Here is a 72,089-nt window from a genome sequence, read left to right on the forward strand (position 1 = left end):
AGAAAACGAATTATTGATAAGAGAATAATTTAAATAATAAATAAAGAATAATTTACAAAAAAGATCGATATTTAGGAAAATGTAATAGATGAATGACTGAATGAATAATTGAAATGACACTTTAAGTGATTAAACTATTTTGCTATTTTTTTTCCATTTTTTTAAGCTAATTGTAATCCTCCCATTTTAACTTTTTCCCTCTTTCTCTCTCTCTCTCTCTCTCTATCTCTCTATCTCTCTATTACTCTTCTTAATTATTTCTCAAACTTATATCTTGTTATTTATCTAAAATGATCTTTCTTATTATTTTCAAATGTTTAGTATTATTGTAGATTAAATTTTAAATAAAAAATATAAAACATTAAATATTTCTTTTGAAATTATTTTGAAAACAATTTCAAAAAAAATATAAAATTATCAGTCTATCATTACAAATAAAACTTTCTTATCGTTTTTACTATTTCAGTGATATTTATTATATGATTTATTATAAATGATATATAAATAAGATGAACTAAATGATTTCAAAGGTTTTTCGATAGAAAGAGAAAGGAAGAGAGAACAGAATGCAAAAGGAAAGAGACAGAAAGAGGGAGAGAGAGAGAGAAAGAATGGAAAGTAAATCGAATGTTACAGTATGCTATCTATTTGTAAATATTGATTTTATTCTTTTATTTTTTTTATACGGTAATTTGTCAATGCACAAAATTCTTCACATTTAATAGCGTTATAACAGATGATAAATTCATTTTTAGCTGTTTAAATGCATTGTTTTTTATGATTTTTTTTTAATATAACAATTTTGAAAACATATAAACAGGAAAGCTTATTCCGTTTAATCTTTTATTTATTTTGTTTTTGTTTTCTTTTTTGCTATTTTAAAATATATTGTAATAATTAATAATGATGGACAAAAAAAGAAGAATAACACTGAAGTGAAGAAAGAAATAATAGTTTTACTAATTTTTCTCTTTAATTAAAGACGACGATTAATAAATTATTATTATCAACAAAATAATAAACAATGATAATGGCAGAATAAAACAAAAAAAAAAAAAAAAAAGCAAATAAATAAATGAAAAAGGCATAAGCAAAAAAAAAAAAAAAAAAATGAAAAAGAAGTGGACAACAACGCATTAAATTAAATGTTGCGCATATATACTAATTCATTCATTCATTCATTTTTCTTTTTTCAATACTTAATCATATAGTGGACAGAAGAAAAAAAGAATTAAAAAAAAGAAATGAATTAAAAATGAAAGAATTTTTTCTCTTCATCATTGGTGGTCTAAAATGTTCTATCTTCAATTCTTTTTCCTCTTTTTTTCATTTTTTTTTTTTTTTTTTTTTTTTTTGTTTAATTATTTCTTTTTATGCTCACTACATTACTCGTTGATAATGATAATAGATGATAAAAATAATAAAAATTAGTATTAGAAATAATGAAAAAAAAAAAGATAAAAAATTAATAATGATAATAGAAATAGAAAGCTCATTAAAAATGAATTCCATTTGTGCCAATCAACAAACATTCATTTTATCAATTATCTATGTTTGCTATTATTTTGTTTTCGTTGCATTTTTTTTTTTTTTTTAACAATTTAATTTGATTAAAATGGAAATCTATAAATTAAGATTTATCTTTCCATACATACATAGCAATAATACTTCATTTTTGATTATAATTGCTATTGTTTTCTCAGAAAAAAATGAATAAATGAACAAGTGAAGATTACTTAAAGCATAAAATTTTTTCCTAAAATAGTGGTTAAGACGAGAAACTGATTGGATTAACCAACCAAAGTCTAAATTTTAAACCACCAAAAATTAAACAAAATTGCTTGTGAAACAGGTAACAAAAAAAAAAAAAAAAAAGCTGTGGGAAATCAAAATATTGAAAGAAAAATTACTTAAATGACAATAATATAAAAATTAAAATTTGCCTGAAATACTTCTAATGCTTGCAGTATGTAAGAAACTCTAATTATTTAAATTGCAAGGAAAAAAGCAAAAAACGAATAAATAATTTTAGCAGAGAAAAAATGAATCCATAGACAAAAGAAAAGCAATTAATTATTGAAATTTATTAATCTAAAATTGAGTTCAAATTACTTGAAAAAATTTAAATTTGTTATATATTCATCAAATGAAATCCAAAAAAATAAGTGATAAAATTGACAGTATTTATTAATTGCTATTATTACAATTTAAATTGTTAGTTATGAATATTTAATTACAATATAACAAACTTTTTTTATCAATTGCCTCATTCATCTAATATTTTCATTTTTAATTTATTGTTTTTCTTTTTCTCCATTTTCTCTTTCTTTCTTCCTGTCTCTCTCTCCCTTTCTATTCCGTTTTCCACAGCTTATAAGAAATGAAGGAATGGATATATTTAAAATTAATTTATTGATTTAATAATTGACAAAATAATAATGTGTCTATAATGTTTGTGTATAATGTGAAAATGAGAAACAATTTTATAGCATCGTTGTAATTTTCATAAGTAATGTAAACAAAGCGGAGTGGGAATTGTCACCATATGGTTGTTGACACTTAGTGATAGTAGTAGTAGTAGTAGTAAGAAGTTAAGCTAGACAAATGCGCCATAATAGACATTTTTAGGCTAATATCATTACTGTTACTATTATTATAATTATTATCGTTATCATTATAAATAATATAATTATCATTATTGTCATTAATATTCAATGTCATTTGCAATTATCATTTATTTGAAAATGAAGATCGGGAAAATATATTAAACGATATGCTGTCAACACTTGTTCCTGGGAAAATATTGCCAAATATGATTGTTATTCTTATTTTAATGACAATTTAGGGCACAGAAAAGGGTAAAAGTAAAAATTTTCAAAAAAGAAAAAAATCAAGAATATATTTCTAGGATAATTTCCGGATAATTAAATTAAACAATTGATAAATTTTGAGATAAATGGTAGAATGAAATTTTTCAAAAAAAGAAAGATAAGAATATATTAACGGATAATAAAATTAAATAATTTCAAAAATTACCAAAACCTTTTTTTCTCTTTTATGGGTAATAAAAATAGGAAAAAAAGTGTGCTAATCAAACGATCATTTAAATATAAATATATACAATATTTATTATAAATGTACACACAGCATATGCATATAATAGTAATTTCAGGTAAGTAAGAGTAATAGTTATACTTTTCAATTATTGGGTATATATTTTACAAATTATTGGGCAAATATTTTTACATCATATAATACAAAATATTTGATAAATTTTTTTAAAATTTAGTTGCATAAATTAAACTTGGTCTAAAAATTTTTTATTTCAATAAAGCAATTTTTGAGTGATACATACATTTTATAGTATGTATTTTTTATTTTTATGACATTTTTTTTTTTCTTTGGAAAATTAATAATCTTCCAGTGCTCATAGAATTTTTGGACCACACAATATATTTAAATTTAAATCTCAAAAATTTATTTTAGCATCTCAAATCTGAATAAAATGGTTAAATAATGTTAATTTTATTAACTTGAAAAAAAAATATATTTTTCCTTAGTGAAAGAAAATAAAGCGAATAAAAACGATGTGTAATTAACAAAAATGAAAATTAAGAAATTCATATCCTTTAATTATTCAATTTTTCATTTTTATTTTTAAATTATCGGGTTTGATTCAAATGTTTTCAACTTTTTCTGCAAAAAAAAAAATATTTTCATACTTTTTTTCAATTTTTATATTTATATTTGCATATTTATTCTTCTGATTCTATTCAACTATGTTTTATTAATATTTTGTAAGAAACAAATAAATAATTATAATATTTTTGAAACTAAAAAACTAAAAAATATCAAATAAAAACGAATCACATTTAAAAAATTTCTTTCCCAAATTTTTTATTTCATTTTATTGTTCTATTAACTTTCATACATTTATTAACAAAAATAATAAAAAATAGTTTGAATGTTAAAATTATTTTCATTTCGTTGATTTAATTTTAATTTTCATTTGTTAATATTTTATTTTCATTTCAATTCTTTTTTTATTAATTCCAACAAAAAAAAAAAAACAAAGACGAAAAGCGAATGAATAGAAAAAAGAAAAATGCATTGAAAAAAAATTATATTAAATAATTGTCATTTGTAATTTTATCAAACATAAATTTAATTAATAACATGAAATGAAGTACTTAACGATTTAATTTATAGAAAAAAAAAAATTTGTTTTCTCTCATTCATTTCAATCTTATCTAATTATTTTATCAAATAGTTCTCGAAATTTACCGGTAAATGAAGGAAAAAAAGAATTGATCAAATAATGATAGTAGTTAAAATTAGTAGTATTACTGCTAATATAATTTCAGTCAATTATATTACTAACAATTAATTAATCAATGTCAATGAAATGACACATTAAATGTCATTGAAATTTAGTAAATTAATTCTTTTTTTCTTACTTTTTTATTTTTTCACTTTTTTTTTTTTTTTTTTTTTTTGCTTTGTGATTGATAATACATATATTTATCAAATCATTCATTCGTCGTTCACCTTCTTTTTTTTTTCAAACCAATTGTAAATTAATATTTTAAATCCTATCACTATATCATCAACAGTATGACTTATTCCCTTTTTCCCTTCTTTCTTCTTGTTTCAAAGATTTGTTAAAATTGATAAGAATTGTGTTGTCACCTAATTTTGATACTTTGATGCCTATATGTGACAACTTTTTTTTTTGCCTTCTATTATAATCATACATTAATTGCGTTAATGATCAAGATAAGATATGCATTGATGGCTTTCTTTCTACTTTTTTTTTCTCTCTCTCTCTCCCTCTCTCTCTCTCTCTCTATTTCTTCTTTTTGTGAAATTATTGATGAGTAATTATAATACAAAAAGTATTTATACTTAAAACTTGTTTCGTTCTTTTTTGTTGTTTAAACAAATTATTTCATTTATTTTATAATAAAAGAAATTGAAAAGGAAAAAAAAAGAAATAATTGATAAATATTTTTAATTGATTTTAAATTTTAAATAAGAAAATAACTATTGCATTTATTTTTTTTTTTACAAAAGTTAGATTTAATGAAGAGAAAAATTATGAAAAAAAAAAATTATTCCTTTGTTAAATATACAACAAAAAATTATTTTTCTGTATAAAAAGATTTTCTCTTATTATCTCATATATTAATGGAAGAAAAAAAATAAATGAACAATAATAATTTAATAAAATAAGATAAAATTAGATTATTTATTCAAATATTTTTGAAATATATATATATAATAAAACAAATACTATCTACTGCCATTTATTCCTTCAATAGTACTTTTTTTAATTGCATATCAAAAATGATAATGCATATCAAAAATGATAATGTGTGATAAAATGATATAAAGTTTGCGATAAAATTTGTTTGATAAAGATATGATTTTAAAAAAAAAAGGAAAAATTAATCGAAATAAGACAAGAATGCTATAATTAATGTGCTAATATGTTAAAATAATTAATTTAAGTATTACAAGTAGTAAATATTAATTGAAATAAAAATTTTTGCAAAATTTCTCTCAATGATATATACAAATATGTATTAGATGAAAGATATTTGATATGATATGATATGATATGATTAGAATAACTAGCACATATGTTCACCTATCAATCATATTCACAACTCTACTGGCTTCCCTAGACGGTAACTTTCAATTGTTACAACAATAATTTAACAAAAACTCAATTCTGTCACCATATCTGTCACCATCAATAAAATAAAATATTAGTGAGCAGTATCATTATTAACACAAATATCATCATCATCATCATCATTATCATTAACAATAATCTGCCAATTGATAATAAATAATATTTTCAAATTGAATGATAAAGCCAAATTATACTGAAGCTATGAACAGTTGTTATATATTATGTATGGATTTTTGATTGATTGATTAATTTGAAAATATTATTGATGTGATAAATTTTAGGGAGAATTTTACATTTTTACATACATTTATCATTTTTAATCAATGAAATTAATCATAAACAAAAAATTTTAGTAATAATTTAAATTTTAGAAAAAAAAAAAAAAGGAAATGATTAATCATAATTTTATACTTTAACATTTTTAAATGCGTAAAATTTTCTACTCCTTTTTTTTGCGCAAAAAAAATTTTTTTTTTTAGTAATATTTTATTATTTGTAAAAATTTTCATTAATATTATGCTAATTAGAATTAACTTTTTTACTTTAATTTAAATAAAAAAAATATGAAATATGTGACAAATTATATTTGATTTAAAGAAAAAAAGAAAAATATTGAATAATTTAATGCTATGTAAGAATTAAGCAATCAGAATGATTCATCAAATTTGTAATAAAAGAAGCAAAAATTGATAGAACAATGAAATTTCTTTCTTTCTTTTTTTTTTTTTTTTTTTTGATTTTTATTTATTTATTTTTTTTTCACACATTTTGCATTTGATTAACCATTTTAATCAAAAAAGATTATCATCATTTTGTCGCTTGCTTCTTTTATTTAAATACGCTAACATTTATAGTTTTAATCTGTTTTAAATGGAAACGCGACAATCCGGAAGAGTTAGAGAGGAGTGGACAAGATGGTTTCGTTTTAATGTTAGCTAAGAAGAAAGGATAAAAGAATATTAAATTTGCATATAAATTACTATCATTTAACCAGTATGATTGCATTTTAGGATAACAAAAATTGGATAAATTTTAAAAGCGAAAAGTCACATTGCAATTTGATTTGTCACATTCAGTTATCATCAAAAGATTAACAGACAAATTTGCATATTTAAATTTCTACGATTTTGCTAAAATGCAATTTAGAAAAAAAAAAAGAGGAAAAATGAAAGAAAGAAAGAATATGTATTTTGTTAAGCTTAACCAATAACTTTCTTTATGATACCAGATGCGCATCATTGTTAGCTTTTATCAAAAATAAATTCAAATAATTTATTAGGGATAGTATTATAGAGGGATAGTAATCAGTTATTTTTTCAACCTCAAAATTAAATTTTAGAAAACGACAAAATTTAAATTATTAAAAAAAAAAAAACGGTTTTTTCTGAAAATAATTAAATAAAATTTTGATTTCATTACTTCTACAACTATCAATTTGTTCCACATTTCATTTTTGTCTTCTAACTTTTTTTTTTTAAAATAATAAAAAAGAAGATTATAAAAATTAAATAAATAATTATTCAATTTGTCACATTTTTCAAAACATCAATAAGTGAAAAAATAAAAATGAAATAAATTCAGTAATAAAGAAAAAAAAAAATGCAATGCGAAAAATTTTTTGATCACTTTCTTATAATATGATAAATTTATTCCTGAATTTTTCATTGAATGACTAACTTATCATTTCCTTATCAAATTTTTGCATCTTTTTTAAATGGAAAAAAAAAACCAACAACTATAATTTTAGAATTTTTTAAATTTAAAATTTATACAACAATAAATTATGCCAACAATGAAGCATAAGATGCGTTCCTAAAACCTGTTTTCAACTCTTTCTCCTGTCGTCTTTTTTAATTATTCATTTCATTTCAGGTGGAGAAATTTCTGGCTGTCATCAATTTCATTTTTCAATATTAATGATTCAAGGACATTACTGTCATTTTCATTTGATATTACCAAAATTCAATCAAATTAACCAACTCAATCAACCAATCAATCCAACCAAAATCAACCAAATCAGTCAAATTTTAACAACCTTGAAAAAAATATCACATCAAAAAAAATAAATTTTTTCTTTTTTTTTTTTTTTGAAACAAACCGAAAAAGAACGATGAAATTTTGTGATATAAAATTAGAAATGAGAACAAAAGAATTAAAATGAAAATGGAAAGAAATGAATAATATTGAATTTAATATTGAAAATAATAATGAATAATAAATAATATTGAATTTAAGCATACACAATGAAAAAATGTCAACAAAAAAAAAAAAAAAAAATTCACTTGAATTTTGAATTTTATTTTTAGAAAAGGAAGATTTTCCTTTATTTTTTAATTTTTTTTAATCGTATTTTTTTCTCTCTCTCTCTCTCTCTCTGTTTCTTTTCTTCTCTTTTCCTCTCTTTTTTTATTTTTTTTTTCATTTTTTTCTTTTTTTTTTTTTTTTTTGTTGACATTTTTTTTTATGATGAATAACGAATTGTATTACTTGCAGTTAATTTAATTAAGTGACAGATGCGCACTGATAACAATCCTCTGATAAGACTTAATTTCATGAATAATTGCTTTTTTGCAAAAAATGCCAGCTTTGCATTTGATTTTTTTTTAACCAATTAGAAGCAGGTGAAAATTTTAAATTTGAAAATTTTTCTATTAATTTATACAATGAATTAATTCAGATATATTATTATTTATTAAAATAAAATTTCTGTTAACTTGCATATATGCAAACAACAATTACTTTTCTTCTTCTTTTTTTAATATCAAAAAATCAACAAAAAAAAAAAACGCTTTTTCTTTTTTTTTGTTCGATTAATTTTAAATTTGAAATTGTTGATTTTTCGATAACAAAATTTACTTTATTATTTCATCACATTATAAAATAATGTATTATGTAGTTAATGAATGTGAAACAAATGATAACATTGACAAATCAATGATGATATTATCAAGCGCTCAATTTCCTTTTCTCTCTCCCTCTCTCTCTCTCTCTCTCTCTCTCTCTCTCTGTTGGCATTAATTCATGAAATAATCAAAGGAAATTAAATTTTGTCTTAAAGCTTTGTTAAACGGAAAAGGAATGCGATGAAAAAGCATTGATAAGATAGTTCAGCTAATGGTTGTATTTATGAAAAAGAATGAAATGTGATAGATATAATAAAATAAAATGAAATGAAATTATCGAAGAAATGGAATGAATTTTCAATGTGAATAAATATCTGATAAAAATAACATTGTTGAAAATGATTAGTTATCAAAATCAAAAATATCAAATTAAAAAAAATAAGAAAAAAAAACAAAGAATAGGCATTATTGTTTAGTATTATTTGCTCAAATTAAATTTATTAAATTTAATGTTTGAGGCAAAAAAACGAAAAACCGTTTCTTTTTTTTGTGTTTTGCAAAATACATTAAAATTTTTGTGCAAGAAAAAAATGACAAATTAAAAATTTACAGAATGAAATGTACAAGAAAATAAAAGAAGTAAAGAAAATAATTTAATATTATTTGGGAAATAATTATACTAAAATTATTCTCATTTTATTTTTATTTTTTGTTTCACTATTGCTTATTTCATTAATAATTTAATTGTAATCAAAAAATTATTAATAAGTATTAATAACATTGTACAAAATAATGCATTTTGTGAAATGGCTATAAAATTTTTGATAAATTTAATGTTTTTAATGATATAACTAAATTTCACTTCTAAACAGAGAAATGATAATTTGAATTTGGAAAAAAAAAAAAGGATGTTAAAATTATTTATTTCAATATTTCTTTGAAATAATTAAATTGCGATTTTTTTTTCGTAAATTTTAAATTGGCAATATATTGATGTCTTTTCATTTCTTTTCCTCATTTCTTTGCAAATTAAATTTCACTTTTTTTTTGTTTGTTGAATTAATTCAGCGAAATTTTTTTCACTTTTCTTCTTCATTGTTGAATTAATTCAGTAAAAATGTTGAATTAATTAATTAACTAATTAATTAAGTAAAACATTAATATGGAAATGATTGTATTTAAATGAAAAAATTTTTCCAGGTGATTATGCTATCAATTTCATTAGCTCATCAAATGTTGTAATAATAGAATGTGTGAAAAAGAAGTGCACCTTTTCCGCTTTCTCTGATAACAGCTGCGCTTTAATGATGAACTATTGTTGACCTTTGACATTGCTATAAGTATGATATATGCATATGTTGTAATAATAAACGTTATCGGTTAAAATTAATATGATTTACAAATCACAATTGTATGTTAATCAAAAAGGCAATGGAGAGAGAGAGAGGGAGAAAGAGAAAGAGAGAGGGAGAGAGAGAGACAAAAGTCTGTTGCTATATAACAATTGCGCCATTAATGGAAAAAATTACGGTATGAAATGAAATAATGACAGAAGGTAAAGCCAGAAGTTTATCCATCATGCAAAGTGTCAATTATACAATGAAATGAAACAGACACACACATACACATACACACATACATACATACACAATCGTTGTAAATTATATGCAAGAATTTAGTAAGCTAATAAAAAAAAGAGAAAAAAGACGAAGAAATGAAATGAAAATAATTTACATAAGAATAAAATCTATTTTCAATTGTCAAAAGATAAAAATTAATTAAAAAATTGAAAAATAAAATAAAAATCAAAAGCAAAAAAAAAAGGAAAAAGAAATAATTTCTTTTTTTTTTTTTTAAAAATTGTTTTACATTAAAATTTTTTACATTTTATTTTGAAAAAATTTTATTTCAAATTTTTCAATGCTTGCATACACCTATGTGTAAATTACTATATGCATTGTGTATACGCTTAACTTTACGTGCACGTATATGTGTACGCATATGCATACTTGCGTGTACCTAGCTAAAGTGCAAAGTTCTGTTTAAAATATTTTAAAAACTAATTGCTTAGTTCTTTTTATAAGCAACAAATTAACAGAAATCAATTAATTTATTCACTGAATTTTTTTTTCTTGAACTTTACATCTTAAATATATTTTTAATTTATTGATTTCATTCATGAATTTTAATTTATTAATATTTTTTTTATGCAATAGAGAAGTTCAAAACTATATGCGATACATTTCAATTGAAGTTAATTTATAATTGAAATATTCGATAAAGAAGAAAAGGTAAAAAAAAACGAAGCAAATAACAAACAATCTGTTCACCAGGACAGTATAATCCATTCAAAGTTATAATCCGTGAAACATATTCCGTTATGATCCGATTTAATTGCTATGAAATAAACAGATCAGATACAATTGCAACAATCATTCAAAATTGTCAAAAAAAAAAAAAAGATCCAATTACATAAATGTTTAATTTCATCAAATTTAAAATTTATTTTTAAAAATTTTCAATTCTATTACATTTAATAAAATAAAATTATATAAGATGACAAAAGAAAGAACAAAAAAAAAAAAAAAAAAAAATGAAAATATAAAAGAAAATTTTACTTTCTCACATTCCAATAAAACAATTTTTAGTGCCAACAAAAAAAAAAAAAAAAGAGAAAAAAAAATAGCAGAAATAAAAAAAAAAATGAAAGAAATTAAAGCAAATGTTTTCATTCATTCGGTAGCAAAACCAAATAATATATTGAATTCATCATTTATGCAATTATATTTTCTCACCCTCTAAAAGAAAAAAAAAAATTGAAGAAGAAAAGGCGCAAAAAAACGAAGCGCAAAAAAAAAGTTTATTGAAAAAGGATATATTGTTGTTCTCGGATTGAATGGATGGAGCTTTATTGACAATTGTTGTTGACGAGAAAGTTTTGAGTGCATTCACTTTTACATCAACCAAACAAATATTTTTGAATGAATTTGAATATATTATTAGTATAGAATAGAATAGAATGGAATAGAATAAATTGGAATAGGAATATAATAATAAAAATGATAATACCAATCAAAATATTAGTAATAATAATAGGAATCTGTTCAATTCTATTGCTATTTATCACAAATAAATTTGAATGAAATAAATTAAGAATAGAAAAAAAAAATGGAATAGGAATAGAAAAAAAAAAGTACATGAAAAAAGAAAACAGGATAAAGAATAATTATCATTTGTGGAATAAGAATAGAAATTAAATATGAAATGGAATGAAGCGTAATTATTTACTAATAGAATGGAACAGAATTGAATATAGAATAGAATAAAAATTAATCATTTGTTTTCATTCGGAATACAAGTAAAATTAGTTATGAAAGAAGGTAAAATAAATAATAATTTTTGTTAATGGAAAAAAAAAAAGAACTTAAAAACTTAAAATTATATATTTTGTATGTTTGTGTATGTTTGTATGTGTGTATGTATGCTTAAAGGGTATAAGTATTTATGTATTTTTTCGATTTAATTGATTGCTCTTTTGTAATGCAAATTTCGCCGGGAATGAATATCGCTGATTGATAATGGAAATGAAAAACATTATTATCAATACAGTATTATATGAATGAAATGTTTTGCTCATTACAAATATAAAATTTGAAACATTTAAAAAACGAAGAGAAAAAACTGAAAAAAAAAAAATTTATGTTTCAAATATTTTTCACTTTTTCTCTTGTTTTATAAATTTTAATTTTAATTAATTGGAACCATTTACTGTAATATTCAATTAATCAATTTCAATTATATTAGTTATCAATTTGTAAATTTAATTGATCGCATTAAAAATGTTATTCACGAATTGTTCGATAATTTAATACAAATATATTTGTGTTATTGCTTTTCTTTTTTTGGGTTATACATTTAAAAAATTTAAGTTCATTGAAATTTTTTTCTTTTTATACTCAGCTGATGTTTAATTGAATCAAAGTTAGTTTCTTTTTTAATTTTTACATTATAATATTACTGAAATAGTAATAATAATGTACTAGAAAAGTTAGCAATTTTGCTTTTTTTTTATATGAAAATTGAAAAAGTTGCATTTTATTAAAAAAAACAAAACAAAACTTTATTTTATTTTTTAAAAGAGAAAGGAAGAACCAAAGCAGAAACAGTCGGATGAATAAATATAATGTTTTTTTTTTTTTTTAATGTTCGATATGATTCTGTAATTCAAATTTGTGATCGATTCTTTTTTTCACTTAAAATTTGAATTATTTAAATTTTATTAAATGCTTAATATCAAAATAATATTTACAATATGAAATTTATTAAATGAAACAAAAATTGTTTATATTCTGATAGTTTCATATGTTAGTAACAAAGTAATATTTAAAAGTTTATAATTTTTGTTTAATTATGTTGTAACAATTGAATATGTATGAGTACAATTTGATACTGTCTTTTTACATTTTATAAAATTTATTTATATTTTAGCTATAATTGAATGATATTATTCCCTTTTTAAAAATTATTCTCTCTTTACTTAAATTATTACATTAAAAAATTTTATACAAATTTAACTTTAATTTTATAGAAATTTAACAGTAACAATAATAACAGTAATAAAAGCGATTAATACAATTTGACAATACTTATCAAATTAAATTTTATATCTGTATTGATTTAATGAAAATTGTACAAAATATTTGAATGCATTAATTATTATTATTATTAACATTATTATTATTATTGCTCCTACTATTACTATTATTATTTATTATTATCAGTAATTATTGTTAGTAATAATATTACAATATGCTTTGTTTATTTACCCAAATATTTTTCTATAAATAATCCAAAAAGAAAATTGAGTAACAAAGGAAAAAAATAAAAAAATGTAATAAAAAAGAAAAAAATTGTAAGTAATCCTTCAAGTAAATGAATTGCTTCTTTTCCTCTGTTTTTTTTTTTTTTTTTTTTTATCGTTCTTTTTTATTTTGGCATCTCAAAAACGATGCGAAACAACCCATAAAAATGATGATTGAAAGAAAAATTACTGATCCGGCATTTTACTACTTTTTGATCCGGTATTTAATTGCGGCAATACTATTATCATCATTATCATTATCATTAATACATCATCTTTATATATTTTATTACAGATAAAAACCAGTATGAACATATGTTTCCATAAAATGAAAAAAAAAAAACACACCAACGAAAAAAAAAAAAAAAGGAAAAACAATTTTCTTTGAAAATTACCGATCGTATGTTTGTTTTATGAAATTTTATAGGGAAATTATGAGAAATATTAGAAGGAATGTTAATGGATTTATTGAAAATTAATATTTCATCAAAAACAAAATTTGAAATTTTTTTGAAAAAAATTTATTTAAATAATTGGTTGTAAATGTGATAAATAATTAAATGCTTTTAGGATATTTTAGGAAAATTTTAATAATGCATATTATCTATAAGATTGTTTGAATGATTGTTTAAATCTTTTGATATAATTTTAAATATTTATGAAAAATAGAATTCAAAAGTTTATTAAGGCTGATTTATTAAAATTGAATTATACGGCAGAAGGTGAAAATTTACGGCAGTATTCCGTAGAATATGTATTATACTGTTGTTAATTTGCTAATTAACAATAAATTTTCAGTGATAAGAAAATAAAAAATTTCATTTAGCTAATTTAATTTCTTTTAGTTGAAATGAAATAAATGCTTAAATTAAAATTTATCTTTTTGTAATTAAATTTTGCAATATTGTGAATGTTTGAAAGTTGGATTTGCTTATGTTTTTCAGCATTAAATTGCATAAAAGAATGTGTAATAATGCAATCTGAAAAGTTTTTTTTTTTTTTTTTTGCGGAAAAATTTCTTTTACAAACTTGAAATTTGATTTGAATTAATTAATTTATTGCAAATTGTGAAACAGAACGATGTAAAATTTTTAATATCAAATTGATCAATTGCAAAATTTATAACACTTCAACAGATATTTTAAAATTCATTCACATTATACTAATTTATTTACTTATTTTCTCCAATTTTTTTAAATTCATTTTTTTACTTTAACATTTTGTTAGTTTTTTTTTTTCGTTGTTTATTTTTTTTTTTTCAATTATTCTTTAAAATGTGATTTATGCTCATTGTTTATCATTATCATCAATTTTTATGAAAATTTTTTTTCTCAATTTCAAAATTTGTTTTACTTTACTTTTCTTTTTTTTTTTTTTTTTTCACATCAGTCAAATGACTATTTTTGTAAATTGTTACAAATAGAAGAATTTACAAAAAAAAAAAAAAGTAAGAAGTAATTTTTATTTTGCATTCTTTTTTGAAATAAATTATTTTCTGTTGTAAATATAAATTTTTAATTTGAACAAAATTTTTAATACAATAAATTAATATTCGTACATTCCTTCGATATTAATCACTTAAAGATTCTTATTGTATTAATAAATATAATGAAAGGTCAGTTGAATTTGCACTCTTTTTTTATTATCAGTAGGTTAATTACTACAAATAATGACAATTTATTGGTTGGATAAACGATCTCACTTTATTAATCGGATTATTTGTTGCTTTCTTTCTCTTTGTTTATTGTTTAAAAGAAAGAAAGAAATGACTAATGTATCAATGGTATTTATTTTTAGTATAATTATACAAAAAAGCAAAAAGAAAAAAAAAAAAAAACAAAAGTTAAAGTTTTTGAAAAATAGAAACATTAAATTATTTAATAAAAATGTTTAAAAAAATTTTTGATTATTAATTAAATGATTGATTCATTGATAAATGAATTGATGTGAAGTGGAAAAAACAAACAAACAAATAAATGAAAATAAAAAATTTTTGATAAATAAAAAAAAAACAATGTATTTAATAAAAATGTAAAAATATTTGATTATTAATTAATTAATGAATTAATTGATGAATGAATGAATGATTGAATTGTTGTGAAGAGAATGAGAATAAAAGAGAAATAGTTAATATATTATTATTAGAATGTAAAATGAGAAAGAAGATTTTAATTAATTCAATCAAATCTTATAAAGTTACAGAAGCTAATAATAGCAGTAGCAGCAGGTGGTTTAAAGGTATTTACAAAATTTTTACTACATAAAACGATGAGTACTCTCTATCACATTTCTTATTTTCTCTCATTTTTGGATGATATTACAATTAAATCCTTTTGGACTATTTGCACTAATATTTCACAAAGCGATAAATTTTCACAAAAGCGCTAATCCTATTCAAATATCATTTGAATAAATAATGAATGATTGATTAATGGGAAGTGAAAGAAATAAATGTAAAATTAAAATTATTACTGAGGGGAATAATTTTAAGTAGAAAAATTTGTAAAAAAAAAAATTTTTTTTTTTCTTTTAAATTTATTTACAAATAAAAATTTTATTATATTAATTATTTTTTTTTCTCTTTCTTTTTTTTTTTCAGTTCAAAATTAATACTTTAATAATATACTGCATAGAATAAATTTGTGAAAAAAAACTTAATCCAATTATTTTTTATGAAAAATTAAATGTTTTCAAAATATTAAAATTAAAAAAAAATATTTTTTGAAATTCATTTTTTATATAATTTCGAGTAATATTTATTTTGATATTATTGTTATTTGCTCTATTTTTTTGTTTTTTTTGCCCAATAAAATAATATAATTTGCTTTTCACTTTTTTTTTTACAAAATTTTCAATAAAATTTTCATAGCTAAGAATTGAAAAGCGTAAATTTTATCAGTGAAACTTCAAACAAAAAAAAAAAACAAGAAAAAAATGAAAGTTATGAAAAGATAAATTGAAATATAAACAAAGATGAATTGCATTAAAATTATAAAAATGTGCTTTCTAACAGAATTTGATATGTCAATTATTTTATCACTAATGATAAAGCATAGAAATGATAATATATAAATGTTATACAGTATTATTAATTAATTAAACATTTAAATATTTGACAAAAGGATTTATAATATATATATGGTTCGATAACTAATGATTTATTTAATATTATAAAAGAGGACGAAAGTTAATCTTTGCTTGTCATAAAAGTGAAGTGTCTCTCCCTCTCTCTCTCTCTGTCAAATGATTATTGCTAAAGTGTTAGCAAACATTAAATTACTAACAATTTTAGCAAAATGAATAAAATGACAATAAAATAAAATAATTATTGTACCAAAAAATTTTAAAAAAATGAGAAAAAAGCTTGCAAATACACGGGAAATAAAGGAATATTAATAATTAACAGAAATAATAATAAATAATAATAATTAAAGTAATAATAATATTAATAATAACAATAGTAATAATAATAATGGTAATAAAAAGTATTAAGAAAGACATAATTGTAAATTTTTACAAGAAGAAAAATAATGCATATACATTTTGATTTATTAATAAATTTAATTTTGTCAACTTATTAATATGAATAATAGATTAATTATTATATTAATTTCAATTATTTATTCTCAATAAATAAAATTTTCATTTATTAGATTTTATGAGTGAGCGTTAAGTGTATGCATTACAAACAAATACGGATTATTTCCATTTGACAAACAATCTTTTATACACACATTGACAGATACATACAACTTATACTTACTTACTTTACTATTACAAATGATAATATAAAATGTATTTACATTTATTGAAAATAAAAAAATTAAATTAATTAATTTATTATTGGATTTACTGAATAATTTTTGAAATTGCTGACAGAACATATATAAATAAAAAAAGAGAATTCAGATTTTATTGCATAATAATAGTAGATTCATAATTAATAGGAAAAACTATTAATAATTATAAAAACACAAAAAATGCATCTACATTTGTTGAAATAAATTAAAATAATTAAATAATTAGTCATTGATTTAATAAATATTTTTTGAAATTATAATTTTCTTTTTTTCTATCTTTTGCTTATTGAAAATATGTAAATATTTGAGGAATACTTTTTTCTGAGAAAAAATTAATTAATTTTAAAATGGTTATGTCATAAGCAAATTTTTTCGCATCACTTTTTATTATTTTATTATCAGTTGTGCGCTTTATAATAATAATATTATTATAAATATTAATAATATTATTAATATTATTATTATTGCCGTTATTATTATTATTATTATTATTATTATTATTGCCATTACTGTTATTATCATTATTATTGCTGTTATTATTATTATTAATGCTATTGTTACTATCATTATTATTATTATTATTATTTTCATTCATATCCATGAAGCAAAAAAAGAGAAAACAAAAAATTTTAATAAATATGAATCTTTCATCACAATAAGTTTAAAAAAAATGTTTAATAATCATATCCTAATATTCCTCAAATTATGCACAAACTGGTTCTTTTGAAATTTTTATTTCTTCCACAAATAATTTTATATTTAAATAATTTTTTTCAATTGGTAAGTATTGCCATGTTAATGAAAAATAAAAAAAAATAAGGAAAAAAGCACAAAAGAATTAGTAATTAATAGATTAATAATGAAATGAAAGTGATAGAAATACGAAATGTTAAATTAGCTTTTGGATATTTTGGCAAACTTTTATTACTATTTTTGATCTAAGAATGTGTGAGAATATATTTAAGATTTGAATTCGAGTGATCCGTTTATTTTAATAATATCCAAAATGTTTGGAATATATGTAAAATTAAGAAAAAAAACCTTTTTTTAATATTAAAGCCAGTAATAATAATAAATAATAACCATAAATAATACTAATATTAAATATAATAATAATAACATTGTGATAATAATAATAATAATAATAATAATATAATTATTATTCAGTGACATTAAAACTTTCAGTCTGATTGGTAACCTTATTTATAGTTTACATATTAGAGTAAGTAATTTAAAAAAAAAAAAAATCAGTTTAATTTTTTTTTATTCCTAAATTGCTTGAAAATGATAATTATTTTTTGTGGTTCATACAATTTTGACATATTTTTATTTTTATTTGAATTTTTTATTAAACGAAAAAGATTTATTTATATTAACTATTGACGAATTTCTTGAATGATTAAATTGATTTCATTTTACAATTTTTTCTTCTCTCTCCCACAAAATTATTCTTTTACTTTTGTGAAAAAAAATTTTTTTTTCTCTCTCTCTCTCTCTTTTATTATATACTGCACAAAATTACCGTTACGCAAAAAAGAAAAAATAAATTTTTCTGCAAATCAAAAAAAAAAATAAAAAATTTCTGATTGTACTTCGTTTCCATAAATAAATCAACAAAATATATAATTTAACGGACTCAATTTTTATTCATTTTTAGTGCACTGAAATTTACAAAAAAAAAAAAAGAATGAAAGAAAGAAAAAGATTTTGAAATCGTTAAAAAAGGAAAAAACTGATGGCTAAACTTATTGTTCAATTTTATGCTTTCTAAAAAAAATTATTTATTAAATATTAAGGTATAATCATATCATTAATTGTTTACTTATTGTTTATATGCTCGCAATAATTTGAATTTTATATAAATTTATTAATTATATTTTCAGTTTCAATATTTTGGTGCATTTAAAATTGAAAATATCTCAAAGCATCAGTAGTTAAATATTTCAATACTCAATATTAAATCACCAGTGATTAAATATTTCAATATTATTTGAAATATTTCAATGAATATACATATTGTCATCAATAATTTTAGTTTCAATATTTTAGCAATTTCAAATTTTCATTGATTTTTTAGTTGTTAAATATTTCAGTATTTGATTATCAATGATAAATATAACGGTATTCTTTAAATACATTCAATATTAAATTTAAATATATGTATGTTAATATAACTTATTCATTAAAAAAAATTAAATTTATAAAACAAAACAAAAAAAAAAACGAAAAAATAAAATAACATAATAAGAGAGAAGAAAAAGCTTATCATAGATTTGCATTTATTTAGATATAGGAAAAAATGCTTAAGCTAATATTGATTAAATCAACTGGAAAAAAATAATTGACCCTTGTTGACCCTGAAACATTTCCTGTTGCTTGCGCTTTTCCTCATCCTTTAATTAACTGTCACTGTCACTGCCACTGTCACCGTCACTCTATGTGGATTTGATTTTTTAACAGATGGATTAACTAGCAGCTGACAATAAATTTCCCATCAATTTTTAGCCATATATCACAGCTTATAAGATTTATGATGACCAAATGATATTTGAAAGAAATAAATGTCAATAATTTTTACCAGTGAAAATAACAAATTGCTTACTGTTGTCATAGCAATAATTTATTTCATTTTTTAAAAAAATTTTAAAATAAAATCAAAAAAAGAAGGAAAAGAAAAAGAATGATTTTTCTTTTTTTTTCATAAAATTTTAAATGAAATATTCTTAAATATTAAGTATTTTTGGGAGAAAGAAAATTTTTTTGAAATAAATTTGTATCGCAAAAAAAAAAAAAAAAAAAAAAAAAAAACGAAATTTGATTCAAAAACTAGAAAAAATTTTTGAATTAAATATTCTTAAATAAAATTATAACTTATTTCTCTTTTTTAAAAAAAAAAAAAAAAATTTGAAGAAAAAAAATAAATAAATTTGTATTAAAAAAAAGAAAAAAAAAGAGAAGGAATTGAGTTATAATTGAGTAATAATTCTTTTCTAAACAGCGGTTTTTTTTTTTTTTTTTTTTTTTTTTTGCTTTTTTCAAATCAAAAAAAGCAAAAAATTAATCTAATGTTTATTCAAATTTTTTCTTTACTTCGTTCTTTTTTTTTTCTTGTCGCAAACAAAGATTGATTACAAAGAAATGGTGGAAGATAAGTGTTGTCGGGAATTACGAGAATTATATGAGAGATAAGTGTTGTCGGGAATTATTATATCAGAAGCAGATGTTTGGGTATTTCAAAAAAAAGAAGAAAAATACGGCATCCTTTTATTTGCTATATGCTTAAATGAACACATAAAAGCGTAATTGAGCTGAAATTAGCAACAAATATTGGTTGTCATAAAGCGGTTAAAACGTAATTTTATTCTTCCGGGTCAAAGATCAAAACTTTTTACCTTTTTCTTTTTTTTGTGGAATTTATGAAGAATATTTTAATAAAAATATGATGGAATAATGTATGTTTTACAGCATTGCATATTTTAGTTTTTTTTTTTTTTTTATTTGTTTGCTTGTTTGTTTTCTGATGATTGTAAGGAAAAAAAATTGAATATTCAGATTAAAATTTAAATCAATGGACATTTTAGAATTGCATGAAATGAATATTTAAATTGTAAAATTTCAAAAATTAATGGCATATTCATATTCAATCTATCTTCATAACTATTAATTTATTACTAAAAATTAACCCAAACATTTTAACTACCAAAAAAAAAAAAAAAATGCTTTTATGTTAAAATGTATTTTTTTATATTTATCAAATTTACAATTATTTTATTCGTTTTTTTTTTAATAGCTAACATTAATTATTATTAATTGATTATTCATATGAATGAAATATAATTTGGCATAAAGATCATATAGTTTGGATTAAATTAAAGTCAATAAAGAGTGACTTCATTTTTGAATTATTTTATCTCTTTTCTCTCTTCTCTCTCTTTCTCCCTCTCTCTCTTTTTCTATTTTCTCAAAATATTCAGTTCTTCCAAATAAATATAAATAAAATAAATAAACAAACAAAATAAGAAAAAGTACCGCTTTAAAAAAAAAGAAGAGGAGAGAGAGAGGGAGAGAGAGGAAGGAGGGGAGAGAGAGAGAAATGTTATGCTTGAATGCATCACTTAAATCATTTTCTCAAATGATACATCCTTAATGTAAAAGTTGCGTTAAAATTGTTGCACACTGTGACAATTATCGAATTACATATTATTCATATCATTTCATCTGCTTCCTTTTATTTTTTACCTCTCTCTCTCTCCCTCTCTTTCTTTTTCTCCCTCTCTCTACATATTCTTTAAAATATTTTCCCTCAAGAATTGAATTACTCATTGCAAAATAAATAAATGATTTATACAAGGAGGAAAAAAGGGACAGAATATTTTCAGAAATTGAAATTTTTTAATAAAAATAATAAATGATTAATAGCAAAAAAAAAAAAAAAAAAAAAAAAAAAAGAAATGAAAGAAAGAATTAATGTGATACTAAATAATTAATAGTTTGAAAAAAATAATTTGAAAAAAAAATTCAAAAAATTGCATTTTTAAAAATATAAAAAAGCGAGAATAAAAAATATAAATATTAAAATGAGCAAACATTGAGAAAGATGGAATTTGTAATGGAAAAAAAATTTAATTAATAATGTTTGAGAATTAAATAATTTCAAAAAAAAAAAAAAATGCTTAAATTGATTTTGAAAAATTTTTAAGATTCAAGAATATAAATATTGTTATTTAACGCGAAATATTATTATAAATTTGATGGAATTTTATTAAAAGTAATATTTCTAAAGTTATAAATGCAAACAAAAATTTTTTGTTTCTCACTTTGTTTATTTTTCTCTTTTTTTTTACTATTCAGTTTTAATTTAAAATTAAAATGAAACATTTTTAAACTTATAAATGCTAGTAACAGTTCATTATTTCAATCAATTTGATTAGAACAATTGTTGTTGTTATTATTATTATTATCGTACTACAAAACTTAAATTATCATTGTTGATCTATGCTATTTTGTTTAATTTCTTCAAATAACAACATTTCGATAAATAATTGTGCTGATTAGAAAACATTTCGGTGATAACTTATCATAATGATAATATATTTCTTGAAGAACTTAGTTCGGTTGAAGATACTTGGTGATAATTTAATTCGATGATCAACATTTTGATAATTAATTGATTCTAATGAAAAAAATTTAAATGATAAATCAACACAACGACAAATATTTCTGTAGTAACATAGCTCAATTGTATATTTGGTGACAGCTTAACACGATGATAAATATTTTTGATGATGTTTGCTGATAAATCGATAGCAAATTGATTACGTTGGAAGTGTTAATAGAAGTTGTAGTGATAACTCAACTTGATGATAAATATTTCGGTGATAAATTGATTCTGTTGGGAATACATTGGTGATAATTTGGCTCAGTTTAAAAATATTTAAGTGATAACTCAACTTGATGATAAATAAATATTTTGGCAATAAACTGACTCGATTTCTCTAACTCCAATACCTCCCTTTTTAGCACATTCTTTCATCAGATTGTCTTTTCTTTGCTTATCAAATTATTTCTAATATCTTTATTTTCCTGAATTATTTTTTTCATCTTGATTTCAATCTTGAACTCTTTCTTTCTTACGCTATTTCTAACTCCTGAAAATTTTTTTTGAATAATAATTTGAACTGATAACAAAATAACTCACACTAGAGATGCAAGACGAAATTTTCATGTAGCATTATATTTAGAGACGTTATGCAAATTTCGTTTCCCGATGTCATTTATATTTGTATTTCAATTAGTTTTCGGTCGTTGTCATTTCAGTTTGGGAATTTGCTATATAAGTGCTAATTGAGATTTGTTTTCTTACAGTTCAATTTTTTAAACTGTTGCGATTGCTGGTAAAAAAGGAGGAGAAGAGAAGATATTTGGGAAAGGAAAAAATGGCTGCTGTTCGACAGCATAGCAAATCGTTAAATGATGCTAATGTTGAAGATGAAGATAATGCTTTGTAAGTGTTTCATGTTAACAAAAACTCACTTTTATTAGAAATTGGTAAATGAATGTAATTATCGATAGTCATTCAGTTGTCTTTTTCTGAATCTTACCGTTTTTATTAGTCGTATTTCATTTTTCATCCAAAATTGGTTTATTGAGCAAGTTACTGTGTAAATAAGTTTCATCTAGTCAAATATTAAGTGTTGAAGAATAGTGAAATAATGGTATTAGAAAGTTTAGGATAGTAATAGCAAATTTGAATGAATGAGAACAGCTTGCTCAGGTTAATGATTAAATTAATAATTAGGATTAACAAAGTAGGACAGTAATATTAGAATATTTCTACTACCTGGATCCATCAATTGAAGAGATAAGGAACTTTTGATGTTAGCAAATAATTAAATAATTAAGTGACACTAGAAAAAACTATGAAAAGTAGCTGAAATTGATGAGAATTATCCAGCAATAGGCAAACACTATATACATGATTGTTTTCCATATATTATGACAGTAAATTTAAATCTGCTTGTCGTTCAAATTTAAAGTTATAAGAAATAAAATTCGCGCTCACGTTTTATTAATAACTTAACGAGCGAGTGAGATACACGAAATGATTCGTTGAATCCCGTTGTGATAAATATCATATCGAAATATAAGAATGGTATAATTCAAAAATGTATGAATGCACGGAATGCACAAAGAATTTTAATTTTTTAGAATTTCAAATTCGATCAGACATGAAATCTTAGTTTTTACATTTTCAGATTAAAAGTTTGTGGCATTATGTATAAATGGACAAATTTTGTATATGGATGGCAAAAACGATATTTTGAACTTGAAAACGGTATTTTAATGTATTACAAATCAGAATCCGAGAAGCAGTATGGAAGTCGTGGTGCAATTGCATTACATATTGCACATCTTGTGGTTAATTGTTTTTTTAATTAATTAATTTATTTACTTATTTATTTATCCATTCTTATGGTTATTCTCGGCAGCATATCATTTTTATCAAACTACATTGTGCCACCGTTTATTTCACTTATTTCACTTGTAGGCACTTGTCATTATAGGAAAGTGATATTGATTTTAATCGATTTGATGTGTTAACAAATGATGCGTGCTGGTATTTAAGAACTCAAAATCCAAAATCACGCAATTTATGGTTACGTGCTTTAAGGTACCAAATGGTTCGTTGTATTTCACATCTTCTTTTGAGCTTAGTCAACGAAAATGTTTGTTCTTCTAAGCTTAGTTTATTTATATGCTGAATAACTGTCGTACTACATTGTTGTTATCGATGTTTTTTTTTACTAATGATACAAAATTTTACTTTAAATCGTAAAATATTTTGGTTTCTTAACAGTTCGGGTCAACCAAAAATAAACTGAAAAACCGTTGTTCGATTGATGATGTGGCGAGAAGTGCAGGTTATGAACAGTCGTCATTATCTGTAAGTTTTATTATTTAAACTAAATTGGGTCATGTTGGCATCGTTATATTTTTTTTCTTTTTTTTTTCCTTTCTTTTCTTCATTTCTTTTTCTTAATCATTTTCTTTAGCCATCGCGTTATGTTGTAAGCCAATTATTTGTTTTAGAATATCCATTCTATCATGCTAAGCTGAGATGAGGCTTAAGTATTGAGTCAAATGTTTTTATTCATCATGAAATGCTAGTTTATTTTTTGATGGGAAGGTACTGAATGTATTTTTAACGCATTAATAGCACGAAATCAAGGCAAAAACCAGAAGCAAATATTAGTAATATTAGATTGAGAGAGGAATCAAGAAAGCAATTTTTTCTTCTTTCACACTTTAAAATGTAGTAATCGGGTCGGAAGTGTTGATTGTCGTTTGATTTTACATCGTTGATAAGTTTCGGTTCTGTCCTCGCAGAGAATAATGTGGTAAACATTAAAATGTCACATCTTTAATAGAAAGTATTCACGTGACGTTATTTTTCAGTTAGAATTGATGTGTAAAATGGAACAGCTGGAACGTTTCAACGATATGATTGGACGGCAAGCCACTCGACTAGAAAATTTAATTCGTGTGATCCAAGACAACCGAGAAAATACTTATGCTACCTCTCTTCTAGATGAAAGTATTGCACTAAATGCTGTAACTATTGCCGTATTGCAAAATATTAACACATGCGTTCATTTACTCGCAAAACAGGTATTAATGCATTTACTATGAAGTGAAAATTTTCAAATTTTATGCTGAACTGAAGATTAAAACTTAACAAATAATTTAAATAGTCAGACTTTTACTTCATCTTTCTATGTATATCATAACTTTCATTTAACGAACTTTTATTCTGTAATTTGCATGCGAGCTAGTATTTCAAAGCAAACATTGTTTTGGGGGAAAAAAATTTCCACAAATGAACAAAAGGATGATATAAAAAGTCATCATATTACTTCTACATAATCCAAAATACTTCATTAGCTTTCGTGTTCAATGTCTTATCTTGGATGAAATGTTTCAAATTTTAATTGAAAAATACAATCAGGAAAACAATTGAACGTAAATAAGATCTGTATACATTCCACTTGCAAATAGATGCAAAGTAGGCTTTAATTTTTTTTTTTTTCTTTCGTTTACAAGTAATTTCGAGATCAACGGCTGAAGAAGATGGCAGCTATTTTTAGCATTTACATATAACCATACTCTAGATGTGTATAGCAAATAAACAGAGGGAAAAGAAATGCCCATAACGTGGCATTTCTTTTTCTTTTGTTCCTTTTCTGCGTCGTTTGTGGAATTTTTTTTAGCGTATTTCTATAGTGTTAGAACGTTTGTTTCATTAGTTCCATACTTTTATGGAATTTAAATTAAGTTTTATAATAAAATTTGAAGTATTAATGCTTGGCTTATTTTATTTGTCTATTTTTCCTTTTGTTCTTCAGAAAACCTCATCTCTCTCTCCCTTTCTCTCTCTGTCTGTCAAACGCTATTTTGCACATGTTTATTTCTCTAGCCAACCATTAACTAACGTGATGTGCTATTTTTATTTAAAAAATGACATAATTTTTCATGAAACATTTATTGTAATCAGAAATCAATTCGTTTTATCTTGGAATTTCTTAAGAAGCAAACACACACACACACATACACACAATCTCTCTTAGCGGTGAAATTAATCGAAAGGCTCGATCATAAACCAATGTATTTCCGAATAATGACATAACGGCTTGTTGCAGTGGGCAAAAAGAACCAGGCGCTGAACACTTACGAATACTTGTTCTGATCGTTCACATAACAAAACTTCTATCAACTTTTTTCATATTCTTTCTTTTTTTATATCAGCTTTTCAATAGATTTCCAATTTTTACTTTCAATAGATTTTTAATAATCATTCCTAACTAGTTAACTTGTTTTTCGCAATTCTCTATAATTGGTTGAAATTACTGACTGCAGTAACAATATGAGTGGGAGTTTTTTCGTGAGGTCAGATCACTTCATTGATATTTGTATATAATTACAGCAAAAGTTTTTGGAAGATCTATAAGTAATTGCAATGAACAAACAATTAAGCAATTTTTATATGTTGTTAGGTTGGTTGTAAGGTAGTACGACATGATAAATAGTTAAGACTTCATACTGCATGCTGCTTTCTAGCATTCCTACAAAGAGATTTTGTAAAAATATAATCTACGCATTTTATATGTTTTCATATATAATATTATTTTAGACGAAAGTTAATCATAAGCAGCGTTACGACGAGAATTGTCACACTGCACACGTGGACATTGCTAGTAACTGTTCACGAAGCATTATGTTGAATCAAACATCCGTAAGCTTTAAAAAATTTTTTTCAAATCAGATACGAACAACTGCAAATGGGAGTTAAGTGGATGATATAGTAAAATGATTGAAATAAACATTCAGTGATCAATAATGTGATAATAGGAGATGGGCTAGAATATTTTCATTAACTTAATGATTTACAATTAGAAGACTATAATAGCATATAATAAGAAAGTTATTGATACAATAAAGTTTCTCTTTTCGTCCTACCTTTTTAAGTGTATGTGAGAACTGATGATTACAACGAGACAGCTACCTGTAATCCTAAAACTATCTTCTTTCTACTTCAGGAATTTTTTATAAGATGGCTTATTTAGTTGTTTATGATGCTATCTTTTTGTAAGGAATTTCTTTTTGTAAGAAGGACATAAGGAATTTATTGGATTGATTTCTATGTTCTTCATGACTTTATTTATATGATTAAATTATTATTGTAAATTTCAATGTTTCTTGTGTTTTCAGGAGCTCGATAATGTTTCAAGTGATGATGATGAACAGGAATGGCATGATGCTGACGATAGCATTCCGGAAAATAAAAGCAATGCGAAAGGACGTAGTTTTGCAGTTTGTATCCTTATCAGTTTAAAATAGTTTTTAATGCAGTGGTTAATTTAGTATTCTATTACTCTTTGTTTTACTTGACGTGACTTTTTTCTTAATTTTTCTTTCAAACATGCTGGCTGTCTAATTTTGGGTAAATTTTGAAGAATAGGAAGCACAAAGCATTCAAATGCTTCGGAATGTATATTATAAATTTTCAAAACTGGTTATAAGATGGACCAAATAGTTTTAATCATTCAAGTCCATCTCTTCTTATAAAACGCTTAATACCTATTATCCTTACATGGAGATATAGTAAAACAGTTATTTAATTTGGTGGAAATTTTCAAAATTGTCCTATAAATTATGAGTTTTACTGAAATTATCAGTTCATTCTTATTTTAAGCTGAAAGTGAACACGGCGATGTTTCGTATATATATATATAAAATTTCTTCCATTATTAATTCTATAGCACTTTCTAACATTTATTTGATCGTTAAAGGTTATCCAAATTTTTCACTGTCAAAAAATGTGGCTTTACGCTATTTATTTCAGTTTAATTGATTTTACGGTAATTCAGGGGAAAGGAGCGGCAAGGATATCTAGTTCGGAGTCTTTAATTGAGAGAGAAAGAGCTAATGAAAATTATCCTGATATTGCTGAATCACCACCCAAAAATGTCACTTTACCTGCATCAAATGCATTTGCAAAAGAAATCAATCGAATTGCAATGGAACAATTAAAATATGCTCGATCTAGTATTTATGACGGTGTTAGATTTTGCATTTGAATTCCAAATTTATATTACAACAGTAAATAGATAGATTGAAGTAAGTTGTTTTGTTGCTGGTAGCATGGATTAAGTTATGTAAAATTTTGAGCTGTATAACTATCAGTACTTTGCCAAAGCATTCAGATAGTTATGTGGAACTTTAAAGTAGAGTGAATTTAGAATTAATTTATTTATGCTAATTTGAAAAAGCATTAATAAGTTTTTTACATTTTAATTAAAACTATGTTAACGTTTTCTTCTTTCTATATAAAACGTTTTATTTCGTAGGTTTTCCTAAGTCAACTTTGCAGTATTTATTTTTTTTTTTTTTTTTTCGGGACGCTTTCTTATATTTCATAAACAGTATGCATACAATGGCTTACTGAGCGATTGAATGCACTCTAAAAGCTTTCATTCTTTAGAAAATGTCCTAAATTAAAGGTGTTCTACAGATGGCGGAATTTACAGGTTTGGCAGTTATTCATGGAAGAAGACGAAATGAAGATGTATAAAAGAGAATTGGAAGTTAATGGGATAGTCTGTGATCCATTGAAAGCCGTTCATCTTGTACAGGTTTTTTTTTTTTTTTTAATTCCGAATTTTTCCAAAAAATGATCTAAGTTATATATTTGGAAAATTTAGTGTCTAAATTTTATGACTATAAGTAATTTTAGAGATAAACAAAATATCCACCTAAATTTCTTAGAGATTTTATTGAAAACGCAGCAGTATAAAATATTAATCATTTAGTTCATCTTTTAATATATTCACAATACTGGAAGAAAATTTTTTTATTTATAACATTAGGGAATAGTAATGAAGTTAGAATGAATTAATAAAATCATTAATTCACGCTATTTTAGGGTGTATCAGCCCGGGAATACATTCATTATTTTTTCGAACCGCGATATAAACATGAATGGGATGGTTAGTTGATTCTTTTTTTTTCCTACTTTATTAAATATGAATGAAGGAATTTAGGGAAATTTTATCCATCAATTCAATTGTTCTTATACTTTCTTTTCGAATTTTGGAATGAATTTATTTTGATGAGATTTTCGTTACAACTTATATTTTAGGTGATATTATTGAATGTATGCATCTTTTCTCTATTTTGCAGTTTTGAATGATTTAAAATGGATTATGCATCTAAACAGGATTATGGACGAACTTCAAAGATTGCCATTTATAATTGTTTAGGATTTTATCAATTTTGACAAATAAACAGTTAGTTGAAATGATATGATAAATTTCCAGAAACATTGGTCAGGACAAGAATTGTTGAGAGGATTTCAATGGATACTGTTATAATACATCAGGTTGGTATTTATTATATTTCACTAAACCATAAGCAACTTTCTCTTGCATCTAAGCATTTGATCAGTTTGTTCTCATTACCAATTTATCATGCTTAATTTGTTGTATTTTTTTTTAGTTACACAAGAGAATTTGGCCATCTGCTCAACGTGAATCTTTATTTTGGTCAAATGTACGATATCTTCCAGAGCAAAAGAGCCCAAAAGCTTTGGATTTATATATGGTATGTAACCATGATTGCAATCTACCGAGTGTACCGGTTAGTTTTTTTTTTTTTTTTTCTTTTTTTTATTTAATAGTTAAAACGGTAGAAATGATTGAGATAAGATTTTTATAATTTATTATTTTAGTTAGAACATAATTCCAATGTTCGAGTTGGTTTGACTGTAGCAATGTTATGTGAAACAGTCGTTAAAGATGGACATGAAAAGCCAGTGGATAAGCTGAATCGTAATGATATTCAATGCCAAGTGTGTTACTGTGCGCAAGGTAATTTCATAAAATATATAAAACATTAGAAAATCTTTACAATTATTTTTGAGAACTTCTTATGTATAAATTGTAGAAGTTTTTAATCAGTAGTTAGTTTAATAACGTTATTTTTCGATTTTTTCATAATTTCCATTTTGTAGTTTTCTACTCTTTTTTTTTTTTGCATAAATAACTGATAAGCATTATAGTTATCACATATAAATATTTTTTTTTCTATATAAAAAGTGAAAATAGTAACATAATCAGTTAAGTATGATTGCTGTTGTAATGTTCAAAGTCCAGATTATAAAAGGGATTACTGATAAAAAATTACAACCACTATTATTATTATTATAACATGAATGAAAGAATTTGCATAATGAATCATCTTTTTTTTAAATTGATAGAAAAGCGATTCATATTCTATACGAGACAGTTCTAGTGTTACTAAAGAATTCATTCTTATAACTTCAGGTAAATCATGTAAATTTAACTTCTTCTTTTAGGAAACTTATTATAAGCTATCTTAATTTAATTTTTGTATTTGTTTAAACCGTTTGTTTCAAATGGGTTTTTTTTTTTAGTAAATCCAGGTGGTTGGGTGCCGGCATCAGCATTACGAATTATATACAAACGTGAATATCCAAAATTTTTACATGGTTTTACCAAATATGTGCTTAGTAAAATAAAAACTCAGCCGTTAATGATTTAAAGGAATCATCAGTGTTTGCGATTTTCGTATTTATTTCTTTACATGTTATTCTATAATTCATTTTCTTTCTCTTCCCAGTTTTTATTTATTTTTTTTTTCTTATGGTGCTTACTTAGTAAAACTCTCTTCCGATGCTTTTTATTTACAATTTCTTAAATTTTTGATCGTTTATGGTAATTTCATTTTTATACATTGCAACGAATTACAGTAACGCAAATTCTATTAATGTTTTCCATTATTTCCCTTTTTTTTGCTGCTAAATGTTTATTACGGACACATTTTTGTCACTTATGTTTCTATGATATTTACGGTTTGAGAAAATTTTTTTTTTAAGATTTTTTTTTGAGTATTTCTTAAAATTTCAATTTTTTTTTTTTCTTTGTGATAATTACCTCTTTTTCCATCTACTTAATTTTTTATGCTTTATTAAATCATTGTATTCTGATACTGCTGCTGTATTATCACCTTCCTTACTGTGTTACATCTTTCCTAGCTTAGAATAGTTTAGGAATGTTTCACTTCTGCTCAATGATCAATAAATATTGTAGAACTTATTTGTTCAGATTATTCTTTTTTTTTTTCAGTTTATCATAATTAGCAGTATTTTTCTTTTTGCGCTTCCATATTTGATTTATTTATATCTTTTCGTATTACAATTCGAAGCTATGCATGAATGATGTTCTCCTATTCATTCCATTTCTCTTATCTCAGCTATCACATATGAATAGCTTTGAACTCCATTCTTTTTTTTTTTCGTATATTTCCTTGAACCTAAATTTTTTGCAATTATATGTTTTGTGCCTATTTACTGTTTAAAATAAGTTTGTAATGAATTATTTTTTGATACTACTTCATCAATTTTGCTTTTTATTTTGAGAAATACCAGTTTTATTTGCAGATCATTTGTCCCTAACAATTTGTATATGATATTTGCTATATTATTTTTTCTTAAATATTTCCTAATTGTTAGTTTAAAAAGAAAAAGGCAGAATTTTTTCTTCTGGCTGAGAAGTTTTTGATATTATGACTAAGTGAAATGATAAAAAAAAATTTACTGCTACATTACAGTATCTTCTGCTGGTGAAAATTCTACCCATACTAATAGCATGTATATGCTTTTCTTTTCTAACCTAAAAATTTATTAAATAATTGAAACTCAAAAAGGAAAAATATTTTGATGCGCATGTACAATAAATTAAAATTTCGAAGTCGGAATTTTATAGTGTGAATTTATTGAGAAATAGTATAAAATTTAATGAGCAAAAAAAAAAAAATTCATTCATTCATAAAACGAATAAAATAATTTGTTAAAGCAATTCCATATTATCTTTGTAATATTATTTATAACTAAATTTGGAATGATTTAATTTTATATAGAACAATGTGATGAGAAAATTATTTGCTCTGATTTTTGCAACATACTTTTTTTTTTCAATAAACACTTTTCAATTTTTTATTGCTCAAAAATTTCTTGTCAAAACCTGGGCTAATTAGGACATATCTTACTTACCTTGCTTATAGTTTTACAATATCATATAATTAGATGATAACTTATTGAAACTATCTACTTGTACTCATAAATTTTTTATTTATTTTTAATGAATTAAGCTATTGCAATTACATAATAAAGTGATTAGAATGTTCAATTAGATAAGCTACGAAGTATTATTTACTACAGATAATATGTATATTTAATAGAATTACTTTGACAGAAGGTAATATTTCCATTAAATAAAAAAGTGCTTTACTGCAGAATTATTTGTTTATTTGTAAACTTTTAAAAAGCTTATCAAATTTATAACTTGTTTTCTCATTTTTAGGATAAATATCATTTGGTGGATTTCCATTAACACAGTGAATTATCTGGGTTTTTTTTTTTATGTTTGTGTGTTCATGTGCTCTTTTTTTTATTTGATAAAGAATGACGAATTTAAAAGGAGTTCAAGTACCATTTACAAGGTTAGTTGATGAAATTATATTTTCCAAAAGAAATTATATTTTTTGTTTCACGAATAGTGTGGCATTTTGAAACAATAAGGTTTGAAGACAATGAGAAAATGTAAACAATGAGAAAATGTAAAAAATATTAAGATAAATTTTATGCTTTTATGCTTTTGGAATATATTATCTGTTTTTATTTATGCTTCTAAAATAAGCATAGTTCCATTATTTGAAATTTTTAAGTTTTTTTCTTGTTTTTTCAGGCGTGAATGGGATATTGTAACAAATGTATATCGAAGTGATGAAATATCTGAATTAAAACATGCTGTAGCATTAATTGTATCATGGAAAGCAAGGTTAATTTTCTTTCTATCATTCAATTATTTTACATTAATTAAATTATTTGTAGTTTAATGAAAAAAATGATAAATAATTTCATCTTAGTTTTGGTTTATTAGAATTACTTAGTTTAAATTATTGTTTTCTTTTTTCTTTCTTAATAAGATAAGATATATTCTTGCTAAATACAGTCAAACTATACTATTATCATATAAATTTAATTATCAAACTTTGTTTTTCTTATTTAACACAATTTATCAGAGATAATGCTGCAAACGTTAATGAATTTGCATAAATCATATATTTTTATTTAATGACAAATTCTCATTGATTTCATTTGCTTTTCATTTCATTTTTTTTTTTTTTTTTTCTCTTAATCAGAACAACCAGTTATTTCTTGTGATATTATCTTCAATTATAGGCGGTAATTGTATTTGTCATATAATTTGTATCTGTTTATTTCAGAGAGGAATTATTTTTGCTAGCTAATATTGTTAGTTGATATAGTATAGTTTTTGTTACATTATGCTTATCGAACATTTAATTTCTAAATTGTGTCAATTTTATCATACATAAACTTTTCATGTTTTGCTGTGATATTAAAATTAAAATAAAAAAATGAATGGAAATGAAAAAAGAGAAAATACATTTAGATCGGGTGATTCGGTACATATAGCTGCAGATATGACTGAAATGTTATTACGCGCAATAATTATGGATAAGGAGACAAAAAATGATGATTGGTTCAAGATTGGTAATGTAAAACTTGCTTATTGTACTGCTATTATAAGGTTAGTGTTGTAAAAAAGATTAGATACATACATATGTGGCAGTAATGATAAGAATAAATTATTTTTAATTTTTCTATTTTCTATTTTGGTAAAATTTCTTTCCCTAACGATTTGAAGATAAAATATGTGCAATTAAACTGATTTAAAAAAAATAAACAAATAAAACAGAATATTGAGATCAGATTGATCATATTACCAATTAAAGTTAGATTTATCGCATTATTAATTGTCTAATATTAAGTAATAGTTAGAATTCAGATAATATTTTTCTTTTTTTTTTTTCAATAATATCCAAATATGAAAATGACTTTGAATAACATATTTGAATGCTTAATTAAGAAATGGCAAAATTTATTAGTTTAATATTGCACACCAATTTTTCCAATGTTTTTTGATATATTTTTGCAGTTAAATTTTGTAGAAATGTTAATTGAATAATTTAATGAATTTCTTCTTATTACTTATATGTCCATATCTTAAAAAGTAATCTTTCTGTTATAATTGTGAAATTTTTATTGGAAACGAGAACAAATTATTACTTTATTGCTTCAGTAGCTAAGCAAAAGTAGCTGAGTTAGAATAGAAATGGTAAAATGGATAAGAAATTATAAAATTTCCAAAGGGAAAAGATTGAAATTATATAAAATTGTTAAAGAAAGAGTTTAATGTAATGTATAATTTAATAAAAAAAAGTGAATGATTGAATTTTCATCTCAAAAATATTTATTGCAAAAGAAAAAAATACGAAATAGGATGGTTTTTCTTCTTTTTTTCCACAAAAAAGGAATGATAAAAGTGTTAGCATTAAATTAATGGATTTTTAAAATGCAAAATATAGGTTGATTGTCCGATTAATCATACAGCAAATAACTAGTTGCAATTCATAAAATTTATACTGTGAATTATAAAAAAAAAATAAATAAATATATCAGTTGATTTGAATTTATCATAGAAATTAAACTTTATATTTTTATTTTCATTAACTTCAAAATTTGCTGTTATTTCTGCATTAATAACTCTTAATAGTATATTTCGTAAAATTTGCTCTGTAATTTTACTTTTTTTTTTTTTTAATTGACTAAATTAATATCATTTAATATTATTTAAAGTTTAGAAGTTTAGTGAGCTTTTTATTACAAATTAATTTTTCAAGTCAGTGGTAAGAATGACCACAATAATTTCTAAATTTTGTGTGAAAAATAATAAAGTTGGTAACATCAGTTAATTGACGTTTAATTTCCTCGCAATAAATCAGCTTATTTAACTTTCATCTCCTAAATTTTCGATTTTCCAATGTAATTCAAAATATATTTCATCCGATAATAAATTGCAAAGATTCTAGAAAAAAAAAAATGAAAGATTATGCAATTTTTTCTTCCTCTTTCTTTATTTTTTTTTTTTTTTTTTTTTTTTTTTTGCAGATTTGTCAATTATGTTAATGAAATATGTCAAACGAATTATAAATTCAAATCAATTGCATCAGCTGTTAGTGATGTAAGTATTTTATTTGATATGAAATTTTTGTCAGAATTCCTTTATATATATATATTATAATAATTCATTTTAGACGCTAATTTTAATTTGAAAATTTTCAAAATTTATTTTAGGTTGGTATTCCACAGTGGGTGGTTGACATTCGACATGGTGCAACTCATTCGCATCTTCCATCGCTAGAAAATTTACGTCAAGCAGCGCAATACTGTCGCAATTGGCTTTGGGTAATTTTTTTTATGATGAATGATGATAAATTGTCTTTAGCATCAAATTATTTAAGTGCTTCTGATAGGTAAGGTTTAGGATTGATTATGGAAATTACAATTTAATATTTCAGGAAGATATTTCAAGTAAATTTTATGAAATGTTTACAAATTAATTAAAATATCTTAAGTAAATTTTATGAAGCTGTTTAAATTGCAATTTAATTTCTATCTGAAGAAGATTCAAGTAAATTTTATGAAGCTGTTTATAAATTAATTACGCTTCTTTCAAAATTATTTCTTTCACATTGCAATAATAAATTATGTTGATAAATTTCATTCTTTTCTTTCTAGGAGCATCATTGGTCAAGACCAGTAGCTGAAGCAATTGGACTAAATTCAAATATTCAAAATGAAAATGAAACTGATTTACAACAAGAAGCTGTTGATTTAATTGATCGTTTCATGCTTTGTTCTTTTGAAAAGGTAGTTTAATTCATGATGTTTTAGTTTATCACTGATTTTAGAAATAAAAATCAAAAAAAAAAGAATGAATTTAAAAAGAAAAAAAAAAGAACGAGATTGCCTAACTGTTACCGATTGCTTAACTGAATCAAAAAGTATGGTAACTAAACTAATAATTTTATTCTTCTTCCATACTAATTCCTTATCAATTATTTCCAAAATAGCGACACTCATTATCATTATTATAACTCATCATTTATCACTGTTATCATTCAAATAATTCTTGTTTTTCAGATGAAATTATGTGCATATCGAAAAAATAATAAACCAAACAAGGAAATAAAATTGCAAAAGATATTGGCGAAAATAGAAACATTTATTATGATGCATCCTTGGTAAATTGCTTGTAAATTCTCGTTCATTTAATCAGTGATAATTTTAATCTGAATTACTATTTATGATCATACTTATTTCATTCTTCAATTTTTTGTATGAATTTGATCGTTTGTCAATTATTTCCCAACAATAGTTCTTTGTTAAGAAAAATTTGAACTCTAAATTATGTCTTGACCAATTAAATTTGTCAAAATTTATCATTTTTGAAAATTAATTTTGCAATTGATTTACAACCAAAAAAGTTAGTTAAGTTAGACTTGTAATTATTTTTATTGCTATATATATTTTTCTATTATTGTTATATAGAACTTTATGCAAATTAAAGATTGAATCTGAAAATGAATTTTTCCACATTTCAGGGAATTTCTGGGGGCATTTTTACTTGAAGGATATTTGATTTTAAACGAGAAACAAGTTAGATCAGTTGATCATAATATATTTGCAAGTATGAGTTTGATTTATTAGTTACAATTATAATTATTTGTTATTTTACATTAAGGTTGCTTCATATGAAATGGCATATTGATATAGAAGTGAGTTGTAATAAGGTTTTTTTTTTTTTTTTCTTTTTAGATTTTTAGATTTTGATAAACAGTTATTTTTACCGCTGAAGAATTTTCAATTTATGCCTTTTGCAGTTTTGTTAAAAAAAAAAAAAAAGCCGAAATAATTCTTTTCTTTTTAATTGCAGAAAATGAAGCTATATGGATTGTTCCGGAAGATTTGCAACTGTTCTGGAAACCAATCTTTCATTTTCTGAATGAAGCCAAAATGTTACCTGAATTACTCTTCCAGGTAAATTTTATCTCTGATCAAAAAGATAACTTATATACAAAAAAACAAAAGGAAAAACATTTATAGTGAGTGATGAAATTATGCATAATTTGTTACTTATCAATAGATAATTTCCAAATATTCGTTACCGGATATCAGTTATCAATAATGATATATCAAAATTAACATTTTATTAAAAATAATCTGTCCTAAAGGAATTAAATCAATCATCATTTTAGCTTCTTGAAATTGCATCAAATGATGAAATACAACCAATACGAAAACGACAATTAATTGCGTGGAGTGATCGAATGTTAACTGCTTATGTGGAATGTTAGCATTTTTTTGTTCAAAATTATTTATTAATAATTTTTATGATTTATAAATTAATGTTATCACTTGAATCATTTACTTAATTCTTTCTCTTTTCTATCTTTTCAATTAAATGATAGATTTTCGTTTTGAAATTTGTAAAATATTTTCATGTATTATTAGTCGTAGCAAATTTTTTTTTTTTTTTGTTTTTAAATGTAATTTCTTTTAGCAAATGTTTTAAGTGAATCTGAATGGGAAAGAATTTTGAAAGCGATAATGTTGGCACCAAAAGAATTACGAGAAGCATATTTTGATAAGTAAAAAAAAAATTTTTTTTTTCTTTTTTATAATTGTTTTTTTATAGGTTTTTTTTTTTTAAGATTATCTGCTAGAAAAAAAAAGTGTACTAAAGTTACTATTTTTTTTTTCTTTCGGAAAATATCATAGCAATTTCTTATTTCTAACTTATTAATTTTTTTTTTATTTTATTACTTAAAAATGTCTTCAATTTGTCCAATTTAAATTTCCAGAATTCTGAGCAAAATCAAAAAAATAACAGAAAAAGAACAGAATGCTTTGAAGCAACTCGTTGTAGTGTCTTCTAAAAAGACAACTATCACAGGAACAGCATCATTTCCGGATCCCACCAGTATTGATGCATCATCATTTCCGGTTTCCACCAATATTGGTGCATCATTTAAAACTGTCGATGACTTGCGAAATTTAATGGCAAAAAAAAAAAGTTAGATGATTATAACTCTGTTATTTTCATTCTTTCTCATTTTCACTTACCATTTTTGCATACCTAAATGTTTTCTCAATTATTAAAAGTTCTGATTGAGCGAAATGATTTAAAATTAAGCATTATTTGAAGAATTTTCCGTTGCAATTAATATATAGCCATGAAATTTTGTAGGAGATAATTTATTTAACTTTGCATTTCAATGCTATCTTAATTATAAAAATTAGCTGTTGAATCATTATCTTAATCTTAATTATAAATATATTTTACTTGTTTCTATTAATTTTTACAGTCATATTTAAAATTATCAGCATTTTGACCTCGTCATTAAATTTTTTACATATGCATGAGATTTCTTTTTTTTTTTTTCAAACTTTTAACAGTTGTGAAAATTTATCTTAATAAAATTTCAAATCTCAAAATGCAATTCTTTTTTATCTTTCTCGCCATAAAATTATAAATACTAAACTTAAATTATAAAAGTATGGTAGTAATTGGTTTTTTTTTTTTTTTTTTTTTTTTTTTTTGATATAATGAATTATATGTTTAAAATTTTCATTTTTTTTTTAGTTTTTTTGACACAATGCACATAATTTATACTTTCTGCAATTAACAACAAGGTGAAATAAAAAAAAAGCATGCGATTTTTGTTATTTATAAACTAGAATATACAAAAACAAATAATGAATAAAACAATAAATTTGAAGGTAATAATAGTAAAAGTTAGCTGATGAATCATTATGTAGTTTTGTCTATTTTTTTAATTTTTTTTAGCGAATATTATATTCTAATTATTTTGTTATTTTTTAATTATTCTTGAAAACTGATTGTTCTATAATTAACATTTCTTTTTCCTAGATCTATAATATAATAAATGATGAGTAAGCTATTTATTTGGTAGCAGAAAAACTACTTTATTTCTAAAAAAAAAAAAAAAAAAAGAATTGATAAATATTGAATTGTAGAAACTTAAAAATTTAACTTCAATAATACATTTAATGCTCAGAATGTTAAGCATTTAGTCAATTGCAAAAATCATAATAATTTTTTAATATTACAGCTGAAAAGAAACCAGAAATAACAGATTCAAATAGTTCAGCCAATAATCGTTGGTCAACCTGTAATTCATTAGAATGGAAAGGTATTCCACTTGGGTTAACACCTGAACAAAGTACAGAATCATTATACCTGGTTGTTGAACCTGAAGTAGTACATTAGGAAAATAGTTTGAAAATGTTACTGCATTGCCTAAGATTGACAAATTTAATCTATGAAATGATACTATTCATATATGTCTCTATATTTGCTTGTTTGTTTATTTTTTTTTTTTTTTTTTTTTTTTTGTTTTTATTTTTGTTTTTATTGTTATCAATGAGATAGTATTAAGAAATGTGAAATTAAAAGGAAAAAAAAAAAAAAAAAACGAAACAGTGTCTTTGGTTTACTTTTAATCTGTTAAATTTTTCAGCATAATATTATATTATCGTTTATTTTGTGATAAAAATTTATCGAATTATTGAGGAAAAGAAACATGATGACGGAATATGAAGTATGAAATGTTAAAATATCACAAAAGACTTATAAATATTGGAATTTCTAAATTAAAAACTGGAAACCCTGCAATTATAATTGAGCAGAATTCATATTATTGTCAGTCTTCATTTGATTTATATCATCCTGAAATAATTTGTGAATATTATTTTTATATTTTTATTCTGAAATAATTTTATATATTGTTTTCGTATTTTCACTCTGAAATACTTTTAAATATTCTTTTTTGTATTTTCATTTTAGAAATAATTTTAAATTGTTAAAATATTTTCAGCTTTTTTTTTTTTTATTTTCATTTTTATTTTTTGACAATAATTTCTTTTAACAATTATTGGTAGTGCACCTTCTGTTGAATATACTCACATAATTTTATCCTAATGTTTGTTTTTCACTGTATTTTAAATTAGAAAAAATGAAAAATAAAAAATAATGAAAAAAAAAAAAAAAAAACAATAGCTTTAAAAATTTTAACATTGACTTTAAGCAAAAAAAAAATTTTTTGAACGATAAAATTTAAAAAATAAAAAGAAAAAAATGTTTGGAAAAAGCTGCAAAATTAAATATTTAATTGAAATGCTTCTTTTCTTTTTAAAATTTTTCTATTTTACTATTACTTGCATGTGGAAAAGCAATAAAAAACAATAACAAAAAATAAAGTAAATAAATAAAAGAACAAACCGAAATATTTTTTGTAATTTGTTTAATCAATTTTGTGCGTAATTTTTGTTTTCGAAATCGTTGCACTTCTTCAATTACTTCAACAAGATTACTTCCACTGAGTTTTATCATTCGACGATCCAAACTTCTGAAAAAAATTTCCCATGAAAAATATGAAAAATTACTTCTGAAATCGATATAATAAAATTTTCGGATAATATACATTTGCAGTAATATCATTTCATTCCAATTTCATTGCCAGTAAATTTCATAAATGAATATTTCTTCCGAAAAAAATAAAATGAAAAAGAAAAGTTAAAAAAAGAAACTCAAAAAAAAGGAAAGGAAGGAAGGAAAAACTGATTACTTATATTCATCAAGTGCTAATAAAGCATCCGGTCCGTTTAATTCATCCGGACGATCGGATAATTCAGAAAGTGTCATTGATTTCAATACTCGTAAATTGAAAACAATAGCCAAAAATAAAAGTTCGAGCAGCAATGATGTTATTAAATCTTTTTTCTGAAAGAAGTAAGAAATAATTAATATTAATTTAAAAAATTTATTAATTGGAAAAAATTTTTTTCAATCATTTATGCATCAAAAAAAAAAAAAATTATTAGTGATTATTTGAAACTCAATTTCTTTTTTTTTTTTTACTTAAATTCTTATCCTACTCTTACTTTCTTGTTTTTTTTCTTGTTCTATGCTAATATTTGTGGAAATTTTACTAATTTTAAAAGTTCAATGTAATGGAAAGGTTATTTTTTTTTTTTTGAAAAATGAATGATATGTAAAGAATTTTATAATTTAAACTTACTGAATTTAATTCGCTACATAAATAACCTTCACATACTCGTTTCAATACGGGTAAATTATTTAATTCAGCATCAATTAAAAAGTCAGCAAAATTTTCCACAAAACCCATTTCGGGTAAAGCAACTCTTGTAAAAAACATATTAGCAAGCATCTGAAATGGAAATTTTAAGAAAAAAGTAGCAATAATAATCACAATTAATAATTATAGCGATAACGATAATAAAGATCGTTATAATAGTAATAATTAAAAACAGTAAGAGCGATGATAAGTAGCAATAATAACAACAATAATAACAGTAATAGTAATAATTAATAATAATAATAACGATTATAGCAATAATGAAATTTACTTGTTCTTAAAATTTTTATTGTATAAAAAATCATATTTCAAATATTTGACATATATTCTTATTAAGAGTATTTATTAAAAAAATAATATTAATCAAATCATACCCATTAAAATTTATCACAAAAAATTCTTTTTTTTTTTTTCGTCTTCATTTCTTTTTATTTTTTATCATTTTAATTTATAAAATAATTTTAATTCAAATTATTAAATGAAACCTCATGAAGAGCATCTTTATTTTGCTCATTGCATTCAAATGTATTTTCATCGTCCAAACCCTCTAATCCATCTTCTTGTTCCATTTCAAAATTTTCCTCTTCCATTATTTTAGCTTTCTTTTGACAACCATCACAACATGCCATTAATAATTTTTTAAATAAAATTGTTTTGTAACTAAAAAAAAAAGTGATTTTTTTTTTTTTTTTTTGCATATTTATTAGAAAAGAAAAATAATTTTTTTTAATATAAAAAATATATCTATAGAATATATATAGCAAGAATTCATGTTATATTTTATCAAATATATATGATAAGTAATTAAGCTTTAATTCAAAAGATTTTTGTTGTATTTAAAATAAAAAAAAATATAATAATTGTGCTTACAATTAAAGAAAAAAGAAATTTAACTTAATAATCGAAAATTTTATTTATAATATTAAGAATAGAAAAGACAAAATTTTTCACACGAATTTTTCTGATTTTAAATTTAAACTTAAATCTTTTAAATTTATCTTTTTTTCATCTTTTTTTCAGAACTTTAATAAAAGTGTAACAAATAAATCACATTAAAAATTTATTGGCATTTTTTTCTTTTGAAACTAAAATTAATCATATAGTAGAAAAGAGAAAATTTTAGTATTATTGAAACAATATTATCAACTAACCCAGCTTTTTGCAATCCTTCATAACTTTTAAAATCACTTTCTGAATGTGATTTGTTATAATATTCATTTTCTTCATTGATTATACGATTAAAAATTTCTTCAACATCTTCCTGCTGCTTTAGTGATAATCTTCGACGAAGATTATCATCCATATTGGTCAATAATTTATTTCTGAAATAAATGACGGTAATTGTAATAACAGTAATGATAATAATAATACATAAACAGATAAATGGTAGTAAAAAAATAGTAGCATCTTATCAATAATAAAGGTGATAATAATAATAAATGATAGTAATAACAAAAATGACAATAGCAATAGTAGCATAATAACAGTAGTAATAATAATAATAGCAACAATAATTTAAAGACAATAATGATAATGATAATAATAGTAGTAATAACAACATAAATAATAATAGTGATAATAATAGTATATTAAAGTTCAATATTATTTAGCATAGCAAAGGAAGAAAAAGGAAGAAATTGAAATTGAAATAATTTAAATTCATAAACAATTAATGAATGTGCTACTCTTATAATGTATAGTTTCCTATAATTTTTTTTTTCTTTGTGATAAATAAAATTATTTTTTCTTTTTGTTATGTATTATCATAATTTTGCCTTTCAAATTTATCAAATTTTAGATATGAATCAAAATATTATTAAAAAAATCAAAAATATATATATATGAGATAAAAATTGATGAAATAAGACAAACTTTCGTGAACGTCTATTAAATACTTTTGAAGATGCTCGTGCTCGATAGTTAGCTGTTAGAAATGACGTAATTGGCGTTGGCGTAAGTGTATTAAGATAGGTACTTGGTTCAAATACTTGCACGGGAAAATTTAGCATAATTGATAAGCGCACTATTTGACCTACATTTTCCTAGAACAAAAGATTTGTTCGAAATTTATTAAATTATTTAATAAAAAAGAGCAAATTTTTTTTTTTTTTTTTAAGGAATAATTTCAAATACTTTGTTGATTTGATTGCATAAAATTCAATTTTTGACAAATTTTCTAACATTTTGTCTATTCGATGAATTAAAAATTATGTTATCACTTTTTTGCCTTATCACTTATCACTAGGAGATAAGCAATTTAAAAAAATAAAGAATTGAATAATTAATTGTGAAATTCAAAAGTTAATAATTTCAAGCATATACTAGCAATTTCTTCCTCTAATTTATTAATTTATTCGAATTTTTAAAATGGTAATTAATAAAACGTAAAAAAAAAATTTGCTAACTTTTATATAATTCGAAAAATCAAAACGTTGAATCGTTGTAAGTTCAGTTTCTTTACCACGAATAGCGCTTAATCGTTTTGCTAAAATGTTAATATTTTCTTTTTTTTTTAGTTTTTAATAATGTTTTAAAACTCTTAAATTTTTGAAAATAATTTTTGTCAGAATAAAATATTAAATTTTGCATGAAAATTTAATTTCAATATTGTGAATAATATTATTTATAACTAAAGATAAATTAATTATTTTTGCTTCTAAAATGTAGAATAAGAAAACAGCTAGGTGCTTACTGTACAATTATTTTCCTTTTCTGTATTATTATCATATCATTTATCAAATTAGATTTTATAAAATTACAACGGAAAAAAGGGGAGACAGATTATTATGACAGTTACAATTTAGAAATTATCAAAATCATCAGTTAATCATAATTATAATAGCAAATGAATATTATCAATAAAAAAATTGCAAATAAAGGAGCAATAATGATTGGTAAAATATGTCCAAGCAATTTATTCTTCTCTTTTTTTCGGCAAATTTTTTAAAAAATAAAATTTTTGGATTAAGAATTTTTCAAAATTTGTTTTTTTCTTTAAATCAATTCGAAAATTTACATTTTTTTTCGTAAAAATCCTCAAAACGTTACCATTTATTCATCGTCATTTAATTATATAAATATAAATATCATTAAATCAAAAAATGATAAAACATTTTTTTCGTTTTTTTTTTTTTTTTTAATTTAATATATTTATTTACAAGGAACAACATTCAGTGACAACATGACTATGCTTATTTAATTATTTAAATCTAATTTTCATTGAAGTTAGAAAATGAAAAAGTTAACATTAGCATTGTTTTCTTTTGCTTCTTAATTAATATAATTTATTCACGAAAAATTCAATAAATAATAATTAAGTTCAAGAAAAACATAGCCATTAGCTCATTTAGTTATTAAAATCTATTTATTATTTAAATTAAAAAAAAAAAAAAACAATAAAAGATTAGCTCTTTTTTTTAAATTAATATAATTGATTAATAAAAAAATCAATAACTAATAATTACTTTCAGCGATTAATGAAAAAATCAATAACTAATAATTACTTTCAGCGATTAATGAAAAAATCAATAACTAATAATTACTTTCAGCGATTAATGAAAAAATCAATAACTAATAATTACTTTCAGCGATTAATGAAAAGATCAATAACTAATAATTACTTTCAGCGATTAATGAAAAAATCAATAACTAATAATTACTTTCAGCGATTAATGAAAAAATCAATAACTAATAATTACTTTCAGCGACAACATAGCCATTAGCGCCATCGCCATCATCGTTATCATCATTACCATCAATGCTACATTTCTTATTTTGTAAAAGTTTGGTGATAGTTTGTAGATTATCAATGATTGGTGCTGGTCCATCATTAAAATACAATGACAATGCAATATAATTTGGTTCACATTCCACTTCATCTTGACTTCCTTTTGCTAATTCCATTTCAACCTTTAATTAATATCTAATTACACATAATTTAGCATATTAGCAGATAAACATATTTGCTGTAATATTTTAATTATTAAAATTCTATTAATTTGATTGATATATGATACTTTAATTATGATTTTGATTAATACAAAAATAAAACATTTATGATTTAATTGAAATTACAGTTACGATTATTCCATTTGATTAATTTCTCATTGTTATATTTGAGTAATATACATTATGATCATTATATTTGGTTAATTTGATTAATGCATATGATAATTGAATTATATTAGAGAAGAATTTTTAAAAATTTTAAATGACAAAATTTAAATGCAGCATATGTAGTTTGTTATAAAAATTTGAACAATAGATAAAATTTATTGTATTAATTCAATTAAAATTATATTTATGATTATAATTATTGCATTTTTAGCTAAGCTATTACAATAAATGTTATTTATTATTGCATATTTTAATTAAATTAATTTTCACTTCGACAATATTGTATTTGATTACTAGATTATGAACATTATATTTGATTAATACATATGGTATTTTAATTGTATTATAAAAAATTTTTAAATGATAAAATTTAAATGCATCATATATGTTTATTGTAAAATTTAAACAACAAATAATATTTGCTGTAGTGATTTAATTAAAATTATGATTATTATCCTATTTGATTAATTCCTATAATATTCAATTACATCATAATATATTATAAAATTTGACTATGACATACATGTTTTATTATCAAATTTAAAATTTATGAAAATCATTTATAGTATTTATAAAAAATAATATTTCAAAAAATTTTTTATAATATGTAATTATATAAATTTTAATTAACTATATATTATATGTGTGTTAATAAACAATTTAAATATAACATGTATGAAATTTTTTCTAACAATTTATTTTATTATCTTAATTACTCAAAATTTTAAATGACAAAAATGGCATTAATTAATCAAATGCCTTAATAAATAAGTTTAATCAATAAAAAATAAACAAACTTTATCATTGAGAAATGTTGTGCCACGCATTTGCAATGACCACTGAAATGCCACCTGTCCATGAACAGTTGCAAATTTTGGTGACACATGCAAAATGACTGATTCATTATCATTAAGTTGGCGCATTAAAACTTTTGTAGCCCAAATATATTTGAAGCTAACATATTCAATGTCACAGACTGGAAATGGTTTTAAATTTTCTTCGTCGAATGATAAATGTTTTGTTGACATCAACAAAATTATGTGCCGTACACGTACGATTTAGTAAATAAAATCAATTCAAAATGTTTTTTTTATTTGCTTAGCAACGTTTAATTGATTAATTTTGATTTATTGATCGATTGATTCATTGACTGATTGGTTGATTGACTGACTGGTTGATTGATCAATTGATTGATCGGTTGATTGATTAATTGTTTGATCAAAAATGATAGGCTAAAATTTATCATTCTTTTTAATGTAAAAAATCAATGTTATATTGCAATAAATTTCATTTATTATTATTGTTATTATTATTATTATGCTTTATTACATTAATGGTAAAATACCAAACATTTTTTAGTTATATTAAATCTGTCGAAAGCATTAATGAAATGATTTAATGTTTTGAATGTGTATTTAAATATTGCATTACTTTACACTCTATCTATATACATATGGAAATGAATTCTAAATTCCATCAGATCAGAGAAGAATGAATTCTAAATTCTATCAGATCAACCGAGAATGATTTCTAAATTTTGTAAGATTAGAGTAGAATTCAGAGGAAATTTCTAGTACTTATGTTGATTCCCACAATTTACAAAATGAAGAAAGCCATTATATTAGAATTTTACGATTTCTATTTCATTTACTATTTTTAATAATTACCATAAGATAAGACGAACGCGATCTGTGATAAATATGAAAGGAATATTTGTGAGCGAAAATACGGAAAGGATCAAAAATCAAAATATAAAAAATGTATTTTGTATTTCAGTATTCAATATTTAACTGAAAAAAAAGGATTTGAAAAGAATCAAATAGATAGACAGACGGGGAGAGAAAGAGAGAGAGAAAAAAAATATAAGGAAAATAACGAAAGCGCTAATTTATGATGGTGACAAAATCGCAAAATGAAATTAACATCGTAAAATAGTAATTGGCAGTGATTTAACTTTGATAATTTCACTTTTCATTTTTCTCATTTCTTCGTGTCATTCGCATCACTGAGATGACAACAGCAATTGAAACAACAACGGAAAAGTGATGACAGTAGGAAAGAAATTACAAATAATTAATATTACTTTTCATCATTACCATTGATAACAAGAATAGATGCTTATAGCGCAGTGAAATTTCAAAATGAAAATTTGCGACCTTTTGAAATGCCAGTTGACAAGACTAACAATTCTTTAAAAAATACCGGTAAATATATGTTATTCTACCTGTTTCTCTTTGTCTCCGTCTCTGTCTCTCTCTTTCATTCACTCTCCCACTGTTTGATAATTCTTTGCAAATTTTAATTTGTCTATGCAAATAAATACTGTAAAAAGATGAAATATAAACTTGAAAATGCAATTGAAATGGAAAAAATTCGGAGAGAAATAAAAGTGTTTGTATTGTTGTTGGTATTGAAGAAGCGATTATTTTGATGAATTTAAATTGAAGTTGAAAGAATTGCTCAATCGTTCGTTCATCAATTAAATTAAATTATTTCCATGTGGAAAATATAAACTTTTTAGCATTTAATCGATCAAACAAATTTAACTTAAATATTTTGATATTTGGAATTTATTAGTTATTTTGCAGTAAGTGGCATAATATGATTGATAATGTTGATATCAAAGATAAACATTAAATTTTCAACCTACCAGCAATTAATTTTGGTAAATTCTCGACTAATTACCAATTAACGACTAACTTCTAATAGATTCCCGACTAATTAACAATGAATTCCCACTAAATTCTCTATTAATTAGTAGTTAATTTTCAGCAAATTCCCGGCTAATTAGCAATTAATTTCCGGTAAATTTTCAACCAATTAACAATCAATTTCCAGTGAATTCCCAACTAATTAACAACTAATTTCTAATTTTGAATTTTTCAAGTACATGTTTTCTCACTTGTACTCATTTCTGATTACTGAATTACTTAAGTGAACATATCAAAATTGTAATATATACTTAAGGATGAGTAAATTTTGTGCAAATAAATCGTTCATTGATACAATAAAAAAATTCTTGTAAACACTATTTTTGAAAGTTTTAAATTCATATTAATAATTAATCCCTAAGTATTAAAAATTAACGAGATCAAAAAAAGAAAAAAAGCAGAATCGACATAATGATGCTAGTAAAAGTTTTTTTTTTTTTTAAATATTTCTTTTGATAATAAAATCCTTTTAAAGTTAATCTTTTTGATTGAACATGCAGGAATAGTAATAGTAATCTTCTCTCTAGGCTCTTTAAAGTTTTAGTAATAGGCTCTTTTTTACAAGTTACTTAGTTAGTTAGAAAAAAATGGAAAAAAGAAAAAGAAAAAAAAAGATAATAAGCTGATGGATCTATCATATAAACTTATAGGCTCGTTTATTTATTATAAGTAAATAAAGGATTATTATTTGTCCTTATTGGCCTAAGTCCAATGCATATTGCTTATCTTCTTGTCCTTTAAAATTTTTTAAATATTAAATATGAAAGTAAAAATTTAAAATTTGGTAATGAAAAAATAATAGGTATTATATAATACGTTCACCATATACGTATGAAATTACGTGTATAATACGCTTACACGTACACTGTAAATATTTGACAATTTAGACGTATGCAGTGAGCGCAGTAAATTTTTGATAAAACTTATAAAATATTTTTTGAAAAGAATTTTTTTTCTCTGTCTCTCTCTCTCTTTTTCTCTTTCGCTTGTTTATAGGAAAAGATTTTTGTGTGTGATAACATTTGAAATATATTTAATATCAAATTGTGCTCATTAATTTTTGATTTCATTGTAATAAAGGTAAGTTATTTTCTCATTTACTTAGGTATATTTTACAAAAATTAAAAAAAAAAATAAAAAAGCAAAACAAAATTGACAAAATTTTGACAATAAAAAAAGAAAACAAAGAAATTTTTTGTAATTAAGACTGAACTATGTATGAAAACTTTAAAAATATTTTCTGGCACGTAAATAAATCTTGAATTTAATTGTAAATATATATTTAAAGCTGAAATTTATTTGTTTACCAAATTATTAAATTAAAAAATGTGCTAAAGTAACTTTTTCTTTTGAGAATTTTTTTTTTTTTTTTTTTTTTTTGCTTTACAATTTAATAAGAAATATAATACATTTTAAATGACGTCAAAATGATGAAAATAAGAAAAATCTATTACATTTCCTAATTAATTTCTATAATTAAATTATATGAATAAACTCAAAAATATTTTTTCCTCATAAATTACTTTGATTTGCTAAATCTCATTTACTTAACGAAAAAAAAAACTTTTAAAGTAATTTAAATATAGCATGTATAAAGTATTGAAAAGAAGTAAAAAAAAAAATGAATAAGCAAATGAATAAAATTTTAAAAAAATAAGTGAAATAAAATAAAAAAAATTTAAATTATGTTTTCGTTTTATTTTTATGAAATTAATATTTTAAAAGTATTGAAAAGACAGAAAAGTAAAAGAAGAGAAAAAAAATAAAAAGTACTTTTATTCTTCTAACTTTTTCAATTCCTATATTAAAGTGATGAATGTATATTAGTTAAGTGTGAGACACTTGAAATACAACAAAAATAATATCCAACCATTTTTCCACTTTTCCAATCATTTTATTTGCCCCACCAAAAAAAAAAAAAAAAAAAAAGACAAAATAAGAATTTAAATTTATTAAATGAAACTATTTACAAAAAAAAAAAATTTGTGATATAATCAAATTATTTGTTGAAATTTTCAACAAAATGTAAACAATTTCTCACATCAAAAAGAAATTACTAAAATATGAAGTTGCATGAATTTAAAATAAATATAAAATTTGCATAATTTTTTTTTTTTTTATTAAATATCCTATAATAGAGAGAAAAGATAAAAATAGCTAATTTTGGAGAAATATATAAAACACAAAATGATTAAAAATATTAAAAAAAAAAAAAAAAATTATTTATTTTATTTATGATTTGAAGGAAAATTTTCTACTTCCTTTAAAAAAAAAAAAAAAAAAAAAAAGAAAGAAAGAAAAAGAAATAGCAAAAAACGAAAATAGAAAACTGAAAAGATATAAATAAAATTAACTACATTAATAAAATGATAATTCAACTTAACAATATTAATATTAGGTTTATTCAATCTTATAAAAATTTAATTAAATTAAAAAATTTTTTATTAGAATTTTTTTATTAAAATAGGCTGTTAATTATATATTTACTCAATATAATTAACAGCCAAAAAAAAAAAAAAACTCCAAATAAGCTTTAATCAGACATGCAAAATTATAAAAAAAAAAAACTTAATTAAACAATAAGTTTTGTAAATAGAAATTTTTTATTGAAAAAATTAAACTATTAATACTCAAATTTAATAAACTTTCGTCATTTATATCATCTAAGTAGCTGTTGAAGTTTTTTTTAACAAAATATGAAATATTATCTATTATTATCTGACATCGATTTAAGTTTTCTTTTCAGATTTTTTATTTTTAAGGTAAGCTTGATAGAATAATCGAATACACAAAACATAAAAGTGCTGAAGGTAAAGTATTAAATTACCTTACTGATTAATTAATTGAGTTATTGCTTCGTTTATTTCGGTAGTAAAAGAGAAAAGATAAAAATAAAATTAAAAAAAAGAACGAAAGATATGATATTCTGATGGTAAATATTTACTTTCTTCTTTTATTAAAAAATAAAAATAACAAATCATTGATTGATTATTTGACTGAATGATTGATTGCTCGATTAATCGATTCACTTATTGATTTTATTTGTTTGGCTGATTGATTGCCGAATAAAATATGAAAAAAATTAAAAATGATTATAAAACAATTATAAACTCACAAAAATACTTTTTATCTTTGATAAATAAAAAAGATTGAAATGAATAAAAATAATCGTTTAAAAATTATTATCACTTAAAAAATTTTTACATTTCTAAAAATTATTCCATCATTTAATTCAAAAAATTCATTCATTTTGTTCATAATAATTTTTAAATATAAAGTTTTTCTCAAAATAATTAAATTTTTAACTCTCTACTTCATGTCAAATTTGAATAAATATTTAGTACATAAAGTACCTAGATGTATACGTCAAATGTTTTTGATACGTATGTGTTAGAAAACATGAAATAAATGAAAAAAGTACGCTTACTTATGTATATTCTTTTAAAAATAGGCTTACGTACGTGTGTCAAATTAAAAAAGGAAAAGTAAAATGGTGAAAAATCCACGTGTATATGTCTGTTTTGATTAATTTGGTCACTGTATTACTATTAATTATTAAACGTTTCTTAGCAAACAGATATTTTTGCATCACACGTACGTTCGTAATATTGATAGTAATCAACGTGATTAGATATTATAATTGATACATATATATGCTATCACGTTTCATTAAATATTAATTATTTTTTTTTTTTTTTTCTAAACAAAAATCCTAAGACTTTTTTTTATCATTTGCAAGTTTTTATTTTTGTTATCTTTTTTTCGATGCAATTAAAAATTATTACGTAAAATGAAGTATGGTTACTTTAATTGCATTTAAAAAAAATTTTTCAAAAAACTTATCAAAAAAAGGAAATGATAAAAAAAATATGATTTAGAAAAATGATTTCTATTTTGATTATTCTTTTTCCATTGATAACGATTTTAAAATCAATCATAAATAAAGATAACAATAATATTTATTTCATAACGTCAACTGCTGTTGATATTATCAAATGCTTCGTGAAAAAGTTTGAAGAATTAAAATCAAAAATTTTTTCGAATAATATTTGTAAGCGATTATTGATTGCAGCGAATGATCAATAATCACTCATTTTTAATGAATAAAAGAAATAAAAAAATTAATATAAAAAGAAAAAAAAAAAACAAATTTGTTTATATGCAAATTAAAATAAACAAATTTTACACTTTCTATTTTCACGTTATATCGACGTCACGTGAAAAAGAGAAAATATGATTTCGTTTTTTTTTTTTGTGCTTTTTGCATTATTTTTTTTTTTATTTAAACTAAAATAAACGATAAAATAATGATGAAAATGAATAAAAAGTTTTTTAACAAATCAGAAAAAAAGAAAAGAAAAGAAAAATATATAAAAGATTTATGTTAATATTTTTTTGACAATTTTAAAAAAAAAAAAAGTAAAACCTAATTATTTTTAATTTTTTTCTTTTGTTTTGTTTTTGTTTTTTGTCGTAAATTTTTATCCAAATTGCTTCCTAAAACTGATAGCAAAGAGAAAGAAGAATTGAAGAAATCACAGTGATCAGGGAGAAAATAAATCACTTATAAATATTTAATTTATAAAATATTTTCATTAAAATTATTCCTTCAAATATAACTTTTTTTTGCCATTTTGTATTATTTTTTTAAAAAAAAAGAAGTAATTTCAATTTTTGCAAAATTTATTTCAACTTTTTTTTTAAGTTCCGTGCGAGAAATAAAAAATAATTAAGAATAGTGTTTCGAGAAGAAGGAAGAAATTTTTGATCAGATAAACCATAAATGGAAAGTTCTTGAAATAAATTCTGTAAGACAACAAAAAAAGAAAAAAGTTGAAGTTCATTTCTCCATTTTAAATTTTACAAGACAAAAAAAAAGAAAAAAAAAAAAGGAAAGAAAAAATTTGATAATCAACTTCAGATTTTTTTCTTTTTAAAATTAAACAAAAAATGAAAATACATATATAAATTGAAAAAATATTAAACAGATTTCTTAATTTATTACATTTTGCTTTTTTTTTCTTTTTTTTTTTTTGTTTTGATTTACCTAATTTTTTTTTTAAGTTAATTAATATGCTAAGATAATGATGGATAAAGAGAACATACTAAAATTTACTTATAGATAAAATATGTGACATTTTAAAATTGATGTAATAAACAAATTGACGTTAAGCAAATTGATAACAACTTTTTAGCATGTCACATAAATGGAAAATGAAATGGGCAAGAAAAATCGGAGAGAGAGAGAGAGAGGAGAGAGGGAGAAGGAAGGAAAGAGAGAGAGAAAGAAAAGTTCTAGTAAATGATCAAAGTTCGTCAATCAAGCCTTAATTATTCACAAAGATTGCAACTAAAATTACTTTCGTCATCGTCCATTATCGTTGTTTACTATTATTTATTATTATTGTTATTATTATTGAAAAATTGTTTTCTTTGAATATTCTTATATTGAAAAAAAGTAATTATGGGATGAATGAGAATATTAGTACAAATATATAATAATGTTATTTTGCGCTCAAATAATATTTTACCGCCACATTTTCTTTTTTATTTTTTTCTAGAATATTTATTTGAACAATATTAAGAAAATTGCATATATCTCATCTGTATAAGTTTTATTGGTTATCGCTTTTCGTTTTTTTTTTTTTTGTTGTTGTTGCAATTTTGAATGTTTTATTTTTATTTGTTGCTTTTTGTTAATTTTAATTGCAGAAAGATACTAAACTAAGTTATTTCCTAAAAAAAACACAAATTTTTTTTTTTAATATTTATTTAAATTTCTTTTATTTAAATATTTACTAAATTGTTTTGTATTTAAATATTTAATATTCTGTCATTCAAATAAGATGGTAACATTGACAGATTAGAAAAATAATATTGCATTGTAAAAAAAGAAAGTAAATAAAGTATTAAATCTGTTGTTACTACTTATATTATTTTTTTCAAGAATTCGAAAAAGGAAAGAAATTAGGAACGAATCGAAAATTAAAATGCAAAAAATGCAATTTGTATTTCAGTATTCGATATTTAGAAGAGAGAAAATTGAAGGAAAATAAGCGCTAATTTATGATGGTGACAGAATCGCAAAATGAAATTAACATCGTAAAATAGTAATTGGCAGTGATTTAACTTTGATAATTTCACTTTTCATTTTTCTCATTTCTTCGTGTCATTCGCATCACTGAGATGACAACAGCAATTGAAACAACAACGGAAAAGTGATGACAGTAGGAAAGAAATTACAAATAATTAATATTACTTTTCATCATTACCATTGATAACAAGAATAGATGCTTATAGCGCAGTGAAATTTCAAAATGAAAATTTGCGACCTTTTGAAATGCCAGTTGACAAGACTAACAATTCTTTAAAAAATACCGGTAAATATATGTTATTCTACCTGTTTCTCTTTGTCTCCGTCTCTGTCTCTCTCTTTCATTCACTCTCCCACTGTTTGATAATTCTTTGCAAATTTTAATTTGTCTATGCAAATAAATACTGTAAAAAGATGAAATATAAACTTGAAAATGCAATTGAAATGGAAAAAATTCGGAGAGAAATAAAAGTGTTTGTACTGTTGTTGGTATTGAAGAAGAGATTATTTTGATGAATTTAAATTGAAGTTGAAAGAATTGCTCAATCGTTCGTTCATCAATTAAATTAAATTATTTCCATGTGGAAAATATAAACTTTTTAGCATTTAATCGATCAAACAAATTTAACTTATGAAAATTTTCTGTGTTTATTTATGTATAAAATATCAAAAGATGTGTTAATTAAAAGTGACATTACTATTTAATGAATTCATTAATTATTGCTTAAGAAGTATACTTTTTTTTTTAGGATAACAAATAATTGATTTCTCTTATAATTTTATAATAATTCTCTTTTATTATTAAACATATTTGATGAGTTGAAAGAATTTTAAACTTAAATTTATAATTTGACATTTTTATTTTTTTTTTTTTTTTGAAAAATAGTAATTTTTGCAATTTATTTAAAATTTTATCAAAATTTTAACAAAAAGAAAAAATTTTTTAATTAATGACAAATTGTAAATTCAATAGATAATGCAAAATTTAGCTAAGAAAATTTAGCAGAAAGTAGAATAGAATTAAATTAAATTAAATTAAACAAAATAAAATAGAGAAGAGATTTGTTATGGAATGAATGCCATAATTGATGAAGTTAGCTGATCAACCATTTGCGCCATTAATGGCGTATGTGTTTTGTTTTGAGATGGATGATTTTAGCGCACAAGCAAAAATGTAAAAGAGCAAAGAATAATTTGATCAATGCATAAACACACATAATGTTGTGTGTGTGTGTGTGTGTGTCTGTTTTGAATTGATTTTGCTCAGTGAATTAAATTCCAAAAATTTTTCAACGCAAATTTTTTATGGCCCAAAAAAAAAAAAAAGAAAGAAAGAAGAAGAAATGAAATCAATATGAAAAGTATTTGTTATTCATATAAAATAAATGTAATTATTATGAGAAAAATGATAATAAACATTTAAAAAAAAAAAAAAGAACAAAACACAGTAATAATTTTAAGAAATATTTTTTCTGATCCGAAAAATTTATATTCGACAAATTTATTTAAATTTATTTATGACATTTATTTTATGCAAACTTATTGTATTTATGGTGGTACATTCGAGAAAAATTATATATCTTTTTGGTTTTTCCTTTTTTATTTCATTTTTGGATAATATAGTTGGATTTAATGGATAATAAATAATGAAATGTTTATTGATAATAATATTTTATTTATTTATTTTTTTTTTTTTTTTGATAATTTATTGAGAAAAAAAAAAAAAAAAAACGAAGCAATGATAATGAAATATACATTTTGTTCAGTAGTTTGTTTCATTATTTATTCGCTTTAAATGAAAAATGGAAAAGCCTTTAAGAACAAAAATAAAATATCGGAATTAGATTTTATAAATTTAATTTTCATCATAACAATGCTGGTGGCTATATTTGAATGAAATGAAATTAATTGAAATGAAAATGAAATCACTGATTTATGGTATTCCAATAAAAATGAGATTACTCATTTATCGTTTAATTAAAAATTATTTATTACTGAAATTAAAATTTAATATTAATCATAATATTGATGATAATGACAATTCGACGACAATTGGTGATGACATTAATTACTGTATTTGTGCATTTAATTAGAAACAAAAATCTTCGAAATTATTAAATTAATTTTTTCCTATCTTTCTAGTTTAACCTAATAAAAAAAAAAATCTTTCTAGTTTAACCTAATAATAAAAAACCTAATAAAAAAAAATTTGTTTTTTGTCTTTTTTTATTTTTTAAAATGCTGCTCTAAATATGAAATTGAACTTCCAAAAAAAAAAAAGGCTAAAACGATTTAATAATTCTCAATTAATGCTCATAAATGCTGTTTCATTATTTTTTTCTTTTGTTTGTAAAATACTACTGCTAAAACTGCTTAGTAAAAGTAAGTTCTAATCATTAAATGAGCCAAGAATTACTTTCGAATTATTAAACGAGCCAAGAATCAATTCTAAGTGAGATATATTTATTTTTCAACCTATTATTATTACTTATTTCAGCGACATTTTAAATTTTGTATTTTTTATTAAAACTTTTTCCAAATTATATTTATAAATTTTCGTTTTTAAAATTTATGCAAATTTTCGAAATTTCCATTTTCTTTTTAAAAATATTTCATAAGCTAAATGAGCTAAAATGTTTAACTAGAAAAATAAAGATTTGATATTAAAAGAATGAAAGTATTTCCTTTTAACTTCTTTGCATCGATGAAATTTTACACTTTCTCAAAATATCAACTTTCTAAATTTTTCAATAAATTTCTTTCGTTTTTCAATTTTATTCCTGAAATAAACACTAAAATAAAATTTTAAAATTAATTCATAATTTAAAAATGATTGTTGTATAATACAAATAAGTTGAATGCGTATACGTTCAATACGTATTGAATGTATACGTCCGTGTTATAAACGTAAGTAAAAAAAACCAACAATAAGTTAAAAAAACTTCAATACTTAAAAAACTAATAATAGGTTAACTCAATTTTTTGTTATTAACTAATTAATATAATTAGCTACGGTTCAAATTCTCATTTTCAATATTTCAATTGTTAACACAAAATCTTATCAAATTATTAAAATAAATTATATTTATCACTATTATAATTTCAATTTATTATCATATAATAACCGATAAGAAATCTGAAATTCCGGAAAACATGCTCATCACAAATTGTTTTTTAACAATTACAATTATAGTGTTAAGTAATAATAATGATAATGATATCCTAAATGATAATAATGATTACTTAAATAGTAAGTATTGATTATTAGTATTTTCTTTGCTAACTATTGAAATTTTAAATTTCAATCTTTTTAATTAATGTTTTTAAATAATGAAATTTTATTTTTGAATACGTATCATTCATTTTCTTTCCTAATTATCAACAAATTTGTGTAAATAAATTATTTTTTTGGCCCCATTAAAAATAAATTGAAGAAATAATTCAATGAACAAAACTATTGTTAATAATAATAATTATATATGCAATATAATTAATTATTATTTTATGCTTTTTCTTTTGTTTTTTGTTCAAACTAAAATTTTTTTTTCGAGTTTTTCTTTTTTTTTTTTTTTGAAAAAATTTAAATTTGTTGGTAAAAAGAATTTTTTTTTTTTTTTTTTGATCATTTTTTCATTTTAGTTTTGGCACCACCAAGCATTATCTCATGATCAAATCAATCATTATCACCTTTACTTAATCAGTTATCACAATAACCATTCCAACAATCACATATAAGTTATCACATCAGTGATGATGAATTATCATATCAATTCAAAACAAATAAAGTTCTTACTATCTGATAACATCTCATTGTTAAATTATCATCAATTTAAAACGAATAAAATTATTGTTGTCTGTTAACATATCACTGTTATCATTTAAATAATTATAAATTTTCGATTCAGTCTTTTTATCATTGAATTTTATTCTTTTTTCTTTTAATTTCAGTCCTTAATGAAAATTTATCCAAAGTAATCATTTATTCTCTCCAAATTTTTTCTTTTTTTTTTTATTTATAATCTTTTCATTATTTTGTTTATTTTTATTTCAATTTTTATCAATTAGTTAATAGCCTTTTGTTTTTTGGCAAAATTAATTATAGGAATCAAATAATCAATAATTTTAACTTTTGTTTTTTTTCTTCAATCAATCTCTCTCAACTTTCATTTGTCTCTTTTTTCTCTTATGGTTGATCAAGAAGAAAAAAAAATAAACAATGGCAAATTATTTATTATTTTTAAGAATTTATTTATTTATCTGTTTGTTTTTCTCACATTCTATTTCTTTCTTTCAAAATTTTTGATATATAATAGTTTTTATTTGTATAAAAATTTTACTATTAGTTTTGAATAAATGAATATATTATTGTTACACTTTTGAAATTACTATTATTATTATTATTATTCGTATTATATCATATGATTGTATCAAATGATATGATAATATATTTGTATGTTTTATGAATGAAATGAAATGATTTTAGCTTTCATTGATAGCAAATATCGTTTTTTTTTTTTTGTACAATTTGTTTATTTTTAATTTTTTTTTTTAATTTATAACTTTTATTTTATAAATCACAACAATAATTTTAATCAAAATTCAGTGTTATTTTAGACTACTTTCGTTCATATCAAATGTCATTTCACAAAAACATGTCACCAAAAAAAAAAAAAAAAATTATCATATGAGAAGTCAATTATGCTGTTATCATTAATTAATTGTTTATTTAAAGTATTTGTTTACTTTTATTGCTACTGTATCTTTTGCTATCGTTTTTTCTTATCAGTTTTTTGTTTACGTTTTTTTTTTTTTTTTTCTTTGACATAATTAGTTATTTGGAAATATTTTATTGTTTAGTGATAAATTAGTTAAACTATGCAAAATATTGTGCTGTATAGTTGATTTAAGAGATTGTTTTCTAGATTATATTTTAGAGAAATTAAGTGAAAAATTAAATTTATAGTAAGTAAAAAAATCAGATGACGTATTTATTAAAAGCTTTTTAGTTTACAGTATTTATAGTAATAAAATTTGATATTTATGAAATTTTATAATTTTAATTTTTGGTAGCAACAAATAAAAAATTAATAATAAAATTAAATTTATAGTAAATGAAAATTTACAGTGATTAAATTTTAAGCACTTAGTTATTAAAATTTTTTTATTTTAAACTGATGATAAATCATCAAATATTTATCAGTGACCAATATTATGTATTTAGGAAATAAACAATTATTCTGCATTAATTATACTTTTATATTTAGCATTTAACGAAATTATATTAAATGAAATGTTTTGATAGAAGCAAAAATTTGAGTAATTTTCAAGATAATATTTTCAATTCCATTTGAATAAGTATGGATTTCTCTCTTAACCAATTTGAAATTAGTAAAATTTAATAATTAACAAATTGATAAAATTATTTTCTGAAATTAATCCAATAATTAACAATTTGGTAAAATTAATTTATTTGCTAATAAACAAATAATATGTCAACTACTGTTTTTGTAATGCCTAAAAATTTCTATAAAAAAAAATTAATTAAAATTAAATTTAATATACAAACGTACATCTTTTCCAATGAATTATCAAATAACGAAACATATAAATTCAAATATTTACAATCAATAATAACCATTTTTTTATCATTTCCTTCTTTTTTTGCTTTATTTGTTCTTTGGAATTTTTTTTTTTAAATGATAAAAATGAAAAAACTATTTAAAAAAAAAAAAAGTGTGATAAAATGATTGCTTTTATGAATATAAATACTACAATATCATTTATATTTTACATTTTTTGCTTTTTATAATCAATTAATCTCAAATAGCATTGATGCATTATATTTTATTATCAATTGTTAAATATTTGCATATCAATTTTTGATGAATTAAGAATTTTGATGAAATTTTTATTTAGCAAATTATAAAGAATGCTTCATCCTTTACTGTTTTTTTTTTTCTTTCTTTCTTTGCAAATTTAAAAATTTATTTTCAATATCAATCAGAGAGACAGAGAGAGTTAAAATATTTTCTATCAATGATTAAATTTCATTTAAAATCAAATCAAACTTTTTTTTGATGCAAAAACTGTACTTTTAGTCTAAGATTTTAATTAATTTCTTTCACGTTTTCCATTATAATATAATTATATTTTTTATATTGTTGTTCACAGTTTTACTAATTGTTTGCATTTTTTTCAAAAAGATTTTTTTTTATGTTTCTTTTTGGTTTAAAATTCTATTAATTACTTTATCCTTTTCATTGGAATATATTTTTTATAAATGTATTTATTATTAAATAAATGAAATGAATCGATCAAATATAAATAATCGGTCATTATCATAAATTTTATTTATCATTCTGAGAATAATAAACATTTTACAAAATAGATTAACTGATGATGAAATGTTATCAGTAAAAATTAAATTAATATGAAGAAAAGAAAATAGCTGTTGACAGATTAATTGATAATAATTAGTTATTTAATTAATTAATAATGCTATAATAATTAACATAAGATTCGGATGTATTAAAGTGAAATTTGAATTGAAATTCAAGTGAAATTGTAAATTTGAAATTTTTGTCATTCAAAAGCCAGTTTTATTTCTAATATATTTCAGCCGTATGTTTGATGATGAATTTTTGCAGGTAAAAAGGGTAAAATGTGTAATTAATTAACAAACATTTACCTGCTTAGAATGATTATTTCTGGTATTCCATTAAATTGTTAATTAATTAGCTTCCTTTTAATTTCCATCTATTAATAGTATTAATTTTTGCTTTCGTTACTTCATTTTTTCCTTTTTTTTGCACAAAGCGAATACTTTGTTTCTGGGAAAAAATGTCAGAAATAAAATTTTAATTTACAATTTAACAACACTTTGTGCATATTATTAATTTATTCATTGGTGATAAATCGTTCATTGTTATTATAATCTGTCATATAAAACATTTGTGGATTGTCTTTTTGTGACAAATAACTTTTTCTGTTTGAAAATTTTCCTTTTCATTGAATAATTTAATTTTTGTACCCAATTTCACCAGCGCTTCTCTTTTTTTTTCTTTTATTTTCTTCATTGTTACTTATTGGAAGACAAAATTATTGTAAATATAATCGAAGACAGAAATAATTTTTGATTAAATATTTATTTTTGAATTGTAAACAATGCATTGGTAAATCTTTTCAATTTTGAGTATATAACCGGAATTGTCGGAATATTTGATACCGGAAGAAATGATACATTCATATCGTTCTGAAAGATGAAAATCTTGCTTTCAGGAAACAAACTAGAGGGTTGATCAAGTATCATTCCGAATAATATATTTGAGGTATTTATTTTCGTAGATCAAATTAAATAGTAATCAAAATTGATAACTGTTGACAAAGCTATTACGGAGAGTTAAGATTTATTTTTTAACCGGAATATTAGATCCGTTTAAGTCTGATCTAATCAATTGATGATATAAAATATTATCAGAATGGTATATCAATTAGATAAGATTACATGCAATTATTGATATGTTTATCACCTTTGCTCTGTCCATTTCATTCTATTTTGTCTAACTGTCACATCTGAACGAAAGATGACATCCTTGTTCGATGACTCATTGTTGTCACATATTATTACTATCATGGTGACATGCAATCAATTAAATAGTTTAGCGTTAAGTAAACAAAAAAAATTACAATAGAATGAATAGTTTGTTTTGTGACCAATAAACAATTATTTGATATGGCCAAAAGTTATTTATTAGTTGAAAAGTAAATAATATTCAAAATTATTATAAAAAAATTTTTTTCACACATTACATATCGATACGATGCAGCAATATAAATTACTTTTAAACGATTATTACTTAAATTAGATCAGATCTTATGATGCTATTATTAAGTAATCTTTTATTATTGTTATTTTTTGTTAAACCGTTTTTTCTTTTATTTAAACAATTGAGATGAAAAATTTGTGATAAATTTTTTGTTGATAGTTTTTTTTTTCCTCTTTTATTGTTTGTTTGTTTGTTTTTTGTTCATTTTTATTGATAGAAAAAATATGTATTATAAAAAATTTTTTTTTATTGATTATATGGCTTGCAAAGCTAATTATAATAATAACTCATTATTTTTATCAAAAATAAAAATGATAAACAATCCATTTGGTTGGAATAAACAAATGAATAAACGATAATAAAACAAAATTTTTGAAAATAATTTTTAGAATTTGAAATGATATCGTATTGAAGTTTAATAGGAAAGCTTAGAGTGTTCTATTTAGCATTTTAAACATCATTTTTTTGCTTGAAATATTGGATTATTTGCATATACATATGTTTATATTTGTATTTATATTTTTATTTATGTTTGTATTTTTATTTATATAATTGTTTATTCATATATGTATTTGTATTAATACATTTATACTTGCATTTATTTTATATATTTACATTTTTATACTTATATTTATATTAATATTTGAATTTGTACAATCACATATTTATATTTGTATTTATATATTTATATTTTTGTATTTGTATTTCTATTTCTATATGTATGTATATACATCTGTATTCATATATTTATATTTGTATTTGTATTTATATATTCATGTTGATATTTCTATTCATATTTTCATGTTTATACCTAAAATTTATTTTAACTTATATTTATGCTCATAATTATTTTTTTATTTGTATTTATATTTTTATAATTATATTTATATATATTCTGTCTACATTTATGTTTATATGATATCTTTAAAATAAGCCTTTTCTATATTTGATTTATTATCAATGTAATAACTTCAAATATTTTTTTTCTTTTTTTTTGCAATTTATTAATTGAAATATAATGTTTTGACATTTGATAGACATTTTTTTGTAAAATTTTTATCTTTTAATTATTAAATGTACAATTGGAAATTATGTACTCATATTGTTTCTAACGTATATATTATATTAGCTAACAAGAAAAAATGGAAAGTATTTATAAAAATTAATTATATGCAATAATACATTAATATTTGTAAATACATCTATGACTCATTTATCAGTTGTTCAAATTTAAAAATTATTAATAACAAATTTATGCAAATTGATAAATGTACGTTTGTAAAATTGTTTTTATAATTGGTTTTTTTATATGATATTTATTAATCACATTTTTTTCATTACTTTATTTTTCTTATTTATGTATATTTCCTTTTTTTTTTTTTTTTTTTGAAAATAAAGCATCAATTAAATTTTTACCCCGAACTCATGATGTAAACAAAAATTGAAAATGGCAAAAGGTAATTGATTACTCATGTAATTTAGTACCAGAAATGTTCCTGTAAACAGGTAACTGAGGATAATTAATTAATCTTACGAAAAATACGAATGAAATGCACTGCAAATTGAATTAGCTAATAAAAACTAAAAATTCAATTTACAATTTAACAACACTTTGTGCATATTATTAATTTATTCATTGGTGATAAATCGTTCATTGTTATTATAATCTGTCATATAAAACATTTGTGGATTGTCTTTTTGTGACAAATAACTTTTTCTGTTTGAAAATTTTCCTTTTCATTGAATAATTTAATTTTTGTACCCAATTTCACCAGCGCTTCTCTTTTTTTTTCTTTTATTTTCTTTATTGTTACTTATTGGAAGACAAAATTATTGTAAATATAATCGAAGACAGAAATAATTTTTGATTAAATAATTTATTTTTGAACTGTAAACAATGCATTGGTAAATCTTTTCAATTTTGAGTATATAACCGGAATTGTCGGAATATTTGATACCGGAAGAAATGATACATTCATATCGTTCTGAAAGATGAAAATCTTGCTTTCAGGAAACAAACTAGAGGGTTGATCAAGTAATATATTTGAGGTATTTATTTTCGTAGATCAAATTAAATAGTAATCAAAATTGATAACTGTTGGGAAAACCATTACGGAGAGTTAATTAAGATTCATTTTTTAACCGGAATATTAGATCCGTTTAAATCTGATCTAATCAATTGATGATATAAAATATTATCAGAATGGTATATCAATTAGATAAGATTACATGCAATTATTGATATGTTTGTCACCTTTGCTCTGTCCATTTCATTCTATTTTGTCTAACTGCCACATCTGAACGAAAGATGACATCCTTGTTCGATGACTCATTGTTGTCACATATTATTACTATCATGGTGACATGCAATCAATCAGAGAATTTGACACAAACTAAGCAAAAAATATCAAAATTATTGAGCTAATCCAAAAGTGACATACTTATAATCTTTACTGTTTCATTCATTAACAAAGAGCTTTTCTCCAAACCGATTGTCACCTGTATATGCGACAATCGGTGGTTCCAGTGAATATTAGTCAGTGGAAGCGTTTCAATTTTACATCAACGTAAAATTTTAATCGCTTTAATCGCATAATGAACCTTTATTCAAATTTCAATAACAAAGTAAGCAACGAAGTTTTGTCACAAATGTCATATTCACTTAGATTGTTATACTAATTTATAATATAAATGATCTCTTTCTCCTCTTCTGTTCAGCTACTTTTAGTTAATCTAAATTTCAAATGCAAACTTTAAGTAAATCAATTAGGTCATTTATTCCTTTTTTTTAAAAAAAAAAAATTTTATGATATAATGTAAATTGCTGTGATTTATTGCAGTGTTAATTTTGCAACTAATTATAAATGAATTAATTATTGAATTAGTGTTTGCAAGATTTAAGCATTTCTTCGTCTATCTTATGTGCTTATAATATTTTTAACAAAAGTTCAATAAATTATTAAAAAAAAAACAAAAAATTTTCTTCGATAAAAAAAAATATATTCGGTGTTACTAATTTCAGGAAAATTAATTAGAATACAAGACTAAAAAAAAAATCAAAGTAAAAAATGTATCTGATATCAGTATTTTCAAGAAAATTGATCCATTGATCCAATATCATTAATTTTAGGACAGTTAAATAAACTTAGCTATTATAAAACTTTTCAATTTTCATAAGAATAGATAAATTATTTAATAGGTAAATAAAATAAGATACAATGGATATATGAATGTTGTAAAAGTAAATATGTAATTTTCAAAAGTAAGCTATATGTTTTGAAAATTTTTATTATTAAAATATAATAGACAAAATTTGTTAATTGTATTCATCAAATAGTAGTACTAAAGTAATTACGTTTTATAAATGAATTTAAAAATTAATTATGTAAATGAAAATTGGCGTAAACGTATTTTAATGAATAGTGTTCATTTAGTAGTTTTTAATAATTTTAATAATTTTAGAATTAATGGAAACCGAAGGTGTATGGAATACTTATGGCCTAAATCAGGTTAATTTCATAAATATCGGTTTCCTTTTTTTTGTTCAGATTAAATTTCAATTAAAATAAATAGAATGATGCAATCAATTTAAAGTTTCATATTATACTTTTTTTTTTTTTTTTAATGTTTAATATATTAGTTAAAAAATAAATAAACAATTCATTTTCACAGCAATATTTTTGAAAAAAATAACAGAGAAAAACTGAAAGAAAAATTCTATTAATTTTATTTTCTAAAAAAAAAGTTTTAATTAAATTTTATTATTTTAAGATAAAATTTTGACGAAATTATTTTCACAAATTTTTTTTAAACGTAATTAATGAAAAAAGACTAACATTAAAATAAATAAATATTTCATTTATTTTTTTAAGGATGAATATGATCGAAAGTTTCAATACAGGTCAAAGTCAGCGATGAAACATCGGTTGAAGTAATACTTATTAATGATGTTACAATGTCTGATACACGAATATTTTCCTGGTATCGCTCATCTTCTTTCGATATCAATGACAGAGAGAGAGGGAGGGAGAGAGAGAGGGAGGGAGGGAAAGATAAAAGGGAAAAGAGAAGAAATGAAAAAAAAACCTTATACCGGATATTATTTACTCATTTTCCTGAAAAAGAAATCTTTTTTTTGTCAAAATAAAAGTGAATTTTACGTATTAACTTATGATAGTTTACTTAACATACGTTTCCGTTCTATATATATACGTGATAATACTATTTCAACGTTTTTTCTTTTTTTTACGTCATTTGTTTGGTAAGTTACTACTTGCATTTGCATGCAAATATTTCAATTTATTAAATGCATGCATAGATGCATGTATTTATAAAATGCAATTATATCAGTGTTGTATATATTTTTTTAAATTATTTAATTTCAATTTATATTCTTTGTATAATTTTGTTATAGAAATTTCATATATTTTTATATATGCATAAATTTGTATTATAATTTTGGAGAATAATAGAAGTAAAAAAAAAAGTGATAATTTAAAATTTGCAATATTCATAAATAAATATGAATGATTAAAAATTTTATTGTTGTCAAATAATTGATGAAAATTTTTAGAAAAGTAACAAATCGGACATTTGCGCCATGCTCAAATCCAATTAATTTATGGCGATGGTTTACAAATTTCGTACCAATTTTGCAATGGTTACCAAATTATCAATGGAAAAATGATATGATCCATGATATTATCGGTGGTTTAACAATTGGTATAATGCATGTACCGCAAGGTTTATTTTATTTTTTTTTTTTAAATAAATTTATCACTGTAATAAATATGCTTATCAGTTTGATAAAAAAATTATCATTTTACTAACTGTGAATAATTCATAATCGTTTTGTTGAACTGATAAGAATTCACAACATTAATAGATATTATTGATTTAATTTATAACTTTTACAGAAATTTTCTTTCTTTCTTTTTTGTTCTTCTAGTGCTTATAACTATATTGTATTTTGGACTGTTTTAATTAATTTAAAAAAATACTTTTTTGTTTTGTTGAATTTCTTTTTAAACTAACTTAATTTTTTTTTTAAATTTCTTTTTTCATTAACTTTATTTTTTTTTCAAAATTTTTTAAAATTTTTTTTAAAATTATACATGTTAGATAGATTTTAAAATAAATTTATTTACTTTACTTAATCTAAAATATTTTCGTTTTGCTAAATTTTTTTTTTTTTAGTAATTAAATTTAAAAAAAAAAACTTTTTTTATTTAGCGATTGTACATATTAGATAGATTATAAACTAAATTTGTTTACATTTTAATTAATTTGAAATGATAGCTATTCTAACTTCTTATTGAAAGTTTTATAATTATTAGTATTACTTATGTATTTTACAGGTATAGCATATGCAGTGTTAGCAGGTGTTGATCCGGTATACGGCTTATATTCATCCTTTTTTCCGGTCTTTTTTTATATGTTTTTTGGAACATCAAAACATGCATCAGTTGGTAATCATCTTTTCTTGTTAATTTTTATAAAATTTAAAATTAATAACGAATATAAAGATCTTTTTTTTTTTTTTTTTTGATGGATAAAAATTTGTTTATCACTAATTCTGAATTAATAAATTACATTAATTAATGTTATCACATATTTATTTTACTTATATTATTTTTTGCTTAAGAATTTAAAAATTGGTAAATAAAAATTTAATTCAAAATTGATAAATTACATTAATTAATGGTATGAAATATTCAAATCATATTATTTTTACTTAATAATTTAAAAAATAAATAAATGTTAACATTAGTTTTAGTTACTGGTTACTGAAAGAAAAATTATTACTTATTTTAAATTAATCACTAAAAAATAAATTACTAATTATTATAAAAATAAACATTATCGTTTAAAAAAAAGAAATCATCAGTTCTGATTTATTTGTTACTATATAAAATAAATACTGTTTATTAGTTAATAAAAAATAAGCAAATATTATTAGTTATTTTTAATTACTACAAAAAAAGAATAAATGTTACTGTTTATTAGTTAGCAAGAACAAAATATTATTATCTCAAAAACAAAATAATTATAATATTACTTATCAAAAATAAAATCTTATTGTTATTAAAAAAAAACTAATATTTCTTATAGCTATCAAAAAACAAATCAATATTTTTTATTAATTATTATAGAAATAAATAAAATATTATTATCACTATTATTTAGGATCATTTGCTGTGACAGCAATTATGTCTGCACTAGCAAGCAATGAAATTATGCTTCATCGATCACAAACAGATGATATCATTATCATTGATAATGATAACAACACATTATCATCACTAACCTATATTGAAATCACTACAACACTTGCATTTACAACTGGAATTATTGAAGTAATTAATTTGCATTCCGGTTTTTTACTAATAATAAAATAATTATTTAATTTAATTCAATTTATTTCATTAATTTCTTTTTGTTTCTTTCATTTCCAAATTATTACTTTATGGTATTCATTCATTGTTAATTGATAATTTCAACAATTAATGTATTTTTTATTTTCTTTTTGAATGTATTTAATCACAAAACAAAATTTAGTATTTTTTTTTTTTTTAATTTAGCAATTTGATTATTATTCGATATTTATTAATAAATAACAAATAATATTGTTAATGAATTAGTTAAGAAAATTTTTTTTTCAATTTTGTTGTAATTAGTAGATTTTCTTTTTTTTGAAAGAAGGTAAGAAATTAATAATAAATTAAATTAAAAGGCAGATTTTTTTTTTTTTTTTTTTTTTTTTTTGGGGGGAGGGGGGGAATTATCAATGCACTGTTTTTTTTTTTTATGTATTTAATAAAAATTTCTTATTTTAGTTAATGGCGGGTATTTTACAATTGGAATTTGTTACTGCTTATTTCTCAGATCAACTGGTTTCCGGTTTTATTACCGGTTCTACTGTACATGTTATTATTGCTCAAATAGATGATTTCTTTGGAATTAACGTACCAAAATTTAGTGGAATAGGATATCTTTTTAAGGTATTAATAAATATTTATTAAAAATTATTAAAAAATATTTTCATTTTCAAAAAAATTGAAGTATTTCTTTAAAAATTATTTTGACAAAACATTTGAGAAAGTTTATGCAGCGTTTTTGCTTTTTTTTCAATCTTTATTTTTTTTTTATTTTTTGATCAGAATTTAATTAAGTTAATTAATTTTTGTCAGAAAAAAAAATTAAATTAATGAATATATTTTTATATATCGGCATAAAAGCACAAAAATGTTTCAATAATTTTTTGATTAATTTTATTGCAAAATTATTTATTGCATTTTTCCTTTTTTTTTTTTTTTTGTTTGTTATTCACAGGTTATTTGTATTAATATTACAAATTATTTAACTCAATTAATTAATAATTTAATTAAAGAAGCAAAAAAAAATTATTCAAAAAATTAATAATTTGGTAATATTGCAATTAATTTTATTTATACAATAATTCATTTCACCTACAATAATCTCTCATTTTTTTTTTTTGTAAATATTTAATTAAATAAAGAATGTTTTGCAAAGTTTTCTAAATTTTAAAAAAAAAAAATAAACAAATTTGTAATTTATTAATTAAATATATTAGCTAATATATTTTTTTTTTTTGTTTTAGTATTTGTTTTTTTTTTTTTTTTTTCAGCGAATTTATAGTATTTTAATACATATCCCAGAAACTAACTTTTATACAGTTGGATTATCAATTTTTGGTGTAATTTTCCTTTATTTGGGTAAAACTCTTATGACACCATTTTTAAACAAATGTTTACAATTTAATTTATCCATACCTTATGAATTACTTTTGGTAAGTATTTCATTCACTTATTTATTTAATTATTTATTTAAATTATTATTTTTTTAATGCATGAAATTTTTTTTTTTTCTTCATAATTATACTGCAATTGATAAATGATGAAGAAAAAAAAATGATAAATGATTAAACAGTATGTTTTATAGAAAGAATAATTCAATGTATGATTATAATATAAAAATGAGAAATAAGAAAATTTAATCTTTCAATAAATTTAATTGAAATAATTGTTGAACAAATTTTTTCTTTTTTTTTAAAGTTTGCAAATTCAAATTGTATTTGGTAATTTTTTTTTTTTTTTTTTGTTTTTACATCAGTGGTTATAATTGTTTAATAAATTTAATAGGAATATATTCTTTTTTTTTTCCATAAAATTTGAATTATATAATGGAATGATTAATCTGCTATATATTGCTAAATTTTATAATTAAATCAAATAATATGAATTATTTAATTTAATAAAGCACTATGAAATGTGTTATCAAATAATATAATTAAACAAATTTTGATTGAAATAAGTTTTTCAAACGATTAAGCTAATTAAGCATAAATACTAAAACGATTTAAATGTAATTTGTAATTTAAATATTACAGATAGTAATATCAATTATTATTTCACATTATATGAATTTGCATACATATCACAGTGTACCAATTGTTGGTAAAATTCCTACAGCGTAAGTGTTTTGCTTAAATATTTAATTAAAATTATGAAAATTATTTCAAAATTGATTGAAATTAATTGTTGAAAAAATCTTCTAATTAAATATTATCTCAAAAAATTCTTGTTTAAAAAGATATTTTCGAATTAAATAACAAAAATAAAATGTGGAAAAATGAATAAAAATAAATTAATATTGCCAAAAATAAATAAATATTACCATTCATTGTTAAAAAAGTTTCTAATTGATTATTATTTCAAATTTAATTCTTAATTTCTATATCAAGATATCAAAAAGTAATTTCTGGTTAAAAAAAAAGTAGTAAAACAAGCAAAAAATGTATGAATATTACGATTGATTGTTAAAAAAAGTTTTTAGTTAAATACTATTTCAAATTTAAGTTCTAATTTTGACTAAATAAGAAAGCCAAAAAATGTGATTAAACTGATGCATATCAATAATAAAAGTTATATTTTAAGGCTTTTATCGAACTTTTTTGTTTTTGTTTTTTTTTTTTTTTTTTTTTTTTTTTTAATAGTATTTAAAATAAGAAAAATTTTTGACTTTCATTCACTAATTAATTAATTAATTAATTTTTTAAATTTTAAGCTTACCTAAACCAAGATTGCCTCGTTTTGATATTGTTATTGATTGTTTTCCATATGCTATTGGTATTGCTGCTGTTACCGTTGCTATTCATATATCAATGGCTAAAATGTTAGCTAAACGTATGAAATATCACATTGATTCTAAACAGGTTAATTAATTTTAGGTCTAAACAGGTTAATTAATTTTAGGATGAAATTTTGATATTTAATATAAAAAAATATTTTTTTTTTTTTTATTTTAACATTTGTTTTTTTGGTTTTGACGATGGAATTATTTTCCTTTTTTTTCTTTCTATTTTGATGACTTTTTTACTGATTTTCCTGTCACTGTTTTTTTTTTTTTTTTTTTTGTTATTTAAAATTTAATTTAGCACAAATTTTTGTCTTTTTTAGAAATTAAAATTTTTTGTACATTAGAAATTCAAAATTTAACTGAATAAAATATCGTATTAATTCCAAACCGGTTAATTAATTTTGAAAAAAAAAATTTGTTATTAAAAGAAATCCTTTTTAAAAATTTTTTTTTATTTTGATGGTGCAGTACTGTTTTTTTTTTTTTTTTGTTAGTTTTTCATTGGTTTTCTCGTTATTGAATTGTTACTTTCTGTTTATTTAAAATTTATCTTTGTTACAATTTTTTAATTAGAATTTTGAGATTTAATTTTGCTCAATGTTTTTTTTTTTTTAAAATTTGAAAATTTTTTAATAAATAATTATAACATTTTAAGTTACATATATCTATCTATGATTTTGTGTATTTCTTCATCTTTTCTTCACAGTTTGTTGTTAATTTCAATTAGTAAAATATCGTAATTTTAATTAACTTTTTAATTATTCAATTTAAATTCCTTTTTTTTCTATTTTAGGAGTT

At 21.7% G+C, this 72,089-nt stretch overlaps 4 protein-coding genes across 5 annotated transcripts in view; 3 read left to right on the top strand and 1 right to left on the bottom strand.

Annotated features, from left to right (window-relative positions):
* Window positions 1-23,138: 23,138 nt before the first annotated feature.
* Window positions 23,139-30,819, top strand: Bm3584 (PH domain containing protein; the record flags this gene model as incomplete). Its single annotated transcript, XM_043080971.1, has 14 exons — window positions 23,139-23,206; window positions 23,958-24,120; window positions 24,267-24,383; window positions 24,560-24,646; window positions 25,159-25,371; window positions 26,891-26,992; window positions 27,469-27,570; window positions 28,128-28,319; window positions 28,788-28,892; window positions 29,183-29,246; window positions 29,577-29,638; window positions 29,755-29,895; window positions 29,987-30,125; window positions 30,692-30,819. 14 exons carry the CDS (start codon window positions 23,139-23,141, stop codon window positions 30,817-30,819), a joined length of 1,683 nt encoding a protein of 560 aa, XP_042936905.1.
* Window positions 30,820-32,740: 1,921 nt separating this feature from the next.
* Bm6287 (Uncharacterized protein) lies at window positions 32,741-39,497 on the top strand (the record flags this gene model as incomplete). The annotated part of the gene is made up of 13 exons (XM_043080972.1): window positions 32,741-32,778; window positions 33,024-33,116; window positions 33,753-33,890; window positions 35,312-35,384; window positions 35,498-35,608; window positions 35,942-36,073; window positions 36,347-36,447; window positions 36,808-36,893; window positions 37,140-37,243; window positions 37,462-37,555; window positions 37,767-37,854; window positions 38,068-38,279; window positions 39,340-39,497. 13 exons carry the CDS (start codon window positions 32,741-32,743, stop codon window positions 39,495-39,497), a joined length of 1,428 nt encoding a protein of 475 aa, XP_042936906.1.
* Window positions 39,498-39,902: 405 nt separating this feature from the next.
* Window positions 39,903-47,764, bottom strand: Bm2049 (Uncharacterized protein; the record flags this gene model as incomplete). Of its 2 annotated transcripts, XM_043080973.1 has the most annotated exons (12): window positions 39,903-39,956; window positions 40,509-40,635; window positions 40,855-41,009; window positions 41,308-41,457; window positions 41,871-42,045; window positions 42,537-42,707; window positions 43,258-43,427; window positions 43,791-43,870; window positions 45,084-45,294; window positions 46,299-46,477; window positions 46,673-46,733; window positions 47,726-47,764. In XM_043080973.1, 12 exons carry the CDS (start codon window positions 47,762-47,764, stop codon window positions 39,903-39,905), a joined length of 1,572 nt encoding a protein of 523 aa, XP_042936907.1. The 2 variants fall into 2 exon arrangements, with proteins under 2 accessions (XP_042936907.1, XP_042936908.1); XM_043080974.1 differs by lacking the exons at window positions 46,673-46,733; window positions 47,726-47,764 and having other exon boundaries at window positions 46,299-46,424.
* Window positions 47,765-65,599: 17,835 nt separating this feature from the next.
* Window positions 65,600-72,089, top strand: part of Bm13338 (Uncharacterized protein) — a gene marked incomplete at both ends in the record, with an annotated part of 12,051 nt that continues 5,561 nt past the window's right edge. The window contains 9 exons of the mRNA XM_043080975.1: window positions 65,600-65,641; window positions 66,005-66,063; window positions 66,706-66,875; window positions 67,490-67,600; window positions 68,319-68,488; window positions 68,969-69,133; window positions 70,543-70,625; window positions 71,220-71,367; window positions 72,085-72,089. The exon at window positions 72,085-72,089 is cut by the window's right edge and continues 109 nt beyond it. Of these exons, the coding sequence (XP_042936909.1) occupies window positions 65,600-65,641; window positions 66,005-66,063; window positions 66,706-66,875; window positions 67,490-67,600; window positions 68,319-68,488; window positions 68,969-69,133; window positions 70,543-70,625; window positions 71,220-71,367; window positions 72,085-72,089 (953 nt within the window). The remainder of the gene's footprint in view (window positions 65,642-66,004; window positions 66,064-66,705; window positions 66,876-67,489; window positions 67,601-68,318; window positions 68,489-68,968; window positions 69,134-70,542; window positions 70,626-71,219; window positions 71,368-72,084) is intronic.

This window comes from Brugia malayi, assembly GCF_000002995.4.
Source record: "Brugia malayi strain FR3 genome assembly, contig: Bm_v4_Chr3_scaffold_001, whole genome shotgun sequence".
NCBI classification, from domain to species: domain Eukaryota; kingdom Metazoa; phylum Nematoda; class Chromadorea; order Rhabditida; family Onchocercidae; genus Brugia; species Brugia malayi.